This window comes from Magnolia sinica, chromosome 7, assembly GCF_029962835.1.
Source record: "Magnolia sinica isolate HGM2019 chromosome 7, MsV1, whole genome shotgun sequence".
NCBI lineage: Eukaryota > Viridiplantae > Streptophyta > Magnoliopsida > Magnoliales > Magnoliaceae > Magnolia > Magnolia sinica.
Window position 1 is genome coordinate 25,785,714 of NC_080579.1, and position 72,089 is coordinate 25,857,802.

At 40.2% G+C, this 72,089-nt stretch overlaps 1 protein-coding gene and 1 non-coding gene across 4 annotated transcripts; one reads left to right on the forward strand and one right to left on the reverse strand.

Moving 5' to 3' along the window:
• Positions 1-27,332: 27,332 nt before the first annotated feature.
• LOC131252262 (small nucleolar RNA R71) lies at positions 27,333-27,439 on the forward strand. The gene has a single exon (XR_009174296.1). It is a non-coding gene; the product is annotated as a small nucleolar RNA R71 (small nucleolar RNA).
• Positions 27,440-41,481: 14,042 nt separating this feature from the next.
• On the reverse strand, positions 41,482-51,056 carry LOC131251238 (phosphatidylinositol 4-phosphate 5-kinase 6-like). 3 transcript variants are annotated; one of them, XR_009173684.1, is made up of 9 exons: positions 49,513-51,056; positions 46,140-46,307; positions 45,847-46,012; positions 45,634-45,750; positions 45,361-45,554; positions 43,885-44,015; positions 43,324-43,408; positions 42,177-42,694; positions 41,482-41,724 (listed from the first exon to the last, which is right to left on the reverse strand). XR_009173684.1 is itself a non-coding variant. In XM_058251843.1 (8 exons), the coding sequence occupies exons 1-8, from the start codon at positions 50,628-50,630 to the stop codon at positions 42,406-42,408; spliced, it is 2,268 nt and encodes a 755-aa protein (XP_058107826.1). In that variant the 5' UTR covers positions 50,631-51,056; the 3' UTR covers positions 41,482-42,405. The 3 variants fall into 3 exon arrangements, 2 of the variants coding, with proteins under 2 accessions (XP_058107826.1, XP_058107827.1); XM_058251843.1 differs by having other exon boundaries at positions 41,482-42,694; XM_058251844.1 differs by lacking the exons at positions 41,482-41,724; positions 43,324-43,408 and having other exon boundaries at positions 42,520-42,694.
• Positions 51,057-72,089: the final 21,033 nt, after the last annotated feature.

Sequence of the window (72,089 nt, forward strand, 5' to 3'; positions counted from 1 at the left end):
TATATATACATATATATATATATATATATATATATATATATATATATATATATCTCGCTCATGGGAACTTCCCATGAGGTCAAGATGTGTGGGCCCCACTGTGATGCTTGTCGAAAATCTACCCCATCAGTCAGATGCACCATTCCATGGTGGGCCTCGGGCTTAAAAATCAAGTCAATCTATCACTTTTGTGGGCCACACCACATACAAAAGTCGAGAGGGGTTATCCTCCCATTAAAACATTCATAATCATTTTTTGGGCCCACTGAGATGTCGTTCACAAATCCAACCCATCCATTATGTGTGTCCCACTCGGATGAGGGGTCAGACCAAGTTTCAGGTGAGCCCACCAAGTGCTTTTATATGTTTTAAACATGTCTTCATATGATTTTATATGGTATGGCCCACCTGATTTCCATGTACGGCTGATTTTCGGGATATCCCATAATTTAAAGGGGACCTGCATGGTGTTGATGTTAGATACACATCATGGTGGGGCCCACACAGCTCGACTTCATGGAAAGTTCACGCAGAGAGAGTCTCTCAAACCAAGGCCCGTTCCTCCACGGTGGCAGTGGTGGGTTGGGTCAGGTTAACCCAAGTCAGATGCACTACTAAACGGGCCAGAAATTATGGCCCAAACCCAACCTACAGCCCAATACTGTGGCCCAACTAATCCAATTCATTGTAATCTGGTCAGGCTGGATTGACCTGAACTGACCAGCTTAACTATAATAAACCTTTAAAATGGAATTTGATGTTTAAGTCACTTCTAATAAATTAGTGGACGCATGTAAAACATGTGTACGCATCAATAATTATAATTTATTAATTTATTTCGTGTTTGGGGTCGGGTCGGGTTGGGTTGGATTGGGTTGGGTTTGGTCATCAGTCCAGCCCAGCCCAACCCATTTGTAAGCTATATCCATGGGTGTGGCCGGTAGCGTTCAAACGAAGTCACTATCCAGTTAGCCAGTTAGCAAGGCTTAAACCCACTTGAGAAGCAGGTCGGCCAGTGCAATCCATTAGCCGACCTGACCTTTGCCATCCCCAAAGTCACTAACGTTACCAGATATCCTGGTAGGGTCATGGGTCATTTAGTTGGGATGGTCAATTATTACTAGTATTTTTTCAATTCTGTTGGTTCGAAAGGCCATATATCAAATTGATTGGATCGTCCAATCTATGTGAATTTTTAGATGTTTGAAGTAGGGCCCACTGTATGGTTCCTTAGGATATGGATTTCCTGCCACAGCTGTGATCAAAAGCTAAATGGAACCCACCATTATGTTTGTGAGAAATCCACGTGTCATTCCATTTGCCAGCTTAGTGATAGAACATGAGCTCAAATATGAGGCAGATTCAAAACTTAAGTGAGCGATCATTAGGGAAAGTGGAGATTGAATGCTTAGTGTTGAAACATTCATGTAAGGTTAAGGGAAGTTTTGAATCGAGCTAATATTTTTGTATTTCCAATTCATCCCAATATAAATAATCTTATGACGGTGGATAAGGTTTGAATTTTCATGCTAATATTTTTGTATTTTCAGTTCTTCCCACCAGAATGTTTATTTTCCATCCAACCTGTTGATAAGTTTACAAAAAACTAGACGATAATATCACACAAATATCATCCAAGGCTTTTGTGGCTTAGAATAAGTTTTTAATGATTAATTACCACTGTTATTATGATCTATTTGTGGCTTACAATAAGTTTTTAATGATTAATTACCACTGTTATTATGATCTATTTGGGATTTGGAACTTCTTTATTTTCTGAATCATGCCCTAAAATGAGTTTCCGATACGGATGGACGGCATGCCGGGGTGGATATAACCACATACATGACAGTGGGCCCCACAGTCAGGGTTCCACCCACTTCAGTGGATCCAGGGTGTCATTTAATCGGCTCCCGTAAAGTTGTGAGTGGTCTAAAATCAAAAGGGAAAAAATTTTAAAAAATTTTTTTAAAAAAATAACTTGAAATTATTTTTTCAGTGAAGCTCTTTGACAGTACGCAGTTGTTTCCTCCTTTGGATGGTGTAGATTTGCAGAAAAGTCACCACCATTTCTGAATGGTGCAAACCTCACACGCAAGTCCGCCTGTTAACTACTTGGTAATGCGAGACTGTGTGCCAAACAGCCGAGATTTTGAAATTATCGTGAAAATATTGGATAAAATCACAAAACGATATTACATTAATATGAACGCGATATTTTCAAATTTACCGATGATTTTCAAGTATCTCGTTTTTGTCGTGATATTATCCAAAATAAAAAAGTAAAACCATTAAGAAATATGTTGTCTAAATATATTTTAAAATTTTAAATTAATTGAATAACTTAAAATAAATATTTTATTTTTGTGGATAATTTTCCAATAATAATCCAAGAAAAGCTTCAAATTTTGAAAATCTTCCCAGAAAAAACCCGTGCACTAAATAGCCAAAAACCAGATTTGTCATTCCCTAAGTTGGACATCTACCAGAAAGTGGTGGCAACTCATCTCAAGCACAACTTAGCTGGGAAACTATCCATGTGGGTGAGACCTGAAGTATAGGGCCCATCTCCATGCATGGCATTGTATATCCAAGTTGTACATCTGTTTTTCCAGCTTATCAGGGCATGATCCCAAAAATGAAGCAGATACAATTTTCAGGTGGACCACACCGCAGGAAGCAGTGGTCATTGAATGCTCACCATTAAAAAATTCCTACGATTCACTGTGGGGCCTGTTTGATTTTTCACCTTAACCGTTGAAAATAGATAATTATTACCTGTTGACCCTGTTTGATAATCTAGCTGTATTTCTGCTTTGAAAAACAGTCTAAAAGAATTGACTTAAATTTGTGGCAGCACTGTGATGTATATGACATAGTTATGCCTTCAATCCATTTTAGTAAAATGATTTGGGGTGTGAACTTAAAAAAGAGGCAGATCTAACACTCAATTGTAGCAAAACGTACACCATTCAAAGCTGTTTTTTTCTCCAAGCCCACGTCAAAATTTATTTATCATCTAAACCCTTCATAAGGTCACACTGGTATGGATAAGGGAAAACACAAATATTAGCTTCATCCAAAGAGCTCAAGAAGTATTTAACAGTAGGTAAATGATTTATCATAGTTTCTTGTGGCGTAGTCTACTTAAGCTTTAGATTGCCTTGTTTTTGAGCTCTTGCCCTAAATGAGGCTGACATAATGCATGAACGGTGTGGATAAGCCACATAAATCACAGTGGCCCTATATTTATTTGGCAGCCGTCCTCCATGTTAGCGCTCAAAAGTTAAGTAGTCAACATTTGGAAACGAACTGGTAATTACTTGAGTAAAAACTTATTACCCATTTACAAAGTAATTACATGTGAGATGAAAAATCAAATAAGCCTTTAGTGTTTGTTTACCATCCAACTAGTTGACAAGTTCACACAAAACTGGATGAAGGGGAAATATATATATATATATATATATATATGATTGGAAACTTTTGTGAGTCTGTGACTTACAAAAGGTTTTCAATGGTCAATAAATACTGTTATCTTTAATGTGGTTTACCTAAAAATTTTACCCACTTCATATTTTGGCTGTGCCCTAAATTAAGCTGGAAAAATAAATAGATGGCTTGGATATATATTAATGCATATATTGAGATAGGCCCTAACCACATCGCTCGTCTGGGGTTGCAGCCAAGTCGCACTCACTCATCTCTTGGCATATGGCACAATGGAAAGCTATCCAGACCATCCAATTAATGGGTTACCAAATGAATCGTTGAAAGTAAAATATTAAAGGTCCAAATTCAAAGGGAAAACTCAGATAATTAATGTTATTTTCCAATTGCAATTTTTAAGTTAGGCTCAATCCACCATTGGGTCCGCCATTTGGATGATCCAGATTGCCCCCCAACTTTGCCACTATGGTTTGAAGTGTTACCACCATATTTTAAATTGTCCAAATCTATTGGCTTGTAAATGTTTAAAATGTTACCGTTATTTTTTTAGTAGAATAACAATTACTTTCATAGATAGTAAGATATTTTGCAAGCTACACGGCAGGTTATATCTGAGTGCCTACAAACTAGGGATATCAATAGCTGGGCTTTGACTGGATCGGGCCGTTAAAGATCTGGGCTGTCCTGAGCCCGGCCCAGAACCCATCAAGCTTTTACTATCTAAACCCAAGCACAACCCTGATTAAGGGCCCGTTTCAATGCACTGACAAAACCAAGGTTCGGAGACAAAGCCCTCGTTTCAATCAGAACCCCCTGTTTTGCAGTCTGTTTGGATCACACCTGCAATCCTGATGGTTGACATTTCCTCCAAATGGGCCCTAGTTAGTGGGCCAAACCATAGCTTGAAACCTGATCACCTAAGAAAAGCCCAAGACCAATCATACCAAACAGGCCCAACAAATTTCACTTTGAGATAGGAATTTTTTACATCGACATGCAAAACCTGATAAGTCAACTCATAGGGCCTGTTTTGCAGGGACGCAGATTGGATGGTGAGGAGCCCACCACCTACCTCAGTGGTGAAATGAGGTGGTGAGATTTGATTGGTGGGGCGTACTCTGTCATAGATGTGCTGTGTACATACTCCGCAGAAAAACCTATAAAAAGCCACGGGCTGATCTCCAACAGCGTACACCCCACTAATCAAATCTTGCCGTATCGTTTCACCACTGAGGTAGGTGGTGAGCTCCTCAACACCCAATGGCATTCCTCTTGTAGGTGCCTAAAACTGATTTCATTTCATTTTTAGTTAAATAATCTTGAGTTCCAACAATTATAAACTATAATACATAATTATAATTATATCAAATAAGATGTACTCCATTTGGACTCCTAGTAGAGATATCTCGAATCCACGAGAGAAAGTAAGAAAATAGAAATAAATTCGAAAAATTCGAAAAAATTGATGGATAGATGATAAAAATATAAATTTACAACCTTTTAAATAGTGATACCAAACCTTCCAAGAAGTTTCAGAATCAAACTCCCTAAAATTTCGTGACTTACTATAAATGGTAAACTTAATGTTTATGGACAGTCATGATTTCCACTAGACTTTATCGTTTTCAGCTAAAAATAGTAAGTGTCCTATTTGGCTTAACCATATTATTCTGATAATTTTGCAAAGCACTTTTCATGTTGGACACAACTCCTAAAACGCAATGGATTACTATCAAATTAAAACTTACTATAAATAGTAAAAACGGAATTAAAAAGGACTTTCGACTGTCGATTTAATGGAATGTCGCAAATTCGGCGTGTGCAACCCGGCGTAGTGGGTTAGTTGGCTAAAGTAGCTTTTCCTGCCCCAAAATCATATATGGTACGTCGAATAACTTATTCCAGTTTGCGAGATATGCTTGTTTTAAGGTTTTGACGGTCCGGATCACTTCTGCCTCCCGATGGGGCTTGTTCTGGTCCATCTTGGATATGAAAGTATCCGACCTGCTCTACATCACCTTTTAACATTTATAGGCCCACATTTCACGTCAATAGTTTGAGAGCGAATGAACCTAATCTGGTTCCGCCGAGTACAGTGTCAGCACCAGTAGAAAATAGCAATGGCTGGGATGAACCTAAGACTGTGGCCTACCCAAGTATCCAACCTACCTGAAATTTCATTGGGTGCATTTAGTGTGATGGCGTGCTTGATAAATGGTCTGGATTTTTTTAACACATGGTGCATATAATAAACATGTCTGTCAAAGGCATTTTTAATAAAGAAGAGAAGGGGGTAAGTTTCCAATAAATGCATGTCCGTTAATATTAACGTAAATGTAGGATGGTTGGCATGCCAAAGGCATAAACATTTACAGGCCCACCTCATTTACCATTAGCCCATGACCAAAATATCCTAATGGGGTAGGACCTAGTTCTGAGCCCACCCAGGTTAATCAACCTAATGGGTCTCAAACATCATGCCTTAGCCCGGCTGAATTTTAATGATTAGGGTTGAACTGTAAAGCATTAATCCAACAAAACTGATTCCTTGTTCGGTTAGGATTTAAGGTTGTCTGGGAGGCCTAGCCTGTTTACAGTCCTGCTCAAAATAGATATATGCCTAGTGCATCAACAGAGAAGAGGAGAGAGATGGGATGAGGCTGCATGCTGAGAGAGAGAGAGAGAGAGAGGCGAATTGTGTCCTACCCCCGCAGGTCTGCAGCTGGGAACGGGCAGCAGATTTGAGTGGCCATCGTGATGTATGGGTCTTATCCACACCATCCATCCATTTTTTTCATATCATTATAGGGGATAAGCCCAAAGATGAGGAAGATCCAAGGCTCAAGTGGACCACACCACATGAAGCAGTGGTGATAATATTCTCACCGTTGAAACTTTTCTAGGGTCCACCGTGATGTTTATTTTCCATCCAACCTATTCATAAAGTTACATACACCTGGATGAAGAGAAAACACAAATATCAGCTCCATCCGAAACTTATATAGCCCCAAGAAGTTTTAAACGCTGAGAGTTTAATTCCCATTGTGAAGTCCACTTGAGCCTTGGATCTGCCTTATTTTTTGTTTATACCCTAAAATGATATGAAAAAAAATGGATGGATCATGGTGGCCACGCAAAGCTACTGCCCGTTCCTAGCCAGAGTTGGGCACAGGACGACTCGACTTGCCTAACTCGACTCATCTGACTCGTTCAAACCCGACTTGACCCGAACCGAATGGGTGAGTTGGTCCGAACCGAGTAGGCTTCACCCAATCCAAACTCAAACTGAGTCGAGTTTGTGTTACCCAGTAACTTGATCCAATCAGACCCGACTGGATCCGAAACCGACTTGAATCGGATTCGGATATATATAATAAAAAACCTCAATTTCTAAGTATCTTTAATGGTATACGCCAATTCCAAACCCACCTCAACCCAATCCCAATCTTTCTCCTTCCCTCATTCTCCCCCTCTTCCAAGCCCGGCAACCACCCATCACCATCACTACCCTCCTCTCTCTCTCTCTCTCTCTCTCTCTCTCTCTCTCTCTCTCTCTCTCTCTCCCCACTCCCTCCCTCCCTCTTCCAAACCCGGTAGCCACCCACCGCCATCACCACCCTCCTCTCTCTCTCACTCTCTCTCTCTCTCTCTCTCATCTCTCGATCTGAATTGGTGCCAACTTGAACCGACTCGGTACCTTTGACCAGGTCAGACTCGGTCCAGATTAGTCCATGCCAGACCCCGACTCGAATCAGTTTAGGCATGCTGGACTCGGTACCAAGTTGAGTCAAGTTCGGGTCAGGCCTATTTCAAAACTGGGTCGAGTTGGGTCAGCCCTAACTCGGTCCGACTCGACTCAATGCCCAGCTCTATTCCCAGCTGGAGACGGGCGGAGTAGGACACAATCTGCATCCAGAGAGTGGGGATTGAATGGCACCGACCTATTTATTTATTTTTTCTGTTGCTATGGCTCACTCAACCTTTAGATCTATTTCATTTTGTGATGAGATCTAAACAACAGCGGGCGCATAGATACACGGAGATACTGTCACACAATCTTTAGGGTGGGCTCAATAGAGCCTTTGTTGCACCGGTTCCCTACTCCATGTCGTCCCTGCGGCCTAGCACAAAGGAAAAGAGATGTGCAAGCTACTTGCATGAAAGCATTAAAATGACAAAATGCCCTCACTTGGAAGGCCTGCCACCTTGTCCTGACCAATTTCTTGAGAGAGTTTCAAATTTTGAGCTTTACCTTGGTATATTCTTGGGAAATTTTTGCTGAAAATAAAAATATTAATTATTGGAAATTAATAAATAGATTTAAGTTTTAATGTATACTTATATAATAAATTCGTAAAGGTATTTACCATTTTTCGAACTAATATTTCATGATTATACCATAACATATTTTAATTATATTATTGCAATAAACAATATTATCCCAGGATTTTCAAAATCTGGGAGATGTTTGTTACACTGCCAGCCAAATCCCATCTTCCATTTAAAATCAGAAGTTTAAGCCCCTTCAAATTGCTTGGGTAAAATTGGCCAAAGCAACTCTAGAGATACGAACTAATTACCAACAGTGCCTTTAATATTTCTGATTTTGCTTCTGCATTTGTGAAAACGTGTTGGTTATGTTAACCTACTGCCAATTGTAGATGACCAATTCTCATTGAAGACAATATTAACAATGATAGTTTGGTAGCTAGCATAGTGCCATGTTAAGAATAGTTGCAAACTAGGGCTGAACCCCAGTTCGGTTCAGGCTGTCAAGGTCCATGAGTCGGGTTTGGGCCAGAAAACACTAACCCGGTTCAGCTAATTCAGGTAAGAATTAGATTTGGTTGGGAATAATCACATGTATATATTTGGGCCGGTTTGGGTTAGGTTAGGGTGGGAATAATCATCTGTATTTAGGTTGGGTTGGTTTGGGTTTAGTATAGAGGAGTTTGGGTCGGACACCTTGTATTGGAATTCAAGTTAGGTTGGTTTCCAGTCCTTAGAGGTTAGGTTGTGCTCTAGTGACCAAAACTGTTGATATTATGTACAAACTCGGTTGTTGGATACAGTCGGGGAGGTCTGCATGCTAAGAGCATTGCCTATCCACATGACAATATGATCCTTGTTTAGGTGAGCCACAATAATAAGTGTGCTTTCCTGCATGCCAGTGGGCAAGGTGACGCAGGGAAGGACGTGATGAGGTCCATCACGGTCTTCCTCATGGACTAACTACTCTGAATCGATGGGGCTTTCTGGACTTCTCACATAGCTTCCTTGAATTTACAAGGGATAAAATTATAAATAATTTCTAATAAATTTGAAATAAATGAATTGATGATAATAAATAAATAAATAAATAAATAAAACAAATTTACAATCCTTTAAATAACCGGCTCGAACCTAGTAAGAAGTTTCAGACTCTAGCTAACTCTAACATTAACTCCCTACAAACGTGGCTTACTATAGATAGTAAACTTACTATTTATAGACTGTCATGATTCCTGCTAGTCTCATGGTTTTCGGCCAAAACAAGAAGTTTTTAATTTGGCCTAACCACATTATTCTCCTAATTTTTCTAAGCCATGACTCCTATAAAAGGATCAAGTTATGATCGAACTAAAACTTACTATTTATAGTAAAAATGAAAATAAAATGGACTTTTGATCATCGATCTGAATGAATCTTACAAAACCGGCATTGGCAACACAATATAGTGGGTTGGTTGGCTAAAGTAGCTTCTCCTATCCCAAAATCATACATGATATGTCAAAAAAATCATTCCAGTTTGTAAGATACAACTATTTTAAGGTTTTAACGGTCCTGATCACTTCCGCCTCCCATCAGGCCTTCTCTGGTCCATCTTGGCAATGAAAGTGTCCGCAACCCACTCTAGATCACAAGGCTGCCTCCATTTAAAATAATTTAAAATCAGTTGAAAAAGGTTTGCTTTAATAAGGAAAATCTACAGATTTCCTACTGTGATACATAGAAACTTAAGATGTTGTAAAATATGGAGGGGATTTGTGTTTTATTTATAGATTTGTTGGTATACAAGGACTGGAAGAACGCGCGGTACATATAATCTAAATAATACAACTTAGTAAGAGAAAATATTAGTCATCCTAATATGGATCCATAGTAATCCTACAGCTTGAATCATTCTCATCATTATATATGCTCCAACATAGTCCGACCTAGTACACTAGGTCAGGACTTTTACTTCCAATTATCCAAATGTTTAGACTCTCCTTTTCTATGGTGGAAAAAAGAAAGCTCTTCACTAGATTATTTCAACCCTTTGATAAATTGGCTTTTTCCCTTTGAACATGAACGGCCATCATAGCCTTTATATTGAAGGATGGCTTGGATGGGTGAGTCTGCCGAGTCTGACGGTATCTACATTTTCTTTCAGTTTTGGATTTTATCCCGGCGGTCTTTTTAAACAGTCTTTTTCAGTGAAATTTTCCTTTTGGTCGAATTAATGTTTTTTAACGGGCTTCTTTCATCTTTTTAAGGGGGATAAAATTGTCCAAACTTGGTCCTCAATACCTAGAGTTGGGCATTGAGTCAAGTCGGACCGGATTGGGTCCAACTCGACTTAGTCCAAAATTTTCATTGACTGACCCGAACTCGATCCGATTCGGGACCGTGTCCGTGTCATCTGACTCGATCCGATCCGTTGCACTGCTGGCCTGATCTGAACTAAGTCTGACTTGGTCAGGGAAACAAGTCGGATTGGATTGGGTCCGGTTCGGATCAGTCCTTTTATTTAATTTTAAAAAAATGAGGGGGAAAATCTGATGGAAGTAATGAATTTTACACATACGGTGGGCCCCACTGAGCTCTCAATGTTGTACATTCGGTCTGTAAGACTGCAACTGGTGTTGTAGACGTTTCCAGTTGTCCTGATGCACATACATAATCTGGGTTAGTGGGGTCCATGGTGTGGTGATCCAAATTGTCCATGTGTGGATCCCATTTTGGATGTGCGATGACTCGAAAACTGCTACGTTAGAATATCCCGACCACACTTTAGTCAGTGCCCCACCAATAGACGATTGGAAAATACGTATTCTAATAAGATGGATAAGATCTTACGATCTACAAGGATCTTTCAGGTATCACATATGAAGTGAACCAAGTGAACCATGGATCCTTTTTGTACAGTCTGGGCGCATCGAAAGCGGATTGGTCCATCATATTTTAGTGGTGGGCGGACCACCAACGACCCAGGGTGGGCCACTACTCCAAAATAGTTGACAAAATAAAAAAAAAAATTAAAATAGAACCTATGGTACCCTCCTGATCAATGGAGAAGATGAACGGTGATGATGAGTCCCGAGTTGCTGAGTAGCCGAATCGAGATGAATGGGTGAGGGCCATCTGGTGCTGCTTGTTCGGATAGAAAAAGAGAAGGGGTTAGGGCGTTCAAGTGAGGGTAGCTAGGTAGGTAAAAAGGTGAAAAAAATGTTAAAAATATCTTATATAAACCCGACCGGATCGGATCAGATCGATCTGGATCGGATCAGTCCAGATTGACTATTAATCTGAACTCGATCCGATGTACGGTCGGATCTGAGTGGGCTAACTCGATCTGACCTGATCCTGGCCTTCGGTTCGAATCGGATCGGGTCGGATCCATCGGATCGGTCCGGATTTTGCCCAGCCCTGTCAATACCTATCAATGATGTACATACTAAGATCAGGAATTCTAGTGTCCTCCTCAGAAAATATGTCAAGTGTGAATTGTGAATCGGAAAAGTGATATTCAAACTATCCTTTTAACTAATTAATTGGAAGAACTTATCAGTAGTTTACTCATTTGATCAAACTCCAACAACTCAAAAGTTCAACTCTCAATCACATCATAACACTCAAAACATTCTTAATTGCATAAACTATCACTTTCCTAATTGATTTTTGACTTGAATTTTTTTTCTTTTTGCTTGAAAACTAAATAAAACACTGATTAGTCTATCTAATCCACACACCCAACCTAAGATCTACAATGTCCTCAATGTAAAAGATGCAAACATTCCATATAATTAAGACAACAAAAATAAAGGGAAGTGATGGGAAGATAGTACCTGGAGAAGGAGAGATAAGGTTTGTTTCAAAGGATCTCAACATGTAGATGGGTTAGCACGAAAAAGATAACAAACTAAAACTTAAAATAACATAATCTTAAATTCTAGGAAAGGAATAAACTTAACTATACCTCCATCAAATTAGGAGGTCAATCTTGATATATAGGATCAATCAAAGGGATGAATGTATCAATTTCTCAATGAATGGTTTAAATTGATGACCATTAACTTTAAAAATATTAGCATTCATTGAGTTCTGAATTTCGATAGTCCCAGAAGGATAAACAGTTTTTATAATGAAAGGGCCCATCCATTGAGATCTCAATTTTTTCAGAAATAGAAGGAGACAAGAATTATACAGCAGGACCTTTTGATGTGGCTCGAATGTTTTTTGAAGAATATTCCTATCATGGAAGTTCTCTATCTTGTCCTTGTAAATCCTCGAGTTCTCATATGTGTCGTTTCGAATTTCTTTTAGTTCATTGATTTGTAATTTGCGTAGCATACCAGCGTTGTCCAAATTAAGATTCAGTTTCTTGATCGTCCAGTAGGCCTTGTGTTCCAGCTACACGGGCAAGTGACAGGCTTTTTCGTAGATGAGTCTGAATGGAGACATTCCAGTAGGGGTCTTGTATGTGGTACAGTAAGCCCATAAATCGTCAGTCAATCAAATTGATCGATCCTTACTATTAGGGTTCACCATTTTCTTCAGGATCTGTTTGATTTTCCTATTGGATATCTCTGCCTGACCACTTATTTATGGGTGATAGGGGGTACTCACTTTGTGAGAAATGTCATATTTCTTCATTAGTATTTTAAATGGCCTATTACAAAAGTGAGACCCTCCATCATTGATTATGACTCGAGGTGTACCAAACTGAGAAAGGATATTTTCTTCGAAAAACTTAATAATCGTGTGATAGTCATTGTTTCAGCATGGAATCACTTTAACCCATTTAGTGACATAGTCTACTGCGAGCAAGATATACAGATTTTCAAAGGATTAGGGGAATGGTCCCATGAAATCAATGCCCCAATAATCGAATGCCTCAGTGGTCAGAATGGGGTTCAGAGGCATCATGTTTCAACGGGACAATCCACCCAATTTTTTACAGCGCTCCTATGCCTCGCAGAATTCATTAGCATCTTTGAACAAAGTGGGCCAATAAAAGCCACACTGAAGAATTTTTGTTATGATTTTCTTGTCCAAAAAGTGGCCCCCACAAGCATTATAATGACAAAAGGAGATTACTCTTTGATGTTCATCGTCTGGCACACATCTCCTTATGATCTGATCTGGGCAATATTTGAATAAGTTCAGGTTGTCCCAGATATACTTGCATACTTCAATACAAAAATTCTTTTTTTTTTTTATCTTGCTTAGTCCAATGTGTTGGCATGATACCTGCAACAAGATAATTGGTAATGTCAGAGAACCATGGTGATTGAGAGACTTTAAAGAGTTGCTCATCGGAGAATGTGTCATTGATATGGGTCATGTTAATGGAATCAGAGAGAAAAAGACTGGAAAGATGATCAACCACTATGTTTTCTACTCCTTTCTTGTCATGGATTTCGATATTAAATTCTTGGAGTAGTAGGATCGACCGTAACAATCCGGGCTTAACACCCTTCTTAGAAAGAAGGTACTTCAGCGCCGAGTGATCTGTGAATATTACAATCTTAGATCAATCAAGTAGGATCTAAACTTGTCTAGTGCAAAGACTACGACTAAGAGTTCCTTCTCCGTAGTTGAGTAATTCATTTGGGGGGAGTTTAGAGTTCTACTTGTGTAATAGATCACGTAAGGCTTTTTTTTTTCCTTATTCTAACCTAACATTGCCCCAATAGCATAGTCGGATGCATCACACATAATCTCAAAAGGCAGGCTCCAGTCGGGTGGTTGCATGAGTACTAGTCAACATGCCTTTAAGCTTGGAGAAAACTTTTTAGTATTCTTCCGACCACTCGAATGGAATGTCCTTTTGAAGTAAATTACATAAGGGACGAGATATCTGACTGAAGTACCTTATGAATCTCTTATAAAAGTCAGCACGTCCTAAAAAGAAATGCACATCCCGAATCCTTTTGGGAGGAGGTAGATCAGAGATAAGGTCAATTTTGGCTTTATCTACCTCTATTCCATTGGACGATATGATATGTCCAAACACAATTCCCTTCTGAACCATGAAGTAACACTTTTCCCAATTAAACATCGGGTTCTTCTCTTCACATCTTTTTAGCACATGTTTCAGATTTTCGATGCAGTTACTGAAAGACGAACTAAGTACAAAGAAGTCATCCATGAAGTCCTCTAAAAATTGCCCCATCATGTCTGAGAAGATACTTAACATACATCTCTAGAATGTGGCGGAGGCATTACATAGTCCAAATGGCATCCTTCGGTATGTGAAAGTGTCAAATGGACATATAAACGTAGTCTTCTCTTGGGTCTTCAGGGGCTATCTCTATTTGATTATAGCCCGAATAACTATCTAGAAAGGTCTTTCCTAGTGATGGTGTTCAACTTCCTGTAGTCAATGCGCATACTCCAACCAGTTGTGACTTTAATTGGCATAAGTTCATTATTGGCATTGGCTACAATGGTGACCCGAACTTTTTAGGAACCACCTGAGTTGGACTCACCCATTGGCTATCGGATATTGGGTATATGATACTCACATTCAATAACTTAAGTACCTCGGTTTTAACTACCTCTCTCATGTTTGGATTTAGTCTTCATTGAGGTTGTCTAGATATTTTCGTATTATCCTCAAGGTGAATGTGGTGAGTACAAATCAAATGATTAATTCCCTTGAGGTTCATGATGGTCCATTTAAGGGCTCCTTTATGTTCTTTTAAAGTAGCTATAAGCATACTCTCTTGTTTCTCATCCAAGTGGACAGCAGTCACCATTGGAAATATCTCCTCTTGACCCAAATAGGCATATTTAAGATCAGTCAGCAATAGTTTTAGGTAAAGCTTCAGCACCTTGATGCTTGACGGCAGAGGCTTTGTACAATTTAAGGGCAATTTTCAAATTGTGGCCTCCGTTGGTCAACTTCAAGTACTGGTGTTACATCAAGTGTGGCATCAATCTTCCTAATCATATCATTGTATAAATTAGGGGAGTGGGACGAGCGCATCTTTAGAGCATTAGAGTATAGAGTTAGGGTAGCTCTATTTTCCACGAATGATTCGTTCAAATTGATTTCGTGGACATCATCAAATTCCTCGGGTTGTTTGCACCTATTGAAAATATTTAGCTCTAATGTCATGTTCCCGAAAGTAAATTTCATCACCCATTCCTACAATTGATGATTGCGTTTAATGTTGCCAGGAATGGGTGGCCTAAGATGATTGGAATCTGAGTGCTCGCATCTATACTGGGCTGTGTATCCAAAACGATAAAATCTACTGGGTAGTAGAATTTGTCGACTTGGACAAGCACATCCTCTATCATTCCTCTCAGTATTCGAACCGATCGATTAGCTAATTGAAGTGTGGTCTTAGTGGGTTTTAATTCATCGAGACCAAGATGTTCGTATACTGAGTAAGGAATCAGAATTACACTTGCTCCTAAATCAAGAAGTACGTGCTCGATCCGATAATCCCTAATTACACATGAGATAGTTAGGCTACCCAGATCTTTGTGCTTTTATGACATATCTTGTTCTAGGATGGCACTCACTTTTTCAGTTAATAGAATTTTATTTTGTATGTTTTGCCATCTTTTGGTCATACAAAGGTCTTTTAGGAACTTGGTATATGATGGTATTCGTTTTATGGCATCAAAGAGAGAAATGTTGATCTTCATCTGTTTTAGAACCTCCAAAATATCCTTAGAGTTCGACAGGGGTTTTGGTGTAATCAACTGCTAGGGGAATGGCATAACCAGCTCTCAACTTCTTCTGAGTCCTTAAGCTTTTCAACCCTCATTGGGATAGTTTTATCAATCATTTTTCTACTTCTCAGAGTGGTGATGGATTTAGCTTACTCTATGTGATGAGAAGAGCACGGGTCACTTACTTCACATTGCGGCTTTGGCTTGGGTAGAGGTTGGGCTGAAAAGGTCCATTTCTCCCTAGCTACTAGGTGTGACTCAATCCGTTGTATGGCCTTGGTAAGGTCTTGGAATGCTTGAAGTGTGCCTTGATTGAAGAGTTCTTGGTTTTGCATGAATTTTTGAACTAGATCCTCTTGAGGTTTCCTTTAGTTCAGAAGTTAGGAAAGGACCTCTTGAGGAGTAGCCATTTGTTCGTTCCTCCAGCTAATGTTTGGATGGTTCTTCCAATTAGAATTGTATGTATTTGAGGTGGGTTCATTGAATGGGCTTTGGTAGTTATTAACTGCATTTGATTGTTCATTCAATATCCTTTGAAAAGCAGGAATTGCGGGACAATTCTCAGTTATATATACATTTCTAGTACAAATACCGCAAACAACTTCCACAACCTCATTGGGTTTAACAGGTTCCACCATCTTAAGTTCCATGGCCTCGACTTACCTTATGAGATTGTCCACTCTTGCACTCATATCGTCTTCTTCCTTTAAGACGTAGATGCATCCTTTCTCTCTTAGCTGAGTAGGCTAAGAAGTGGTGGGTCTTGGGGAGGTGTCCCATGATTGCGCATTTTCAGCAAGTTGATCAAAATAATCCCACACATCATCACCTCCTTGTTCATGAATTTGCCGTTACATATCATCTCTACAAATTGGCGCACCGACGAAGTCAATCCATTATAGAAAAAGCTTATTACCCACCATATTTCATATCCATGATGTAGACACGAATTGATGAGATCCTTGTATCACTCCCAACATCGGAAGCAGGTCTCTTCCTCTTTTTGGAAAAAATTCATGATTGCCTTCTTTAAAGTATTTATTTTGTGAAATGGGAAGAACTTTTTAAGGAACTCATGGGTCATCTCAGCCCATGTGCCGATAGATCACGACTTTAAGGAGTGCAACCACGACTTAGCCTTTTCCTTCAATGAGAAGGGAAACAACTTCAGTCTTACTGTGTCATCAGATACGTTTGTAAAGTGCAATGTGGCGAATATCTCGTCAAACACTTTGATGTGCAAGTATGGTCTTTCAGAATCTAGTCCATGAAATTTAGGAATGAGTTGTATTACTCCCGGTTTAAAATCCATGTTTCCTGCATTAACTGGAGATATCATGCAGGAAGGTGTACTCACCCCCAATAGTTGTAAGTAGTATTGTAAAGTACGAGATGGGGGAGTGTGATGCACCTCTTTTTCATCCTTAACCTCCTTGATTGGGTGTCGAGGTTGATTTGCAGCCATAACTTCAGCTAACTTAGAGGATCTCAAGTGGTGCCTAATCCTGTGATGGATAGACAACCCTTTGACTAATCCTCATTCGCTCAAGAGACGTTGAGTGTTGTCACGAACCTACTTGGGCATGAAACACTCAAAACTTCAATATTGTAAAACTACCTACTCCTAAGAATTCAGAAAAGCTAGAAGTTCTAAAAGCAGGGGTAAGTTAGAAGGATGTTACCAAAGAGATCTTGCTAAGTCAAATGCTATAAAACAGAAAACATAATTAGAATTTAAAAATAAGTTCAGAAAATCTAAGAAGAATAATCCTAAATAATTTTAAAACTTAATAAATTTAGAAAACTACAACACATTACAATCCCCGACAACGGTGTTAAAAACTGGTTCGCTTGTACCCCAAGTGCAAGGTTGTGATGTAGTAATAACTTGGTGAGATCGAGGTTGAATCCACAGGGACTGAAGGATGTAACTTTTCTAAAATAATTAAGAACTAGAACTAGAAACTAAAACAGAAACAATATTTAAGAGAAGATTGTTGTATTTGAAACTATCAGATTAAGGGAAAATTAGAGCACCAAGGATCCACTTGTACTCATTCTAATGCATCCTTACTTGATTCAACAATGCTTCAATTGGAATCGAAGTCCTAATCTATCCAATTGGATGATAGAGCATTTAAAACATCACAAACTATTCCCAAACAAATTTGAACATTCATAGTAATGATCCATGCATAACAGTCTTGTTGAATTTAGTGTAGAGAGTTCTAAGGCATGTACCATGCCCAGAGTCAATGGTAAATTAAAGAATTCTACGGACCAAACAACTATAAAAAGAATAGAGAAAGCATTCATGAAGTTCCTAAGCAGCCATCGTGCCCGGTGTCAACGATACATCAAAGTAATAATAAAAAATACTTCTTAAATTCAAATCATAACTATGAAACTTCACGAACGTGAATTAAAGTAAGAAAAACATTAAAATAAACTACAAGCTTCACCTCTTAAATCTAGCTAAGAGATTAGTTAACCATTGACATGATTAAACTGAAAACTCTTAAGAAAAACATAAAAATAAACTAAAGAAAGAAGAAAGAGATCTTAAAAGGCTGCTCCACCCTTTGCTCTGCTCCTTGAACCCTAATTTGTGCTTTGAATATCTTGGAAAACCCATATTTATAGGCCTTGAATGACTGACTTTGAAAACTGCCTCAATTTACACAATTTGTCATTCTGTTAATGCCATCGAACAGGTCTTCGATGATATTGAAGACACCTTATCTCGTTAGAATTCGAATTTTGTGTGATCGCACTACATATCTTGTCGATGCAATCGATGGACTTTTCGATGCCATTGAACTGTCCTCGATGCCATCAATCAGGTCCTTGATGCCATCAATAATGGCCCAGAACTGTCTAGCAAGTTAAGTCTGAAATTCAAAATTTCTTCATGGCATTGAACCTCTATCGATGCAATCGAACCTAACCCTTCGATGGAATCGAAGGGTTCTTGATGGGATCTAAATTTGCACTCTTTTATCCAACAAGAAACTTGATTTTTCCAATTAATCTTGATTCAATTGATCTCCTCTCGATGGCATCGAACACTTACTTCGATGGAATCGAAGTGTGGTCGATGGCATCGATAGTCTTGTTTCAAAATTTTTGGATTTCTGCACTTTATAATCTGAATTTTCTTCTCTCTCCACACTTTAAAAAAATAAAAATAAAAAAAAAAATCTTGGGCCCATAAAATCTTTAATCTTGCTCCCCAAAGATCCATCCTTGCCTTTGTGAACTTTAAGCATCAATTCCGACGCTTTTAGCATTCTTTTCCATCCAAGCTCTCAAATTCACCTTGTTAGACAAACATGCATAACATACAGTGATTAAGCATTATCATGTCTATAAAACTAAAGTATAAATAGGGGTAAATATGTAATATTTGGCACTCAATAGTCGAGCATCATCTTCCTCAAGGGATAACTATTCTGAATCCACGGAACTTCTCTAGACTCCTCACAGAGATACCTTGAATCCACGAGAAAAATAAGAAAATAGAATCATTTCTAGAAATTTGTAATAAATTGATTGATGATTAAAATGAGCTTACAACTTTCTTAAATAATGACATGAAAACTAGGAAGAAGTTTCAGAATTAAACTATAACTAAAACTCATAGAAATTGTGACTTACTATAAATAGTAAACTTACTATTTATAGAGGGTCGTGATTTCCACTAGACCTCATGGCTTTCGGCCAAAAATAGTAAGTGTCCTATTTAGCTCAACCATGTTATTCTCCTAATTATTCTAATTACTTTTCATGTTGGACGCACTCCTAAAGCCCAATGGATGAAGAGTTATAATCAAACTAAAACTTACTATAAATAGTAAAAATGAAAATAAGAAATTTGATCATCAATCTGATGGAATCTTGCAAATTTGGCATGCACAACCCGACTTAGTGGGTTAGGTGGCTAAAGTAGCTTGTCCTACCCCAAAATCATACATGGCACGTCAGATAACTCATTCTAGTTTGCGAGATACCGTCTTAAGGTTCTAACGGTCTGGATCACTTTCGCCTCCGATCGGGCCTTTTTTGGTCCATTTGGCCATGAAATTATATGCAACCCACTCTACATTGATTCATCGTATTCTTTAAAGGTGGTTTGGTTTCTTCCTTATGGGCTATGACGAACCCATTGACGGTGACGTAGAAGGTCACATCAGAGGAAAGCGAAGTAGCCATTGCAGTGGTATTAAAGTATAGTACCTAGATCCAAACAAATTGTAATTAGTTATTATGAGCAATCTAGGTTGGATTTTATTTTAGAGATGAATGGGAGAATGTTCCCGTCGAGAGTCACCATTTTGGCGCCTTTATGGTCGTGAATATCTTCTAACGGTTCTTAACATTATCTTATGATAGAAATATTCCAACCATAGATTCTGGGTTCGATTCCTAGTAGATTCGCCATTTTGTTTTGATAAAAAATGTTTTTTTGGAATATTTACATTTTAAGAATAAGCAAGCTCAAGTAGAAGAATATTCATTGTCACTTTGTTAATCTGAGTTATTGTTACATTCGTTACCTTACACTTGATTCTAAAATAAGTACAATTAATATTGAATAATGATTGAAAAGATTAATTTTGGCAGCATTTCGTTCCTTGCCAAGAGATTCGTCAAAATGACAGTAAAGTTGTGTCGGTTTTTAACTCTTTCTATATACTCCCGAAAGATATCATCTGCAACTTAAGAATATGCTTAGAAAATCATTTCTTTTGTCCTGTAAAGAAGTTATGCAGCAGTACAAGGCTGGTAAATTGTGCAATCATGTAACTTATCTAGGAATCTTCCATCGCTTTAACTTTGATTTTCCCCTTCCCCAGGATACATTGACTATGGCTAGTGTATTTCTCTTGAGGAAGAGTTGCTACATGATTGCTCCTCGATACCTTTTTTTCGATGAGATCTTCCAGTTACTCTTGGTTATTTTGAAGTAAGCAAAAAGTCCCAAATGAAAGGCAAGATGGTTATTTATAGGCATTCACTCGTGTGAAGCATAACTTCCATGCAATTTCCTCAAGTTGCGTAGTCGCACAACATGTTTAAACTCTGCGATCGCGCAACAATGGCTTCCATTTGATCAACTTGTATATGTAGGTTTTTCCTGAATCCTTCCCTTCTATACGTCCACACAACTCATTTTAGTTGCACAGTTGTGCAACATATGTGTTTCAGTGACCTTTTTTTTCTACTCCAACATTGATCTTCAACCGACAATGAATTCGAAGAAAATTTCCAAACAATCTGATCTGATCCTCTCTCCAAACCACTAAAAGGTTGGATCCTCGCAATAATCTATTAACATAGCAATAACAAGTAATAGAAATACTTATTAAAATCAAAATGTTCAAGAACATGGTTCCTGAATTACCATTGTTTTCAACTAAGCCAGCATTCACTGAAGCTTGGGCACATACGATCTAGGTTTGTCACAGGACAGGTCCACCCTAGACAGCTAATGGACTAAACTTAATTCATCAAATAATCTTACCAATTTGATAGGATGAATCTTCCCATAGTATATGGACTAATGGCAACATTTTCTTTCTAACCACCCATTTGGATGACAAGCATTTGATGCGAATTCGAGAAGAATTTCCATAATAGTCTAGATCACTAAAAGGTGGCCTCCATTTGTATGAGCTGCAGGGTGAAACGACATTCAATAAAATTATATAGAAATTTGAGTTTGAATTTCAACAAGTACATACAATGCTTGATGAAACTAAGTGGAGGAACTAAACAAGAAGGTCCACCCTTTTATGATCCATGCCATTGGTCTAGTGGGTCGAGACTGGATCAAGCCCTAATTATCTTCCCCATCGCATGTACAATCAATGGATGTGGAACATTGGTGAAGCCTGTTCAACTGTTGTTTTCTCACACAGTGTGCAGGCGTGCTATAACTGGATTTGTGGCTCTAATTTGAACCGAACAACAATGACCTCGAGTGCCAAGATAGGCAGACACAGAGTATGACCAAGATATGGAGATATCAGCTGCCTATTCAGCCACTCACTCAATCTGTAAACGGATCTAGTGATGTTCAGAGGGTGGGGTTTGTCCTCTGAAGATGGGTTACTCCTTTGCCTTTCATACGAAAGGACTTTTCGATACATATTGAATGAAATGAGAAAGAAATTCTTATAGTCGGTTGCTGCAAACTATTGAAGAATGCCTCTTCGATGTAAAACTGAATCCAACGTATGAGTGTAGACCCAATATTACGGCTAATTTATCATTTACTTGATTAACGCTACTGATTACACTACAGAATGTAAATCTCAAGTTCGGAATGTATATGATTACACTAAGGAATGTAATTCACTTGACATGAAAAGTAAATGATTACACTACGGAATGTAAAGAAACTGGTAATTAAAAGATAACTGAAAAGATAATTGATTTGGTTTGATTGGTTTAGTATGAGACAAATTATGTTGCTGTAATCTTCTCATATTTATAGCTCTAATCATCCATTCTGGATTCTTCTCACGTTCCAATGGTTACCATAACTGTTGTCCACTACTTGGCTTCTAGATACTTCCCACATTCTACTTTTCTTGTTTCTCTTTTAGCCACTTGTCAAGCGACTGTGCAAACTTGATCGCTTGGCACCTGTCATTTAATCGTTTAAGCTCAGTCACCTCCCTCCTTGACCGTTCTAGTAACATTCGGTCATAATTGATACGATGTGGCTCCACTTTTTAAGATATAACCATACAAATTTGTAAGAAATTTTCTGATTACCCCATATGTATCTATACAAATCACACGTGAATGACCCTGATTGGTCAAAACAAGGCTTGGCCGGAACAAGTATAAACATTTTTCCCCTCGTTGTTGCCCTTTTGATGAAAGAGATAATGATGTTTGAGTCTTAATTAATGTTGTTATAAATGCTCACATGTGTTGCCCAAATGTGAACTGCCTTCAACCGTTATCATCAGTATTGGTCGTGTCAAATCGAAGTGTCAAAGGAATCCGGTGTTTACGCATGTCTCCATTAGCCGTTTTGCCAAAATAATAATGATACTTCAATAAATGTTATTTCTTCCTTCGGCTATATAAACGATACTTCGGACGATTCCTGCTTATGCTTTCAAATTTCTTCTCTCTGCAAACTCCTTCCCAAAACCTTCACTTCTCAACTCTCCTCTTGCAACGGCTATTTCTTCATCATTCAGCCCTTCTTTAGACCAGAAAGATATCATGACAATAATAGAACTCCTTAGGAAGAAATTCACTGAGGAGACCATCTTCAAGTCTCCCTTGGGCGATGAGGTTCTTTGCCTTGGTCTGGCGTTTTCTTTAAAAGTTTTAGCCAATTAGGTTCAACCTCTTGATCCCTTCTTCCTGATCTGCCTCAAAGAAGAAATACTAATCAGATCCAAATCCATTCCTGACATGGCAAATGCGTTGAAAACCCCTCGGACATGGCTGAAGCCTCATCTAGATTGGGAAGAATGGTTCCTCTGAGTATCCTTTTAATATGAAGCAATGTGGAGAAATATAGGCATCTATGAATGCATAAAACTCTCCCTTCGAGAGTATCAAGCTAGTTCAACCCTTCTTCTTGCTCTTTTAACATTTTGGAGTACTTCGACCAACACCTTTCTCTTTGGCTATGGCTCGATGAGTCTTACGGTCAAGGACATCTGCCATATGACAGAGCTATTGCCCTTCAATATGACTTACCATGCAGGTGTTATTTCTAAACAACACAAGCATTATCTAAGCAAGGCGAATAAAGGTTACACCAATTTCCTAAAGGCCTACTGCAAGCGAGAAGGTCCGGTTGATGAAGAAGAACGTACGACCTTTCTTCTCATTTGGATCTGCCGACATCTCCGTTGTGTTAGTGCTCTACAAGTCACTTCCGAATATGTCGCTTTAGCCGAACAGCTAGCTCGAGGTCATAGGATCGCTTTAGCATCTTATGTTCTTGGTCATTTATATCAGAGTCTTTACGAGGCCACTCGTAAAGGGTTATATTTTGCAGGAGGGCCGCTGTGGCTCTTGCAAATGTGGTTTTTTCCGTACTTCCGACCTGCTGTCTTCAATCATACAATGCACAAAGGAAAGCCAAACTCCTCTTTCGGTGACCAGATCCTCCACATCTTCCCAAAAAGCCTTACAGTCGAGCAATATCTTATAAGATTCTTCACCATCGACAAATTTAAGGAAGATCAATCCTATACGCCTTTTTCAGATGAAAACCCTAACCAGCATTTTGCTAATCTCGAGCAAAGTATGCCAAAAATAAGTTGAGAATTACAGGATAATTGCTATGAACTCGAGTGATTTTTTGAAAAACAATCCAGATATGAGAATTCCAAGATTCATGAATGTTAGGCATTACTTTCTCCTGGACTCAAGCGCATGGTAAACTTCATAGTCAAGTTCAAGATATTAATCTACCAATTCAAAAACTTCTAAACATTAAGATCCATGAGTGTATAGTGTAATCTCGGCTTATCAACATTAAGATTCACTTCTCTATTACATGATGTCATTGGTAACCAACAAGAGAATTCATGATAACCAAAACCTTGACCAAAACTTACCTCACAGGTCATTTTTTCATTCTACCAATCTTTGATTTTTCCATTAAAAATAACGTCAAGGAGGGGAATCAAATCCTCACTTATAGGGAGCAAACCTATGGTGAAGATTATTCAACCAATCCTTTCAATTCTTCTTTATAAACTGATGGTAAAATTTCTCAAGCTGGTTCCTTTCTTGCGTAGTGATTACCAAGTTAATCCTTCAATATCGAACTGAAACCTTAATGTGTAAGCGAGATGTGACATGTGAAATCACAACTCAATCAATGTTTACAACTTCTAATCATGGATTAAAAATTCGAACGCAATTGTGGAATCTATCAAACAGCTAAATCTGAGAGACATCAATCCCTAACACTCCATATCTTATAATTCTAAATCAACAATGTCTGTCAAAATCACTTCGAATTCACAAGGATTTCTAGAAAAATTTTAAAAATTTTCACAAGTTTCACTCAAGACCAAGAAAACACTGATTAGATAACCTAATCTCCCACCCCCAACCTAAAATCTACATTATCCGCAATGTAAAAGAATTAAGCATGCAATGCACATGGGACAACAACAGTAAAAGAGGAGTGATGGAAAGATAGTACCTGGATGAAAGAATCAAGAGGCTTTTCCAAAGATATCAGCGAGAGAGCGGGTCAGCACAAGATGAAACCAACAAAAGCAACTATCCTAAAATAATATATAAAACAAACTATCCTAACGGCATAAAGCCGACTATCCTAGAATGACATAAAGCAAACTACCCTAGTACTATGAAAGTAGGAGAAAAACTACTCAGTCATGCCGCAAGGTTCTTCTTTCGGCCAATATCTGGACAAATTTCTCAGTAGGTTTCTTAACAAGATCATCTAAAAGCCCTTTTTACAGTAAGCATGGATGTCCTGGAGCATGAATGTCCAGAGAAATTGATGGACCTCAGCATAAAGTTTCCTTTTGATCTCCTGAAGTGTCCAAAGTATATACAATTCACCTGTGGTAGAAAAAGTTTCGAAGTTAGTACACCATAATGAATCAGAGACTACAAGTAGATGAAATTTAGAAAAATTCGTAGTAGGTGGTGTAGTTTCAACACATGCTGAAGTTTCAATTTTTAGTTCAATTCTTAGCTCTTCCTCCTTCAATGGTAAACATTCAGGATCTGAGGGAGGAGGTACTTCAGAATAAGGGTTTGCTTGATTCGTGATAACTAATGAGGTATGTCTTGCGAGGCATCCACTATTTCTTATATCATGGGATAATTTAAATTTGCAAAGTGTGCCAAGCAATCATCCAAAGAGTAGAAACATTCAGTTGAAAGGAGTTCATTCATTCTATCGAGATCTGTGATGATATGTCCAATAACTCCTTTATCTTCTTTGAGAGTAGAAATGAGCATACTCTCTTGTTTGTTTTCAAGGTAGGATGAAATCACCACTGGGTATGTCTCTTCTTGACCTAAATAGGCATATTCAAAATCAGAGGGCAAAGTTTTTAGGTCAAGCTTCGGTGCTTTGGGGTTAGACGATAGAGACACTACATCGATTTGGGGCAACTCTTCAAATTATGGCCTCCACTGGTTAACTTCAAATACCGGCGCAGTATCAAGCATGACACCCATCTCTCTAATCATGTCATCATTAAAATCATGGGAGTGAGCCAGGCACATCTCTAGAGGGTCAAAGGATAAGGTTAGCGGTGTCCTATCTTCCACGAAAGAGTCAACCATGTTAATGTCATGAAAATCGTCATCATCCTCTAACAGTTTACCTATATTGAAAAATATGTTTGACTCCAATGTCATATTCCTGAAAGACATAGTCATGACACCATTCCTACAATTGATAATTGCGTTTGAAGTGGCAAGGAATGGGTGACCAAGAATGACAGGAATCTGAGTACTCATGTTACTGACGGGATCAGTATCCAGGATGATAAAATCTATAGGGTAGTAAAATTTGTCGACCTGGACCAACACATCCTCAATTATCCCTCTTGGTACACAAACAGAGCGATCAGTAAGTTGTAGTGCGGTTAAGATGGGTTTTAATTTATCCAAACCTAACTGTTTGTATATAGAGTAGGGAATCAGATTGATGCTCGCTCCTAAGTCAAGAAGTGCGTAATCAATTCGATAGTCCCCGATTACACATGATATGGTTGGGCTACCAGGATATGTGAATTTCTGCGGCACATCTTGCTTTAGGATGACACTCACTTTCTTAGTCAAGAAGATTTTCTTTTGAATATTCTTCCGCCTTTTGGTCGTGCACAAGTCCTTCAGAAATTTGGCATATGAAGGTATTTGTTTTACAGCATCAAGTAGAGGAATGTTGACCTTCACTTGTTTCAACACCTCTAGAATATCCTGAGAGTTAGAGAGAGGTTTTGGTGCAATCAACCATTGGGGGAATGGAACAATCGGCTTCCCTTGAGGTTTCAGTTCTAATTCATGTAGAGCAATATTAGGTCTATCATCGTTGTCCTCTTCTAGATCCTTAGGCTTTTCAGCCCTAACCGGAATGGTTTTGTTAATGATCTTCCCACTCCTAAGAGTGGTGATGGATTTAGCTTGTTCCATTTAATTTGAAGAGCTAGGGTCACTTATTTCATATTGCGATTTGGGATTGGGGAGAGGTTAAGTAGGAAGCATCCCCTTTCCCACAATTGCTAATTGTGACTCCATTCTTTGGATAGACGACACGAGCGTTCCAATCTCTGATCTGATTTTTCTGGATTGCTTGTGCTGTATTCTAATTAAGTAGCTCTTGGTCTTGAATGTGTTTTAAAACCGGATCCTCTTGAGGTTTCACTTGATTTGAAATTTGATTAAAGAAACCTTGAGGCGTAGTAGTTTGTTCATTCCTCCAACTGAAGTTTGGATGATTTCTCCAACTAGGATTGTATGTGTTAGAGGTGGGTCCATTGAAAGGCCTTTGGTAATTATTTACAGCATTGGATTGCTCAGTCAGTACCTCTTGAAAGGCAGATATAGTTGGACAATTTTCACTTGTGTGACTGTTACAACCATAAATACCGCAAACAACTTCCTTACCCTTGTCCTTCCTTGATTCCATGGCCTCGAATTTCTTTATGAGATTAGCCACTTTAGAATTGAGATCATCATCCCCTTTTAGAAGGTATACTCCGCCCATTTCCTTTGATTGAGTGGGCCTAGAAGTGGTATTTGATTTTGGGTATGTGTCCCATGCTTGTGTGTTTTCAGCAAGTCTATCCAAGTAATCCTACACATCATCGACATTTTTATTCATAAATTCTCCATTGCACATTGTCTCGACCAATTGGCGCATGAAAGATGTCACTCCATCATAGAAAAAGTGTGTAATGTGCCATGTTTCAAATCCGTGTTGCGGGCATGAGCTGACAAGATCCTTGAACCGCTCCCAACATTAGAAGAATGTTTCATCTTCCTTTTGGACGAAGTTCATGATTGACTTTCTAAGGGTGTTCGTTTTGTGATATGAAAAAAATTTCTTTGTGAACTCCCTTGTCATGTCATTCCATGTGCCAATAGATCGGGGACGTAGTGAATGTAACTATGTCTTAGCTTTCTCTTTCAAAGAAAGGGGAAAGAGTTTCAACCTGACCATGTCCTCAGATACGTTAGGAAAGTATAAAGTGGCTATGATTTCATCAAACTTTTTCAAGTATAGATACAGATTTTCAAATTCAAGCCCATGAAACTTTGGAAGGAGTTGGATCACCCCTGGCTTGATATTCATGTGCCTTGTATTTTCTGAAAAAAAAACGTGCACGAGGACATACTCACCCCCACCTATTGTAAATAATCTCATAAAGTACGAGGCAGGGGTGCTTGATGCACCTCATTCTCATCCTGGATGTCCTCCACTCTAAGTTGGGGTAAAAGAGGTTGATTTGAGGCCATAACCTTAGTTAACTCTAAGGATCTCAAGTGGTGTCTAATCCTATGATGGATAGATAACCCGTCAACCAATCCTCCTTGAGACGTAGAGTGTTGTCATGAACCCACTTAGGCATGAAACACTTGCATCACTCAATTCAAATTCTAAACCTAAACCAAAGAAAAAGGAAGAAATACAAATCTAGAAAATAAGAGAAAAGAATTGGATGGAAGTTACCAAAATAGAAGTCCTAAATTAAGAACCTGCAAAACAAAACAAACCAAGTTAGTTTCTACAGATAAAAAGTCTAGAAATAGCAGGAGATCCTAAAATAAAAAGTAAACTAGTTTCTAAAAAAGGAAAATTTTTAAAAAAAGAAAATAGAAAGTTTCTAAAAACAAATTAGGAAAATTATAAACTTAGAATAGAAAGAAAGTTAGTTTCTAAAGATAAAACCTAATCTAAAATAGAAAACAGAAAGACTAGAAAATTAGAAAGAGATTACCAATTTAGAATGTGTATGTCAAGGTCCTACAAAACAGGAAAACAGGTTAGTTTCTAGAAATCAGAAAAATCTAAACATAAAGATAGAAAATCCTAATCTTAACATAATTCTAAAACTAGTCAATTTCAGAAAAACGTAATCGTCAATCCTTGACAACGGCGCCAAAAACTTGTTCACTCCCCAAGTATAGGGTTGTGATGTAGTAATAAACTCAGTGAGACCGAGGTCGAATCCCAAGGGATGAAACCTGTACGTAATCTGAAAATAACTAGAACTAGAACTAGAAAAAGATGAAATTTAAATCAGGTGGATTTGAGAAATAATGGTGAAATAGTAAACTAAAATATGTAAAATTCAAAGGTAGGAAACTAGGGTGCTAAGGATCTACTTGTAGAGATCAGGGAGATCTATGCTTGATTCACGAACTCAACTGGACTTCGAGTCCCATCTTCATCCAGTTGGAAGATATAACCTGAAAATCAAATCTAAACGTCTTTTGATATAGTTTTAAAGAGATAAGATCGAAGTAAATTAGAATAGATTCCATCACAAAACCATGCCCATGAGACAAAGCTAACAACAGAATTAAACCGATCTACTTCAATCTGAGAGATATATGAACGATAGGAAGGGTGCCGTCATCTAACCATGCCCAGGAGACAATAGTAAACAACAGAGCTTCCTGACTTCATAATCACAAAGAGGAAAAAGAAATACTCAAGCCATCGCAGATCTATTGTAATTTCAGTCACAACAAACCATTAACAACTAAATGCATTCCTTAATAATCAAACCAGAATCAAATTAGTTCATAACATGAATCAAATCGGTAGAACACTACCCATTACACCACAAGCTTCACCTCTTAGCCCTAGCTAAGAGGTTAGCTAACCACAGGCATGATTAACTACTTCTCAAAAGAAAACAAAAAAAAACTAAAACAAAAACTCTAATCTCTCTCTTGTGCTTCACGTCCAAGCTTCTATCCCCCTCTAGATCTGAATGAATTCTCCCCACGTCCAAAACCTTCTTTTATAGCTGCTAGAGGTGGTGGAGGGCTCTCCCAGCAGTTGTCGCAGCCATAGCGAAAGCTTTTTCGCAGTCAAGTTTGGGGCTTCAAAACTCCCTACTTTCCTCGCTCAATTTTTAAAGAAACACCGTCCTTTAGGATGGTTTTGAGCCCTCTACATGATGGACGGTTCAGATCTGCCATATGATGAAATATGGTAGGCCACAACCGCCTAAAAAAGTCAGTTTTCGCGGATTTGCGAAAGCTTTCGCACTCCTTTGCTGTCGTGATCGATGGGCCCCATAGAGGTATTTTTGAAAAAATCCACCCTGTCCATTGCATTAAGGATGAAATTTCAGTAAAAAATGGATGGTTTTGAACGTCCATTGACGCGGTCCAGAGAAGAAATCATGCTAAGATTCCTTTTGAACATTGCAGGGCAGTCCACTTGTGGCCTCTGTGTCACACACGTGTGTACGTATGGGTACAAAATTTCATCTTAAGTTCGATCCTTTCGAGGCCCTTTACAAGATGGACGGCTTGGATCAGCCGTATGAACAATGTATGAGGTCCACTGCTTTCCGCAAAACCCGACAGTGTCGGCTACGCGGACTGCTGAAAATGGCAGTTTCCATTTTTGACTCAACCACGGGACCAGCCCGTTTTGGAAGGAGGTGCAGTTGCAGTGTGAATCTGGAGCATTTGTACACCATGCACACCCTGACTCATGTGGGGTCCACGGTGATGGTTCTGGGAAATCAGCTCCATCCATCCATCTTGTCTCCTCATATAATACTTTGAATCCAAAGTTGAGGCATATCCAGATAGAAGGTGGGCCCCACTTAGGGAATTAAGGGGCTGATCAGTCCGTTAGGCCACTTCCCGAAATATCCAATAGTTGAAATTTAATATGTATGGTTTATTTATGGCCCCCAGCAATTGTATGAAGTTTCGAGCCAATCGGATGGCAGGAACCCTATGATCCTGCATTCTGGACCATTTTCGGGCCTCTTTAATGTGAATGACTTGATTTCCTCGGATCTCTGTCATGTAAGCCATTGATCTTGGTCCCATGGAGTCCCGTCCAATACCTTGGTGATGCCAAAGCATTAAATCTATGCTTTTAGCATCCTGTCCAGTCCACGCTCCTAGATTCACCTTGCATCACAAACATGATTAAAATAAACCGTTGAGCAATATCATGTTCGTAAATCCAGGTAGTAACTGGGGTCTAATATGCAATATTTGACCCTCAACATGGCTCATAGGACAATTTGAGCCAAATGATGAATATTCGATTAATTGGTCACATCATGCCTGAACCATCTATGTTATCGGTTACGATATTTTTTATGGAAGCACGATTGAGTCGAGCAAAAATGCCAAGGCTGGGGTCGAGCAGTACTATCAATGGCTAGTTGCTCAAAAATTTAGCCTCATCCAATGTATCCCATGCCCTCTTACTCATAAAACTTGTAATCAGCCTCCTTACGATCGTCCGATAGTGACCGATGGAGAGTTCTATATAACTCTCAGCACAACATAACGCAAAGATTCACTCGCCCTAATGATCCTTGGTTATCCCAACTCCCCTCAAGTGATGGATAGCTTTGTCACATGGTGGGATCGCCACTACACCAAATTAATAAGCGACAGAAGTGAGATTGAGCTTATAAATCAATTCGCCTCTCAATTAGATGTGGTGAAGAATAAGAAAAGAAGTGTCACCCGCCCCTACTGCCAAGAGGACACGGGTAGGAAAAAAATAAGATCAACTGCTACTTCTACGCCAACCCCGACAATTAAGGCTCCTGTCCCAGCAAGTCGAGAAATCACAGAAGAACATTTAGAAATCATCACATGTGCTCGACCACAATGGATGTATCCGAAGAAGATCTCATATTTGGGAGATCTCTTCAGTCAACCTTCTCCAAAGGTTCCCATCCTTTCTTTCCAACGCGTTGATCCTCTCGAACCTCTCCCAATAGTAGAGGATCAACCACTACTGACATTGTTTAAACCTAGTCAGCCATTAGATACATCTTCAGCCGAGACTATATCCTCTTTCAAAACATATTTCAAAACAAAGTATTTGTTTGGTCTTACCATCACAGATTATTCACAAGAAATTGAAGAAGGCTTAAGATGCCATGAGGAAGCCAATTTTAATAAGTACTAAAATAAATGGTGGTGGGATAAAGAGATTGAATAACCCTTATCTTCCTTTTAATGAGATGTATTACCCGCCTTATCATCCTAATTCGCCACTATTCCTTACTTCCACTTGGCCATTGACAACTATAATAAAAAATCCTCAAGTCATTAGCGTTCAGCCAATCATTTATGCTATTCGATCCAACCTAGGAGGAAATCGCTTGCTCGTACATTTATTTGTACTTATTTATTCATTTACGCACTCATTAACTCCTTTCTGTTCTTCTTGCAGTAACTCGGGAGTTGCCACTGGTCATCAAACGAATGGTCATAACACAACAATAGCATCAACCGCCTATACCAGCAATCCCATAGTCTGCGATTCCTCCATCAACAGCAACAACGGCTGCAACAATAGTAAATTTGGTGGTTCTAAGGGTCCTTGATCCTATAGCTATATAGGTTATGACCCTCGACTCCGAAATGACAATTAGTGCAGAGGGCATCCATCTCAACAGTCCACCTGAGGTCAGCAATATTCCTGGTGTCTCGGAGTGTGTGATACAAACTCCCCCCTAGCCTTGCAGCAGTGATTCAGAGCTTGGTCACAAAGCCTCTCTCTCAATCCCTTGCTATAAATTTTGCTCCTCCATTGTTAGTCCTTCCACTACCTGTAACGATCAAGAAGACTCTAACTTCGACCGAGTTTGATGCTGTGGTTGCAATAGAGATCGTCAAGGAAACGGTCGAGACTGAAAGAGCTGTGACTGAAGAAACAGAAGCTGCAAATGTATCAGTTAAGACAATTGAACCAACTTGGTCGAGATGAGCGAGTTGAATGTGGTCGAGATCAAAGAACCTGCTGCCACTTTGGTCGAGATCGTCGAAACAATTCCAACTGACGTTGTAGATTCTGCCGCGGTCGAAGTTGTCAAGACAACTTCAACCGATATTGCTACTGAGACAACTATGGCCGAGTTGAGCGAGCCTAGCTCTCATCAGCCAACTATTCCGGTAATTATACTTGTAGGTGTTACCCCTGCCCTCAATAGTAGGGGTCTCCCTCTTGTATACGATATCATTTCCTCGTTTGAGAGAGCCTTTACTAGAGAAGCGACTGTAGCCGAGTCACCCTCTCTTTCTAGTAATTGCAATATGTGAAGAGCGAACTTCACAATCTTTTACAAAAGGGGCTAACAGGGTCTTTTGACACTGAGTCGGTCGACAAGCTCAACCGATTTGTTAAATCGTATCACATCCTCTCCTGGTTAGATCCCACTCTAGCTATTGAGGTATCTGCTCTCCAAGAACTCCAAGGGATGCTGAAGACATGCTATCATGCTGGTGTTGTCGTTGGTCGCCTTGAAGTTGAACAAGCTGTGGTCGGGTCCAAGAGAACGTCTACACATACCATTGCCCAAAAACTCATGACCAAGAATGTCGCGGTGGAAGCTTCCAAGGTCGAGTTGGAGAATTTGGAAGTCAGGATCACGGCTCTAGAGGCAGAGCTAATCATGTTGAAGCAGAAGTTCGCAGAGAAGCATGCAGAATACCTTAAGGATGAAAAAGAAGTTCTTGAACTGGTTGCTACTGTGCACTCTCAGATAGAAGACATCAGTTGGCTTTCTCGATCGGCAACTAAGGAGGCATTGCTGCAAGTCACAAAAGGTCAGTTGGGAATGACTAGAGAATCATTACAACGTTTCCTATCCTTTGAATTTTAAATGTAGTCACTTCTTTATATATCTTTATACACACACACACACACACACACACACAAACGGCCAATGAGCCCTTTTTGCATCTTATCATACCTTTAATTTCTCGTTCTTGTCAGCTGTAACTGACTGTTGACCAGTCCCTACAAACTTGGTAAGATGTGAGCTACTTCCGGGCTTTATGCTCCAACTTCCTATGTCCTTAACAAACACGAACATGAGCCGTTATCATTGCCATGACTCCTCTGGATCGTGGGTGTCAGACGCCGGCTATTTAAGAGGCATCTCACCTCTTATCTCTACACCGTTCTTTATAACCTTAACCCGTCCCGATGGCTTCCAGTTCACCCCCTCTTATTGCAAGCATTAAATCCTACCTGAAGGAAATTCTCGAATTTGGCCTGAAAGATTATTCTTTCTCCAGCTTGCTATTTAATGCTAATAAATTTGCGATAGACGCTTCTCCCGTGGTCGAATCAATGTTTAGCTTGGAAAACTTATCTAAAAGATACAATGTTTACATGCTATGGGGATATACTACTTCGATTTTAATTACTCTCACCAAGTAAACTCGGCTTACCTATGACAACAAGATGTGACTAAAGAAGATTCTGCTGAAACGAGTGGCAAACAGGAATTCGCCTGGTATGAACGGTTGCAATGTGCTCAAGCATATCAATTCAACCGAACCATGCTGCGAATATTGCAGTCCTACAGAGCTGGACTAATAGAATGATGAAAGGAGAATGATAGAGCTTTCTATGTGAAAAAGATGGTCATCCCGGTGGATTTATCATTCCTGGGTGAACATATCTTCTTATATCAAACGTGATCAAAAGCAAGTTATAATGCTAGAAAAGTGGCCGAAAGTGAAGTCTCTTCGATCGCTCTTCGTGTTGACTAGCTACTCCATCTTCTGCCACTTGTCATTGTGGAAGGGGCAACCTGGATTCCACGTAAAGAGAAGGATGAAGCAAAGATGTAGGTCCTCCTTGAAAAGTTCATAGGGATGAAAATCTAGGTCACTCAACCGCTTTTTATGCTTTTGCTTATGTTTTTCCCTTGTAATAACGCGGTCGATGATCGACAATGCAATAAATAATTCTCAATATTAATTAAAATTCGAAGGGTAGGACGTACCTCCCTTTCGGCCATGCCTCTTGGCTGTAATAGTGTTTCCATACTTTAGTTGTTGACCTAGCCTGAGTGTTATAGCACGGACGTGTAGTGAGCTTTTCCTCGTGCGTTCATGCCATACCTCGGCCATGTTAATAGCGCCGCGTTCTTTTTCAGGAAATCACATTTATTTCGCCGTGTCCACGTAATCCCGAAAAATAGTTCACTCAACCTTGAATAACCAACAGTCACACTACATCCTATGCACATCAACTACAGAATCTCTAGTCTATAAAAGCAACACTTAGGTTTCAAATTACCTCCATGAACCAATTCGAATCAGAACCCCTGTTGCAGCAACTTTAGCACTCATAGACTTTTTTGCTCTGTCAATCAAAATCATGAAGGAGATATTCAAAGAAGGCATCGAGTCCTTGCGCTCCTTCATGGGCGATCCTTTCCCTTTCCTTGGGGATGTCGATGATCTTTCTGAAGATCAACGGCCTCCCCAAGAATTTCTTAAAATAATTTCGGAACTCCGGTGACTCAGAGATGATTTCTCCGAGGCGGACAAAGAAATCGAGTGGTGCTATACCGCTCTGTCATGTCTGTCGGCCCTTAGTGCCGAGTGCAGGGCTCTGCCAGCCCACTCTGAAGCAGCTTGGAAGAATACATTGTATTGGACTCGCGAGCACGATTTTTACAAGAAGATATTGCGAACGTTGAAGCATGAGTGCGACAATCTCTTTGCCAACTTGGCCGAGACCAATCGGCTTCATCCAAACCGTGATCAGCCAGAAAACAGAGCTTGTCATGTTCATTGAGTCCCAAACCGATCTCAATCGAGTTTCATATTGTGTTCATCTAAGCCTTACCCCCAATTAATTGGGGTTGGTTACATGAATCTTGTTAAGCCATTCCATTCAACTTTATCATCTTGAGGATTATATCATTCGGATAATATAATTACGCGATTAATCGAGATTGCTTCGCAAGAACCAATACACAGTAAGATTGGGCATTTTACATGTATTGGTTTATGCAACGGATGGTCACTAATGCACTGTAAAGATTCAGTTCACTCAGCATGGCATCAATGATCAAATGCTATAATACAAGCATGAAATACTTACACAATAATCAAATTTTAGAAAGTTGTATGGTGCAGATCTCACCCAATGCATACAACAAACAGCCATGATTAAAAACCTTCATGATCCATTGATCAAAAACCAAATCTGAGCTGCTACATGTGATCAAAACATCGCATATTAAGCTAGTGATGAAGTGTGAGGGTCTTTTGAATTTTGATAGTTTAGATTTAAGAGATCTAAGATCAAACAATTATGAGTGATTATATCCAAGTCCAGTGGTCGGTAAGCTGATAACTTCATCAAGAGTATTTATTACATAATTAATATTAGTCTAATCGGATCAAAGACGAATAAGATATCCAATAAGATATCAATGGTTTATATAAGATTCAATCAGAAGAGTTGGTTCTGATCAGCATATTAGATTGATGGAACAAAATCATTACCATTATGTGTAAAATTTATATCACTTCCAGTGCAAAAGCATGGCTTAGATCATCCAATATATGGATGATGCGTGATGTCAAATTGCTGAGGGGTTTCCAAATTTGGAAACTTATGGAGCAAGTCTCCTTTTAAAAGGAAACTAAGGGGCAGAAAAGATGAAAGAGGAAAAAACAGAAGAGGAAGAGGTGGCATCATCACATGGTGGGCCATACGACTACCCGGTGGGCTCCACTGCCCATCTTGTTCTCCTCCACGATCAACATATCCTCCTTTGATCTCCACTATTGATGATCATTCACACCACCACGAATTTGGGGCGTGGAATCAAAGGCTTAGATCAATCAATTGCAAACAAACTTGACCAACTGGGCCATTTAAGATGCTAAATACAAAGAGATTTAAATTATATAAAAAAAAAATTAAATTAAATTAAATCATAAAAGTGGGCCTGAAAAACAAGCCATGGAAAAAACATCAAATTCTTTGATAGGGCACAACTCAAATAAAAATAACTATAAAAATATATTAAATATTAAATCCATCCAAAACATCATCATCAACAATCCCACAAAATAAAAATTTCCTCAAAAGCCATAGTTAATTGTCGATTCAATTCATATACCATTGATGGTCAATACAATCAACCCCTAAGATTGAACTAGAGATTTAATTTGAATCCCCTTTCAAGTTAACCGAGCAAAACATGAAAGGATAAACATATTAACAAATTTGTCTATCAAAGAAATTGATTTATATTTATGTTGGGACTGCTCTAAAACCAATTTTCTTGAGATTTTTGAAAGACAGGCGGGGTTTTTTTTTTTTTTTTGAAAACCTATATTTTAATAATGAAGGATCAATCCCCGTCTAGATATAAACAAGTTTCTAAACCTAGATTTGGATGATTCCGACTTTACTTTAACACCATGAACTTTTGATATGGTGAATCAATGTCATTCCTCCTAGACTTGAAAAGTTTTCTCATTAATTTATACTCAAGAAAAAGAAAAAAGAAAAAAAACCAAAGCCACCAATTCTTTACATTACGTTGTTGTAGAGAATGGTTGTTGGAGAAGAGTCGTCAATCGTATGGGCCAACAAAAGATGAAAAGGGATGAAAAATGGAATCTCTCCCTCTCTCTCTCTCTCTCTCTCTCTCCACCAGAGAGGAGGGGTGAATTTTTGGGCCAGTCCTATTCAAGGGAATATGATTTATATATACGAGGTCGAGGGTTTCATGTATAGCATTTATTTTTTGTGCTCTGCCACCCTAAAGACTTTACTAATCCCCTACAAGTCAAAAGCCCATCATCCTGCCTAGTCCACACCAAAATAGACCTATGTCCTTCCACTTTATCATGACATCTAATCTTGGCATCTAAAACACAATGCAGGCATAAGAATGAACATCAAAAGTTACTACCATCAGATTTCCATTATACTTGATAAAAATAAATTTGTGGTAAAAACAAGTAGAAAAAAAATAAAAATCTAACCGTTGAAAACCTTTTGAAAACACTTAGGGCCCATTAGGGAACGTGGATTTGGAACCCCCTGGATTTTAAATCCTCTTATTGTGTTTGGTACCCAGGATTCAGAATCAAATTTAATCCAAAAGTAGCTATGCATAGTATATTTACAAAGGTTTGAATTTAATTACTAAATCAACTTTAATATCTCTAATTAGTGAAGTTATGTAATGTTTGACACAATGGTTGTAATAAGCCTGCTGAAATATACTTTGCCCAAAAATGATGAAATTCCAAGTCTTGGATGGGCCACAGCACAAGATCACGTTTGAGTGAGTGATCAATGATTTTAACCATTAATTTACATGGACAATGTTTGGACGATGCTGATCATCGTATTAAAGTAATTATAGTGATGCAATTGATAATCTTATTATTTTGGGATATCATTAGTACAGCGACACATGTTACACATGCAACTCTAGGAAGGATGTTAGATGTAATTCAAACTCTTACTGTGGATTTCAAACCCCCTCTTTGAGGGGATTTGAAACCCCCAGTTACTTTATGTTACCAAACAACCAAGGGATTTCAAATCCCCCCCAAATCTATGGTGCCAAAGGACCGTATTGGCCAACTATCTTTTAACTTGATTAAGCATCTAAAAGTCTAGATCTAATTATTGACCTTAGTCATGGGTGACAAGTGTATTCTTTTTTCAAGTATATCAAGCATTAACAAAATCTCAACATGACAACCCAATAACACTTACATGTTAGCTACTAATGTAGCATCGAAAGGTATATCAAAGCCTTGCACAAAAAACCCTGAAATTCCTTTCTAATCTCAGGTCTAAGCTGCATGACCAAATCAATCCAATCCAAGCATGATTGGTACTCTTGCTTAAGAGACTTGATGTGATCCTTCTAATATAGATTATTTAATCGAGTATCAAACTAGATCCCGATAAACAAATGAACGCCAGTACCCTTGGGCATGAAAGACGACGACAACTAAATGCACAATGGTGAAGATTAATCCATTCCCAACTCATCATTTGTCCATATCACACATGATGACCATAAACAAATTATGAATTGCCTAAATTCTAGGAAGGTCATGGAAAATTGTTGGTACTCAAGAATATGTAACATTAATTCTCCAATAGCCCACCTGGGCGTTATGTCCATTGCATTCTTTTTTAAAGTTACAAAAGACCCTATAGGAAATCCTCATAAGTCATAACCATTTATTCGTCCAAGTTTTCAATCACAATCAATAATAAATTGCATGAAAAAACGTCAATCATTTATGACCTTGTTCCATTCACCAATAAAAGTCACTAATAACCAAGTTCTATTCAACAAAACAATTAACCCAATCAAATTGGCTTTAAAGGACACACAAAGCCAACATCCACAACATCATAACATGTCCACCCAATGAGACCTATGTGTCGACCAGTAATGTAACCTTAAAAGGTGTATCAAGCCCACTATATGAGGAATATGAAGTCCTTCCATAATCACAGGTCTAAGGTTGGTCAAAGCTAGCATTCAATTAGGTCAATTCAATTCGAGCATGATGAGCCTCTCAGTTAGGAGACTTGATGCAATCCTCCAAAGTGAATGTCAGATTAAGCTCAATACAAGTACTAGTAGACAAGTGAATACTCATACTCATGTGTGGTGAAGGGCATAAGCAATGAGATGCCTGATTGTGAAAATTAATCAATCCAAACTACTTGTGAGTTCCTTGTCACACAAGATGACCACAAAAATGATCTTGGTTTCCCAAACCCATGGAGTGGTTATAGAATCTAGGGCACTCGAGAACCATGGTGCCAGAACCCTCCCTTAGCCATCGAAGTCATTGTGTCCACTTCATTCTTTCCCCATGGACCCGCAAGAGAGATTCCATATAGGAACCCTATAACGCACAAGACTTTGACGGCTAAGGGAGAGTTATAGGGCTCATGCCATAAAATGAGATGCCAAAATGGATGGATGGAATGGATAAAACATATACATCCTGGTGGGGCCCATAGAGCACTGTCCAATAGCATTTGGGCCATGCCCAAAAATTTTTGGCCTCATGCTAAAACACATTGACAACATGGATACAACATATACATCAAGGTGGGCCCACTAATGGTCCACCTGAGATTTGGATTCGCCTCATTTCTGGACCATGCCCTAAAATGAGTTGGCAAAATAGATGGAACGGCATGGATATACAACACATATATCGAGGTTGGCCTCACTACAAGACTCTAAAAAACTGTACATGAGGCCCCAAGTCATAAGCTAAAATTGTAAACAATAGTAAAACATATGAATGTGAGATGTTTTGGTATTACATTCTTTCTAATAAATTTATCATTGATATTATGCAGTTAGTAAAATAAATATAGAAGGTTTGCAGTGAATCTCAAGTTGCTAGGTTCATAAATTCATTAGACAACCATACACAACATTCTTACTAAAAAAGTGGACCATTACACTATCATAAACATATTCAAAACCAAAAATGAATGCATATTTAAAATATTTATATTTTTCTGAATATTTTTTCTAGAATTTTCTAGCAAAACAATTAATAAAAATCAACTGATATGGGGTGTATCAACCGTAATGCCCGATATTCTATATTGGTAACAGTGGTGAACGTTACAAGCACCGCTACCAATACAAAACACCTTGCCTTATAGACTGCATTGAAATGAAAATAACTACCTGATTTTTCCAACTGCCACATGCTCCATGATCAATGCATAGTTGCTTTGGTACCACATGAAATCAGTTTTACAAATTTCCAGAGATCACTGTGCATCAAATCCATGGAGATAATAAAAGAAACCACATAACTTAAACGCCCACCATTGTTACCATTGTTTAGAGCTTCCAAGAGCTCTGTTAGCCCCGTTATTCCTCACCTTCCCTCCTAAGCTTATTCCTCACCTTCCCTCCTAAGATGCATATGTAGACGAGGCTCTATGCACAAAACAGTAGAGAGGTTTAGGACCATAGACCTCTACTTAAGAGAGAGATGAGAAGAGTCCTAACCCACTAGGAACACCCTCTCTCTCAGGTCTCCACACTTGTGCAAACACCACTCATTAGGACTCTCCCAAGTGACAAAAGAGAGTGGAGCCAGCCTAATTGAGTTATGCAAGATCATGTTTAAGTAAGTCTCACCTACTTGCACAATACATCAAAAGATCCAATGGATAATCTGATCTAGTTATGATCAAGACTGTTTATCTATGATGGCCCACTGAACTGGAAAATCTTACACCCACTAGTTAAATTACTGGGACCCATTGGTGCCAAGATTCCCAACTATGTAACCTCATCTCATGATTTAGAGAAATACCAGGGTAATTCACATGACAGATTGGAGAGATGAATCGCTTCCCAAGTGCCAATATGGCTAATATGTGAGATCCTGGCCAATTATTAGGTGGGGACAACCATGAACATTCTCTGGCCTATAAAAACAGGCCTATCTCACAATCATACTAGGAGAATGGACTGGTAGAAAGAATCACCATTATCCTCTGTCATATTCATGTTGAATCACCCAGTACATGGCCTAGATCCTGCAAAGTGTTCCACATTGGCACATCTCCACAATCCACCTCTTCAATCTGCCTCAGCACAATCAGTTCAGCACTTCTCCATATTATAAATGAATTCCCTAAATTTCATGTTCTTATGTCCATTCTTCAGCTTGGCCAACCTCATCCTTCGTAGTTTGATCTACAGAATTTTAACCCACATTGATAGGAAGAAAGAATAACTACAAATATAAAATAAAATTCAACTAGATAAGGATCAGTTGGATAGGGAATAGATTAGATTGGGTAATAATATTTTGTATTTGTTACAATCTTCAGGATCTCCAAATCTGCAATAGATCCTACCTTTAGGATATCAAAAACCTGAATAGATCCTAAGTTTTTCTATATATTTAGTTGTTATCAAATAATAAAACAGAAATTGTTTCTCATAAACCATTCAGTGTCTTGCATAATAGGAGGGAACTCTCCTGCAAAGAGGATCAAACGCTTGTCCTTGCTCCAAGAGGAAGGACCATATCACAAGTGACAAGTAAAAGCTAATAACATCAAGCTTCAATGAATTTCCAATTTCTCTGTACACCTTATTCCAATTGTTGCCTAAATTCCCAAGACTTGCTTCTACTAAGAAAAGATTGGGTACAAAATGAATGAATTCAATGCAGGTTTACCCATGTGTAAATACATTTACAGTTGGAGTAAGCTTGCGTCATTTCCTGGTTAGATACAGTGTATTTCTATGCTTCTGCTGAAGTAGATATCCCATTCGAGGAATGCTGCAGCAAAGCATGCATCAACTTTTCTGATGCAGGCATCAAAACATCTTTAGTGTACACATTGAACTTCATGGTGATCCAGAATGCTGATTTGGTGCACCACCATGTTGATGGGAGAGGCTATATGATCCCAGAAATCGGCGGTATAGGACTGTAGAAACCATCCAATCAATTTGCTAGAGAAGGAGATGTTCCCCTTGAAACTGAGCAGCTGTCCAAATTCAATTGGCAAAGCTCACAACGGATGGCCAGTGTAACCCGATTGATCTAATTTTCACCCAAAGCACATGAAAATTAGTGGCTCACCAGATCAACAGTCCTGATCACCATGTTTGTCATGTGGTACGTGAGGACAAAACTGCATGGAGCTTCTATGATGACAGAATAATCATATTTCTCATTTATATATATGGATGTATCTACGGGTGTATGTGTGTGTGGAGAGAGAGAACCTCGCTGATATATGGCATGTGCTGACTCAGGCATCCTTGCAATGTTGGTGAAGCATTGGCAACACTTCTGATCAGTAGAGTTTTTCAGGTGGAGACTTCTGTTGAAAATACGATATGAGGCTGACACCCAGGAGGTAGTGCATGATCGGGGCCCACTAACCACTAGGAGTGCAAGGTTCCAAATTCTGTTTTGATGAAGTAATGATGATGGTGTCTTCATCTTCAGTCTTCAAGTGTCTTCCACAAAAACTTTGTATATAAAATCGCGAAAACGCTTCGAGTATTGCTTTGGATCAACTGCTGATATTGAGGTTGGATCATGTTGGATAGACTTGTATGCATGTTCGAGCTTCTTGCTGATATCATAGTGTTGGAGTATGTCAATGATGCCAAAGAACAAGACAGCATCACAGAACTCCCCTGTTGGTTTGCCAATCAGCTGGGCATCACAATCGTTACTTCTTACCATCTGTTCCACCCTAGCTGGCATGTTCACCCCCAGTCTGATGGTGGCCCACCTGCAATATTCATGTGACTGGCATCAAGAAAAGAGCAGAGACTTTAAAAAATGACATATGCTAATAGCAAAAAAGTTCACAAGGGGAAATGTGGATAACTGTTCATAATCCGAATGGCAGGCCACCACCACATATGGACATCTGGATAATCGAAATGAGAGTTTTGTTAAACCCTCACACATGTTCTAACAGATACCATCGGCACACCATCACAATTCACAAGTGGCAGCATGGCAGACAGGTACAATATCCAAGCTGTTCAAGATTAGAAGACTTCAGCTAAGTTTTCTTCAGCCATACGTTTGTTTTGCAAAATGCAACCCACCCAATGAATTGATCAAGCTGACGGTTGGGCCAGGGCACCTACATAGTGTGATCTCCTGGATGGATGCAAGTCATGCACAGTGCTAGCGCATACGATGGCTTTCACTGAACATGTGTGGGTAGCAAAGCTCATCAAATCAATAAGACAATCCTAACTGCCTGACTGGAATAGCCGTGGCCAGTATATGTTGACTCCCACTGAATGAGCAGTCCGGATGTTGTATGGAACTTCATATGCAAAATTGCCCCCAAAGTCACATGCAATTTGTGTTCATCTTAACAAAGATTGTGAATGTTTTATGTACCGGGTGGGTTCATGAAGAAGCTGATACATGTCTACTCTACAAAGACGAGGAGTTGCACCACTAGCTTCTTCAGACTTGCCTTTTCCTGTAATTAAGGACATTGCATCTCAGCTGTCAAGCCAGGAATCAAGATGCTAGTTCATGCATTCCAATTCTAAGATCAGGCATATTATTTTTAAAATTACTAGACTATGATTCACATTTGCCACCATTTCTTAAATGATCATGACTCCATTGTACAAAAAAGCATATAATGCATGAATACAAACTGACCAAATTGAGGACCCCATTGTGGATGGGGAGTATTCCCAAAAATACACTCACCAGACAATCCTAACCATAAATAAAAATAATATTCAGCTATCCAAATTCAATGGATTATTAGAATGGTTAAGACAGTCACATCAGTGTGATTCAGGATGTGTTCCATCCCAAATGGGGCCAACAATTTGGGCAGTCTTTATTGACTGACATGTATGCCATGAATATATAAGAGGAATCACCCTCATTTAATACATGGCGACAAAGATGCAAATCCATTCTAAAAGGATGAGAATTTACCACTGGCAGTTCGAATTCCCGAGATGGACGGATCCAAGGAGAATGATGATTCTCTGAAATGCAGACCAACCAAAAGACTGTAATCCATAATTCTCTCATGTTCAAGAAAATCACAGTCCCGATCCAATTGCCTACAAGAGGAATGTTTTAACATTAGAGATCCCACATCTAGATTTCTCAACAAACCAAAACAGTGGGGTTGTAAACATAGGATTAAAAACTGATCACGTAGCGGTCGTTACATAATGGTAATGGTGGGAATCATTACCCGATACGGGGCTGCAATGCCCGTTCAGAAGAGAAAAAATGGCCTGGTATGGGCCCATTACAGGGCTGATACATTTTCTTCTTTAAAAGAAATTTTGACTGTTACAGGGCTGTAACAACCCTTGTGGTCTGTATCGTAATGGCCATAAGGCTGGCCATTATGGCCACTGTTACCTTTATTGAATACCTTAGTTGTAAATTTCTGATACAAGGTACCCATGTTAGACATGATGTGGACACATGGTATGGGTATGGAAATACTTTTTTCTAGGGTTTTGCAGAGAGCCACCTAAAAATAGTTTAAAGCGCAGTCTACTAATCCAAGTGCTCTACCAAGTACCATCTCATGCACATTCACGCTCTATCAATTTGGACTGCCAATTAGGATAATTAGGGTGTTTTGGGATTTAGGTAACATTGGATTGGATCATCTATGGACTATCCATGCGTATAAAAGCACCGGGTACACTGGGTAACTAAGTCAAGGATCTACCAAAGTAAAGCAATATTTAAGTAGAGAAATGATCAAGTGGACTAAGAGTATGGAAACCTTCTCATGCACCTAGTTGCATATGGACGTAGGTATTCAACAATGGTAAAGGTGGTCATAACGGCTACCATAATTACTGTAAGATATAGGCCATAACAGCCATTACGGCCATTTAAAAATAAATAAATAAATAAACTAGGCCACTAAGGCCCCATAACATGTAGCAGTTCCCACCGTTACCTTTACATAACCATTTTGTAATACCTTGATTTAGACTTATTGGCATCCACATCACTTATCTGAACTGTCCACTTGGTCAAATCCACTCTTCATAGGCTGCCTTGAGAAAATAATAATAATATTGATTCAATTATCAAAACTGTCCAATAGTGGCATGCAAAAAGCAATGGACAATATCATACGTAGAAGATAGGCCAAGTCAGGGATGTTCCTGATCATGATATTGTTGTGATTTTTGCCCCAAAGCAGAAGAAGATTGGGTTGGAACTAATAGATGATCCAGATAGGTGACATCGTGACGAGGATGCCAACAAGTGCGCATGCAACTAGATGCATGGGAAGTCCACTAGATCATTTCTCCACATCATACGACACAACAAATATGCACACACAAGCACGTGCGCGCGCGCGCACACACACACACACAGAGCTGATTTCTCACAGGACCATATGCATGAAGAAGATGAAACTTAGTTCACCTGTGAAGCTCTTGGATCCAAGTTTTCTGCAGTCTAAATATAAAATTAAGATCAAGATCCTTGAGAGTTGTGTTTTCATCAATCTCCGCCTCAGGCTTAACCGTCATGCGGCCATGGGAAGACCCCTTCAAGTCAAAGCGCCTGTGGATGGTATACTCAGAGCAGAACAAATTCTCCATTATGACAAAGCAGACCTGGTCCATTTGACATGAATGGATGTCAATTGAAATGCTAGAGACAAGCAAATGATAATAAAATGTCAAAACATATCACCTTCTTCTGCGCAGCCCCAGTTAATTTTACACAGTGCAGTCCCAAAAACTTGGTAACTAAAGTATTCTCAAAGGCCTGGACGTGATTATAATAGGCTGGAAGCATCCTCAGAAGCACCTGTACCACGAACAAAATGGAACGGGCCCAGATCATTAATCATCAGTGATCAGACTCATTTCGATCAAAACCAAGAACCGAAAATAGAAGATGCACCTTTACTTCTGATTTCTTCATTGTCTTTACCATGTAGCGGTCATCATGGGTCAAGTAAAAGAAGCTTCCACTTTTCCCAGGAGAGGAGAGCTCCCGAAGTGCATCATTTCCACATATGGATATCATATAATCAGCTGCATCAATCTTGAAAAGCTTGCGAAGGGTCCTACAAATTCATAGTGATGATCATTTTTTTTTAAGGAATAGTAATGATTATTAATAACAAAGGAATGGAAGAAATAAGGTCGGTTCATGACAACAAAACAACAGTGAGATAATATTACTAGCCTAACCTGAAGACCAACGGGCAGTAGTCCTTCCATCTGAACTCACAAGACTGGTGTGGTGGAGTATGTTTAGTTCCGTGTGGAGGGAACTTTGTCCATGCCTTTTCCTTCGGATCAAAGGCTGACAATTTCAAATCAAGGGATGTAGTCGGAGCAGGTTTTCCTACAGAATACCTGTGTACCATCTCACCACACATTCATAGTGAGTGACGAAGATAATGTGATAAAAAGCCAAAAAAGCAAAATCGTTACATAGAAGACTTCAGAATTGAAGGATAAATCATTCTCAGAATTCCAATTCTGGCACAACAACCCTCTTGGGTCTTCTTTTTCCCTCTAAAAGCACTGAAATCCATCAGCTACAAACTAACTTTTCAACATAGACTCTTCAAACAAACTCGCTGACTCGATTTGAAAATCACACGAATCAACTCAACTTGGCGAGATTTCAAGTTGAGTCAGTATGAAACTCAATCAAGAGTCAACAAGAATCGGCAAGACACAAACTGAGCCATGCACTCTGTTAGGGAATGTAGTGTAAAAATGCAAAACGATAACTTCAAGAATTTTGGCCACAATCTCATTGATTGAAATGTAAGCCCACCACCAGCAACACACAAGCATTAATTGTGTTAGTGCTTTACTATTTAGTACATGGGCTTTACCATTTAGTATATGGTTTAAAATATTCTTTGCTAGTTAAAATTTTCTTCGTTTATATATTTATATAATATTGACTTGACTCAACTTAGTACTCATTTGAGTCTTTGAGTTAACTTGACCCTACTGGACATTGAGTCATCCGAGTGAAGTTTTTGGGTTTTTGAACTATGCCTTAAAAAGGTCTGCTGAAGTGATACTTTTCCAGCCTAATTATGTTGGAACTTTGAGGCCTGACTTTAAACAATCCAGATATTTGTTTTTGGCAGAGGAAGCCAAAATACCAGATCCCACATACCAAAGTTTCAATAAATCCTTTCAACCCAAATGCAAAGCAGAACAAATGATCATGATCATTTGTACAAATGATCATTTGTTCTGCAGAGACAACCTTTGCACTCGAGATTTGAGGTGCACCTAGACACACCCTGAATGAATGAATGCATGATGGATCTCAATCATCTTCTTAGTCATGGGAAAGAAACCCAACAAAGATTCCAACTGCTTTCATCTCATGAAAAGGTGTGTAATGACCATTATGGAGGCTGTAACAGTTGTTACATAACAGTAACGGTGGCAACCATTATGCGTTATGGGGTTGTAACGGATGTTATGGAAAAAATGACCCATAACAGCTGTTACAGGGCTGATACAGGGTTTTTTCAAAACACGTGCGCGTACGCGCGCACACACACAATGTGTCATCATAAAAATAACGATGGTGGCTGTTACAGCCACCGCTACCATTATGGAATACCATGTATAGAATAGAAGAAAGGAACATAAGTAAATGAAAAGGTAAGAAGAAAGAATCAACTAGTATACATGCCAAAGCAAGAACAACTATAATTCTTTATTGTTCTTCCAAATACAATGAAAGAATCAACTGGTATACATGCCAAAGCAAGAACAACTATAATTCTTTATTGTTCTTCCAAATACAATGAAATCACAACCCGCCTAAGTTGGAGGACAGCCTGCAACTTCTGCGGAGGCAAGCACTGAATATTCTTTTGCTTAGTAATCAAGCAACTCACAAAAATGGAACTGAAGTTCAAAAGTTGGTCAGGATAGGAGACACAAAGACTACCGACTAATAACCAAACCTCCAAGAAAAACAATACGGTGGAAGCCCTAATCAATCTTCATACAGGTCAGTAGAGTTGCAAAGATGAAACCTAGATCAGGACCAAAGGCTTGCAGCTACAAGCTCAACAGCAGCTCTATTCCCTTCTATTAAACAAATGCACGAGCTTCCAACAGAAATTGAAAAATATGGATATTGGTTTTCAAGAAACCAGTATCCAATTGAAAGATTCTTCAGTACAACAAAGGAGATGGAAGAAACAATGGGGATCTGTTTCTAACTCACACATGAATAGAAAATGTAGTGTTTCAATTTTATATTTCAAACTTCAGATCATAGTTAACTATTGGCAATGTTGAAGCAAACAGAGGACAGTCATCTAAAACACAAGACAGGAATACATGGTTTAGCCAAGATTCAAAATATCAATTGAATGTACCATACCAAGCCAGTGGCATTGCAACATGTCACCTGATATGATACATTCAGTAAATTTCTTGGTACAGTTTTTTCTAACATTTTCTATTACTAAGTCAAAACATCCAGAAAAAAAAATAATCAAAATCAATATTATTTTCCACAATGAATTTAATATATGATCTGGTTTAAGGGATATGAAATGGCAAAAAAAATGCACTTACGATAATAAATAAAGGAAACATTCGACTAAAAATACATTAGAATCTACAAGTTAATACTATGGATGCAAATTGCCTGTAAGAGGGGTCATAGGAATCCCTTGTAACCCCTGAAATAGCCCAATGAAAAAAGAACCATACGTGCAAATCAGATGTGGGGCCCACAGAGGAAGAGGCAAATTTGTCATTTCACATGGGGGAATATCTCCTTTTCACTGCAGGCCCCGAATTTGATGCCACACGTGGTGCTTTTTCATTGGGCCACGTTAGGGGTTACAAGGGATTCATAGAACCCCTATTATAGGCAATTTGCAGCCAATTTAAACATGCAGGTCAAAATGATAAATTAAGCTACTATGTCCATATCAAGATACGGATATTTATATCATATCACTTGATGAATTTATCATGATACATTTCCAACACAGTAGAATAACTTCCGATATTTTGAACACTAATTTAAACTTGTGTTTTTACTCTACCCATAAAATGGGTGGAAGATCATAACATCATAATGAATGAAACTAGTTTTTTTTTTTTTTTTTTTGATAGCCTTGCTTGATTCTTGTATGACTAGATCATGCCTGCCTTGAGAAGTTGGTCCTAACTCTTGAATTTGCAAACCTCTACACAGACAGCATTTTCCACTGATTTAGGTCCACAATGTTCATTTCCACATCGAAACTTCGTATGAGAAACCGAGTAAAAATTCAAATGTCAAAACCTGTGGAGGGTAGAAATTTTAATCATCCAATATGGAATTTTAGACATCAAATCAGCATTTCAAATAAGATAAAATGAAGGAAAAAAAAAAAAACATTGACCATTTACTTGGAACGAGCTAATGAAGTACATGATTGAAAGTAATATTAATTTTGAAAACAAACCGAAACCAAAAAGAAAACGAAAATGAAAAAAAATAAAATAAAATAACGGATCTAAACAAAACGAAACATAACAAGAATCAGATGGATAAAGTGCAATCCAGTAGTACCTAATCCCAAGCTGCAAACTGAGCATGAGCTCATAGTTCTTATGCCCTTTCGAGATGGTCTCCCCCTGCTTCCTTTTCTCCTTCACCTGCCAATTCAGTGGGGTCTGCTCCCCCCTCGAATCACAGTTATCGAATCTTAGGTCCAAGAATTCATCCTCCCGGCCAGCAACCGAGCTCCCAACCACAATATCACAAGTAATGTCCCCATCCATCTCCCAAATGCAAATCCTATCAAAGCCCCTCTCCAGCAATCCACAGTCATTCTTACAATTTTCAATATCAGTCTTCTTCCTCCGCTGCCTACTGCCACAATTCAGTCTCTTCTGTGACGGGAGAATCGACACCTTCTCCCCTGAGCAGATACTGCAATTATTCAAATCGATCGAGAAAACCTCCCTTGGGTCCCAATCCAAATTCCCCACATCGGCGGCCCCACCGGCTGGATAATAAGTCCCGTTCTGCTCGTTCGGGTCCTTACTCCAATTACCCATGTAGAAGCTCCCACTAGCCCATGAAAACCGTCCTTCCCCCTTCGGCAGCCCGTCCTCCCACGACCCCACATACCGGTTCCCATTGGTCCACAGCATCGACCCGTCCCCACACATCCGACCGTTCTTCCACTCCCCATCATACACATTTCCATTCAACCAAACGTACTTGCCGCGCCCGTCCTGGGACCCACACCGCCACTCCCCTTCGTAGCAATCCCCATTGGCGTAGCACTTCCGCCCTTCCCCGTGCTTGGAATTCATGGCCCAGGAGCCACAGTACGTGTCGCCCATGGAGCCTGTGTAGGCACCCAGCCCGTGCATGAAGCCGGACCTGAACTGGCCCTCATACGTGGCGCCTGACGGCCACGAAAACTTGCCGCGGCCGGTGATATTACCGTGGGACCACTCGCCCTCGTACATGCAACCATCGGTCCAGATGTACTTTCCCGCGCCGTGGGGGACACCGTCGGCCCACTCGCCAGTGTAGAGATCGCCGTTGGATAGGAGATGATCGGCCCGGCAGACACAACCGTCGTCGTCATCGTCGTCGACGTGGGCTACTGACATTGTAGAGAAGATGCCGCCGACGAGCTTCTTGGCTGATTGGGATTTCCTGGTCTTGGGCATTATAAGATCATTAATGGTAGTCAGCTTCTTCTCTTCCTTCCTTAAAAAACCATCTTATCAGATGCCTCTGTTTTTGTAAGTGGCTGAAAACAGGAATCCTTCTTCTCCCACGTTGGAAGATTTTCTTCTGTTGTTTTCTTTGGTGGGGTTTCGCTGATTCGAATGAGAAAGCGAAAGGTGGCAAATGGAAACTACGACTGGGGTTGGCTTTTACCTTTTGCCTTTTCTTTTTTTAATTTCTTCTCCCATTTGATGATTCTAACCGCCATATTTATCGATGTGTGTTCATCAGCTCTTTGGTTCACTAATCGGATGGTTAGGATCATCTGGGATCAAGCGTGGTCATGTAGAAGCGGACGGAATTGCGTCAGCAACTAGGATAGAGCTCGTCCACCGTAAGCCTACTAGTTTTTATAAAATGGAATAGATTTCTAGCGCATGTTAGGATGTATTACAAGATATGCATATCTAATACTCAAGCGGGCCGCATCGCAAGAAACAGTGGGAATTGAACGGACGGGGATTTGCTACTCCCCCTTCCACCAGCCAATGGCTGGTGGTCGGTGCTCTGTGGGCCCCACTATGATGTGTGTGTTTCATCCATGCCGTGCATATATTTTTTTAGATCATTTTAGTGTACAAGACCAAAAATAAGGTATATCCTAATGTCAAGTGGACCACATTATAGGAAATAATGTTGAATGAACGTAGACCATTAAAAACTTTTTGAGGCCCATAAAGTTTTGGATCAAGCTGATCTTTATTTTTTAATTCATCTAGGTCTTTAAGACCTAATCAACAGGTTGGATGGCAAATAAACAGTACAGTGAGCTCTAGGAGAATTTTAATGGTTGATATCCAATCACTAATTTTTCTTGTGGTGTGGTCCCCCTGAGATTTATATCCCTCTCATATTTAAGGTCGAGCACTAAAATGATCTATAAGAATGGATGAACGGCATGGATGAAACACATACATCATGATGGGGCCCACAAAGCACCGACCATCAGCCACCGGCTAGTTGCAGGGAGTTGCCAATCCGCTTCCGTATTTAACGGGCTAAATGGGGTATAAGTATTACGGTGGGCTCTAACAATGCTTCGATCAAATCCCAATGTTTCTCATGGTATGCACAACGTGGCTGTTGGATCTGCCTCACTGTGATTTATGTCTTATATCGGAGCCATCCATCCATTTTAACCCATCATTTTAGCGTATGAACCCGATATCAAATCATATGCAAAGCGCAAGAGGGTTCCACCACAGGAAACAGGGTAAAATGGACACTGCTGTTGGAAACTTATTATGAGCCATCGAAGTTAGGGATGAGGCTCATATTTGTATTGTCCCTTTACCCATGTCGGTGTGACTTTATGAACTGGTCGTGACAAATAAACATAACTGTGGGCTTTAGGAAAGTTTCAACGGTTGATATTATTATTACCACTGTTTCTTGTGGTGTGGTCCACTTGAACTTTAAATATGCTTTAATTCTGCAGCTCATGCCTTAATGATCAGTAAAATTAGAAGGACAGCATGGATTAAAAAACGTACATCCATGGTGGCCCCACAGAGCGGCAAGCGCATTGGCTGGTGTACCTCACACCAGCCATATAGGTGACGTATTTGCGTCAGCAAGTTCTCTGGGTATGATCATGAGGTATGTGTTATATCCAAACCGTCCATCCATTTGGGGAGCTCCTCTTAAGGCTTGAAACGAAAAATATGACAGATCTAACAACCAAGTTGACCACACTGCAAAAGCCAGTGGAGGATTGAACGTATACCATTGAAACTATTTTTAGGGTCACAAAAGTTTTGGATCAACATGAAATTTTTGTTTTTCCTCTTCATCCAGGTCTTTGGGACCTTATGAACAGATTGGATGGAAAATAAATGTTATGGTGGACCCTAGGAATGTTTTAACGGTGAAAATGATTACCCCGGCTGGTATCTGTAGTGTGGTCCAGATAATCTTTGGATATGATTCATTTTTTGGATAATACTCTAAAATGATATCTAAAAATAGATAAACGGTATAGATATGATAAATACATCACTGTAGGGCTTACTTAACTTTGATCTACTTTGAACCGTTCGTACAACTCGGAGCTCAAGGAGCGTTAGCGCTCCAATTCGCACGACACGTACCTACGGCAGCTATATATGGACGTGAATTGCGTCCTACCTCCGCCCCAACGGTAATCTGTCCGGGCAGGGCTCTGTGGATCCCATCGTGTTTTAAGTGTTTTATCCAGGCCGTTAAATGCTTTTTTTCGATAATTTTAATATATGAACCAAAAATTAGGTTAAAAGCTTAAGGAGACCACACAAAACGAAGCTGCACTGATAATGACACCCACCATTGTAACCTTTCTAAGGGCCAACGTGATTTTTTTTTACCATACAACGTATTCGTAAGATCATTTAGACGGGGATGAAGTGAAAACACAAATATCAGCTTGATCCGAAACTTCTCCAGCTCCCAAGAAGTTTTTAATGGTGGACATTCAATCTCCACTTTGTGGTCTACTCAAGCCTTGGACCTGCCTCATTTTTTTGGTTCAGATATTAAAATTATTGGAAAAAAAGCGTTTAACGGCATGGATAAAACACTTACAACACGGTGGGCCCCACAGAGCCCTGCCCGACTGGATTACCGTCCGGCTAGGGGTAGGACGCAATCCGCGTCCTCCATATAGCTAGTGTTTGGTACACCAGCCAATCCGCTTCCCACAAAGCGTACCAAGTAACGCAGTACTCAATCGGCTTCCTGATCACTGGACGGGCCCCTTGGACACAATTGGAAACGGATTGGCTACTCCCCGCCACCAGCCCGGTGGCTGTGGTCGGTTCTATGTGGACCACACCACAGGAAAACACTAGTGATTGGATATCCATCGTTAAAATCCTTCTTAAGGCTCACTGTACTGTTTATTTGACATCCAATCTGTTGATTAGGTCATACAGACCCAGATGAATGGAAAAAACAAAGATCTGCTTGATCCAAAACTTTTATGGCCCTGAAAAGTTTTTAATGGTCGAGGTTCATTCAACACTGTTTTCTTCTGTAATGTGGTCCACTTGAGATTGGGATATACCTCATTTGATCTCATACCATAAAATGATCTAGAAAATTAGATGGAAGACAGAGATGAAACACATACATCATGGTGGGGTCCACAGAGTACCGAACACCAGCCATTGGCTGGTGTCTGGGGAAGTAGCCAATCCGATTCCGACACAATTGGCGTCCCGTGGAAGTGTGACTATTCGCTGAGGTGGATGAAGCAATTCACGCTATTAGGTGGGAGACCCTTTGTTTCTTTTGATGGGGCCCAAAAATCAGGCAGATTCAACGCTCACATGGGCTACATGACGGGACGGTTCAGAGAAGAAACAGCGTTAAAATAGTTTAAATTGTGCGTTGGCCCCACCGTTGTTTGTCTATGCCAAGGAAAGCGGATTGCGTCCTGTCCCCGTCTCAACCATAGTCTGTACAGACAGAGTCTATGTGGGCCACCAATGTATGATCTTATTCACGACGTCCGTCTATTTTTCCACTTTATTTTAGGACATGAGCTCAAAATTTTAGCAGATGTAATATTCAAATAGACCACACCACATGGTGATAATGACCACACAGTTGAAACCTTCACAGGGATCTTGGTAATGTTTATTTTCCATTTTTAAAAAAAAGAAAAAAAAATGAACACCAGCTTAATGCAAAACTTCTGTTACTTGCATTGAGTTTTCAATGGTAGGTGTTCAATTCCTACTGTATGGTCCATTTGAGCGTTAGCTCTGCCTCATTTTTCAGTTCAATACTTAAAATGATACTGAAAAAATGAATTAAGGGATTGGATAAAACCCATACACCGTGGTAGGTGCCACACAGCTCTGCCTCATGGATTACTTACGGAACCCAGTCCGCTTGCAAGAGTGGATAAGTTGAGAACTACGCCTTACCCAAGATGGTGCGGCCCTTACCCTTGGGTTACCCAGGCTCACCTTTGATCACTCCGGTGGTAGACTCTCAGGAGTTTCAACACCTAGTTGAGGGTTCGGGTACTCATAGGTGGTGAAATTCCACTATGGCGTGAGTGTGTGGTGGTGTGTGTGCGTGTGTTAAAAAAAGAAAAAAAAAAAAGGTTCACCTTTGATGTATATATTATGTATCCATGTTATTTATTTGTTTTTTTTTTTTTTAAATAAAATTAATTACATATCATTTCAGGTCATTATCTAAAAAAATGAAGTAGTTCCAATTATCAACTAAATAATGCTATTAGAAATAGTGGTGATTGATAGTCTTACTCTTAAAAACTTCTCAAGGCACATCTTAATATTTTCATAGTGTTTATTTATCATCAATTTATTGATAAAGTCAAATAATACTAGATGAAGGGAAAAAAAAACAAAAAACAAATATCAACTTGATCCAAAACTGTTGTGGCCCATTAATGATCAATCAACACTATTTCCTATAGTAATCCACCTTATTAGAGTAATAAAGTATCTTGATATACATTGATACATCACACTCTGACAGCTTAAGCTTTTGGAGTAAATAGTTGTTTGACATGGTATTAAAGCGAAAGGTTCTATGTTCGAATCTCGAGAGCAACAAAATATGTCTCGCTAATATTTTATTCTCCAATGGGGGTCAAGAAAAATCAGGTCCGGCTCAAGAACCTGTAAATCAAGCCTAACCTATTTATGGTGTGAGTGTCCCTCCACCCTTCTCAAACTCCACACCTACAAGGGGGTATTAGAGTACTAAAGTCTCTTGATATACATTGATACACCACGGTCTAACAGCTTTAAGCTTTTGAAGCAAATAGTTGTTTGACACACCTACTAAATGGATCTTCCTTTCTGGGATAATGCGCTACAATGATCTCAAAAAACAGATGAATGGCCTGTGGATACATAATACATACATCTACATGCGCAGCACTACATGAATTTAGAGTTCTGGACACGATTGTACACCGTTGTCTTGCCTGTGGTGTGGCCTACGCAAGCCTTTGAATTGATTCCTAAGACTCACACGATAGAAGGAGTGAATCTAATGCGTGGTTCTCGGTTAGTTGCAGCGCGCCATTCATGTAACCATCATAGAGTGGGGCAGTATGGTCGGCAACAAAAGCAATCCGCTATCATTGGTGCACGAGGACTGTGTGAAGGGGACTCACAAGATACTCATAAGTCATTGTATGATGTGACATTCAAAAACCGTCAATCAGCAATGTCATTAAATAACAATCTCAAAATCAGACTGGACGAAGAATCTTAGCCCTTGATGCATGGACACTTGTTTCTTGAAATAAGACCTGGATCTTTCATTTTCACCGTTTAATAAATTTCAGGAACCTAATGCTCGTACAATCGATTACTTGTAATTTTTAGATCACCGATTTGTCTGGACTTGAAATAATGATTTTGATACAGAGAGTTGAAAAGTTCAACTCACGGGAAGAATGGCTTAAAGAGCAATATAAGTTTCAAGGGGTGTAATTTTTCAATATTTTCATTTTGGAAAGCTTGACAAGGTAACGGTTGCCCTCCATGATTCTGCGAAAATAAGTCCATTTATTAGGTCAAATGTGCGCCCAAAGTTAGAAACTTGTTGATTTTAGTAGTTTTTGTTGTTGTCAATTCATATTGGGATTTTAATTGAATTTTTAACATCCTTCTAATTTTTACTAGTTTTAGTAATTTTTTTTATCTGCATTAGGGGTTGTTTGGCTGCATAGATTTGGTGGTAATCAGCGCTAATAACAAAGAGTAGTCGAATTTGGCAAGGTATATAACGGTGCAATTCATCCATTTTAAATTATTGGAAGGAGGTGTGATTTTATAACACCATGTATTTTCAGGTGTTATCATAGAAATCTAATTAGTATATATGTGTTTGGGAATATACATTGTTATCGCTTGTATTTGGTTGAACCTGTAAATCCACTTGTAGGCCGCTGGATACCTGTACTTAATAGAAAAATGATGGACATCGGAGGTGTTGGTTGTGGCCGAGAACCTTTCAATGCCTAAGTCAGGTAGATGAACTTAAAGCAGGTATGACTGGACTCGAGATTTTTTGTGTATATCATTTTCCTCAGGCGGGGTGATATATTTATAGGTTTTTCTAAACAGTTTGTGTATCTGAGTGGATCTGCTAGATATACTGAAAGAACCTGTATTGAAGTGAGAATCTACTCTAGAGAACATCTCTGATTTTGTCTTAATCGGCGTAAATTTCGACTAGAATCTCGTCGGATCAACCCTATTTTTCTACGGCATGAGATTCTTTCTGGATATTTCTATGCCGAGGTTGAGGTCGATATCGGAGGTCGAGGTCAGTATCGAAGGTCGAGGTTAGTATCGGAGGTCAAGGTCGGTATCCGAGGTCAACCTCAGTTACACAGCTTGGTCAAGATGACCAGGTCGGTTGATGAATTTTATTACCGAGCTCGGTTGACCGATTCAGCTTGGCTAACAAGTTCTTTGCCTAACTCATCTTCTCTAGTAATAAACATATCGGTGGCTCGGGAACATTACTTTGCTGGTCTTTATCACATGTCTCTTATGGCTTGTTAGTTCGATTTTTTCCATAACAGTTGCCCCATAACTTTCGAGTTACATGTTCATGAGCTCGGAAGTAAGGATTCGAACTAATGTGTGAGCGCAAGAATTTGAAATTTCGATTATGAGCAGTTTAGCTCAGTTCGTTCGTTTTCCTCGATTTTGCCGCCTAGTGATGAAGGAAAAAATAAAAAATGATGGCTTATGTCACGGGAATCAAGGAAGATAATATATCAGTTTCGTCATACGAAGAGTCATGCATAAAGTGGTGAGCGTCATTTCATCTTCCAAGCGACTCACAAGCGGACACCTATTCTTGTTCCATTAATGCTACTCCTGATTAAACCCCATGTTGTCACATGGTGAAGATCGTGCGTCAAGGCATCTCTTTATGCCCTTGTGAATGATGCTAGCATTAAAGGCATTCCCCTCAATGCCCAAAGCTAACTGCATGTCGTTTTCTTCTATGTCGAACAACTCGATCTGTCCTGAGGGCATCCTGATCTCAACTAGGATGACTACTTCTACACCAAAGGCTAGGGAGAAAGGGGTTTTCCCATTCGTTGTATTGGTTGTGGTTCGGTATGCCTATAGGACACGTGGCAACTCGTCAGTCCAAGCTCCTTTAACCTTTTCGAGCTTGGTTTTTAAATGTATCTTTATGATTTTATTGATAGCTTTTACTTATCCGTTAGCCTGGGGTGCCGCGGTGAAGCAAAGGAATTGCGATTGTCAAGCTTTTCGCACAATCCTAAAAAATAAGCATTGTCAAACCGTCTTCCATTGTTCGTTACAATGGTGTGGGGGATGCCAAACTCATAAATAATATTTTTCCAGAAGAAGTCAATGGTCTCATGCTTGGTAATCTTTGTTAAGGGTTCAACACCCGCCCACTTGGTGAAGTAGTTAATAACGACGATAACAAATTTAGTCTACCCCCACCCATCGGTAGGGGTCCTATGATGTTGATCATGCACTATGCAAAGGGCCAGGGACCACTCATTGGGGTCATTTGCTCGGATGGTTATCACGGCACTGCAACCAAGTGTTGGCACTTGTCATACTTGTGTATTGTTTTGCTTCTTCATGGATGATTGGCCAATAATATCCTTGTCAAATCACCTTGTGAGCTAGGGCCCTTCCGCCCGAATGATTTCTACAGATGCCTTCGTGGACTTAGGACATATTCGGCTTCATCAGATCGTAAGCATCTTAGATACATCAAGGAGAACCCTCTTTTTTACAAGACATCCCCCAAAATCATGTACCATGCAGATCGGTTTTTTATTTTGCAGGCTTCTACCTTGTCCTCAGGCAGCTTGCCCTATCGTAGATAGTGTACGATGGGGTCGATCCAGCTCAGTGATCGACTTATCAGGAGGGTCTCCCTTGGGTTGGGCTTATTGATGCTAGGCTCGAGCAAAAATTCGATCGGCACGATTCTGGCGAGGTCATCGTCGACCGTTGCAACTAACTTGGCCAGGGCGTTTGCTTTGGAATTTTCTGACCTAGGGAAAAGGATGACTTGTACTTATTGAATTCTTTGAGTAAGTCTTGCGCTTTTTGTAGATATGCGATCATTCTCTCTTCTCTGGCTTGATATTTCGTAGCAACCTGGTTGACTATGAACTGGGAGACTGTAGATTTTCAATACTCAGGCTCTCATCGCCTTGGCTAGTCTGAGCCTGGCGAGGAATGCTTCGTATTTTGCTTCATTGTTGGAGGCTAGGAACTTAAACCTTAGGGCATACTCTACATTGGACCGATCAGGTGCGACGAGGATTGGTCTTGCCCCGTTTTCCCAGGAGTTTGATGACCCGTCCACGTGAATGGTCCATTCTTGCAATCCAACATCTTGCTCTCCTATGGAAGGACGACGTAAGTAAATTCGACGATGAAGTCGGCGACAACTTAGCCCTTAATCGCTATCCCTAGTAGGTATACATCGTCAAACTCATTGAGCTCAATTGCCCACTTCAACAGCTGTGTTGACACCTTAAGTTTCTATAAAATTTGGCGGAGTGGTCGATCAGTTGGAAAATAATAGTGTGGGCCTAAAAGTATGGTCAGAGGCATTGAGATGATATTATCAGTGTTAGCACTAACTTTTCTATGCCTAGGTAACACATCTCGGCTTGGACCATAGTTTTACTTGCGTAATAGACTGTCAGTTGTTTGTTTTTCACCTTGTGTATTAGGGCCGTGTTGACCGTTGTGGTCAACATCACCAGTTACAGTAGTAGTGGATCCCCGGACTCTAGCTAGGAGAGTAGTGGGGGAGACCCCAAATACTCTGAGTTGTTGGAACGCTTTCTCACATTTATTCATCTAGGTTGGCTTTGTATTTCCTTTCAATTGTTTGAAGAATGGTATGCATTTGTCCATGGCCCTAGAGATGAACCTGTTTAAAGCTGCTACCATGCCTATCAGGCATTTAATCTCTTATGTTGTTCATAGGGACCTCATCTCTAGGAGGGCTTCGATCTTGTCGGGGTTGGCCTCTATCCCTCCCTGGTTGACCAGGAAGCCTGCGAACTTCCCTGAGCTGATGCTGAAGGCACACTTGTTCGGGTTTAGCTTCATCCAATATTTTTTTAAGATAAAAAATATTTCCTTTAAATCTACCATGTGGCATCTGCTTCGGCACTATTGACGAGCATGTCGTCGACATAGACTTTCATCGTGTTGCCGATCTGCTTGGCGAACATTTTGTTGACCAAGCGCTAGTAGGTTGCTCTGGAATTTTTTTAGTCTAAAGGGCATCACTCGGTAGTGGTATAGTCATTTGTTATTGACGAAAGCCATTTTTGGTTTATCGTATTTGTACACGGCAATCTAATTATAACCTGAGTATACATCCATGAATCTGAAGAGAGCGTATCCGGCAGTATTGTCCCCCAACTGGTTAATCCTCAAGAGGGGAAAGTTGTCTTTTGGACATGCCTTATTCAAGTTAGCGTAATTTACATAAACCCGCCATTTTCCACTAGCCTTTTTACAAGAACAACGTTGGCCAACCAGTTAGGATAGTAAATCTCCTCAATGAATCCGGCCTCAATGGGTTTGTCAATTTCCTCCCCAAAGGCCCCGTACCTTTTGGGGTCGATCACTCATCTTATTTTCCTTACTGGTTTGTGGTCAGGGTCCACATTTAGTCAATGGACTATAACTTTCGGGTCTATGCTAGGCATATCCTGGTGGGACCAAGAAAAGACATCGGCATGTTGCCTTAGTAGGTTAGTTATTTTCGCTTGACGTCCCGGCTTAAGCAGTGACCCAACCTGAATGGTGTGGGATGAATCAAACTCGGAGAGTTGTATTGCGACGAGGTCTTCCACTGGTGAACATCTATTAGCAGTCTCCCCTCGCGGGTCTAGGGAGGTAATTTGCATTACCTGTTGTCATTGCACTTTTGCTTGGAGCGCTGTTGAGTAGCATTGTCGAGACTCATGTTGATCACCCCTGACCTGTCCAGCCCCGTTCTCGGTTGAAAATTTCATGGCGAGGTGATAAGTGGACACCACAACCCTCATTGTAAGCCCCGTATCCTAGACCGTACCGTTCCGTAGGCTTCCGCGGTCTTTTCGGTCAAATTCCGGCAACCTTCGACCCTTACCCGGTATTTGCGCGCGACCTGGATTCTCCTGCCGTCAACCTGAGTTGACTCAACCCAGGGCTTGTACCTTAGCGACCACGTCGTTGTCGCGGTTCCGATGCCGCGACTCGCGCGCTGATGCGATGCTCTGGTTGGGAGATGTGGGCCAGCGTTCGGTGCGAGGAAACGCCGCGCGTGCGAATTCCGATGGAATCTCTACAAGGTGTCACATCAATCAATCAATCCCATCAATCCCATCATGTCAAGTACACATCAACTTTCACCCTTTCCCAAGCAACCCCCAAAGTCAAAAAGCTCTTACACAACCCATGCTTTTCTTACACCATTAGCCAAAAAAGTCAAAAAGTTCTTACACCCCCATCCCTCTCTCCCATCCATCACTCCATCACCCATCATTCTCTCTCTCTCTCTCTCCCTTACAAGTCTCTCTCTCATTCAAACTCTCTCATAGCAAGAATTCATACGTATGGTCCTCCCATGGTGAGAAAATTGTATTTGTGAGGCCCACCTTTCCTACCTCTTCATCTCTCATCTCAACCATCCATTTTTCATCTTCCTCCATCAAAGAGAACCACAAGGAGCTAAGGAAGCCAAGGGAGCAAGAAGATCAAGTGGTGGGTGCTTTAATAGGGTAGATTTTGATATTTTTAAGATAGGCCAAGTGAGGCCAACTGATCAATGGTTTGGATCTCACTTTGGACCCTAAAATGTGACCGATGGCCCACTTGGATCATCATGATCATTCCATGATGGGGCCATTCTCCATGGACTCCATCATGATGTTTATTCCCTTGCATGCTTAGGGTCATCTAGACCGTCTATTTTAGTGGAGAAGGGATCTCCACCGTTGGATTTCAATTCCATGGGCCTACATGTAATGGGACCCACTTGATGTATGATTTAGTGCAAGGGAGGGCCCATAGTGCCGGGGTCCCTCCATCACACGGTCTCACTCTCTATCTCTCTCCCTTTTATTTTATTTATTTTATTTTTATTTTTATTTTTTTTTCCTTTTATGTTAATGAGGTTATGTGGCCCACTTGAATGGACCCCACCATGAGGTAGGTATCTTATCCAAACCATTTATAAGTGGGGCCCACCTTATATGTGCAGCACCCGCACCATCCATCAGTGGTGGCCCACCTGAGCAGGCCCACCTTGTGTGGCAGACCGTCCAGCGTCCCTGGACGCTGGACGTTTTAATGGGAAAACATAAATACTAGCTTGGTTCAAGCTTGGGTGGTCCACTCATGTAGGCCCCACCTTGATGTATGTATTAAATCCACACCATCCATTCCTTCCCTAAGCCCTTTTTAGGCGTTGACCTGAAAGATGGGATCCATCAGACCTTCAGGCGGGCCATACCATAGCAAATGGTGGTTTTCACCATTGAAAACTTCCCTGATTGGTTATACACTGGAATATGTCCAATATTGGACTTGTTTTGCTCGTGGTGAGCCATGAAAGAACACTGAACGGCGTGGATTCACTGGATGCGGACCCCACCTATAAAATCCTTGGATTTTCAAAAAAAAAAAAAAAAAAGAAGCAACACAGCAGCTGCTGCTGCTGTGTCAGACGGCAGCAGAGACGCTGCCTGCGCACCAGCGCTCGGGCGAGCGGGCGAGCGTACAGCCACTCACGGCTGTAGCCGTGGGCCCCACCTTGATGTTTATCCAAGACTTAGGTGGCCCACACCGTATGAAAGTGGGATTGAATATTTACCTTTGAAACCCTTTTTTGGGTCCACAGAAGTCTTGGATCAAGGTGAAATTTGTCGTCACCCTTCATCTAGGTCTGCTTGACCTTATCAATGGTTTGGATGGAATATAAACATTATGGTGGGCCCCACATGGAGCCCACATAGATGTATGTGTTCTATTTCCACCGTCCGCCTGGACGGTGGAGCCCGCTGTGATGATTGTGTGGGCCCACTGTGATGATTGCGTGGAGCCCACTGTGATGCGTGCCTGTGTGTGTATGTGTGTATATATATATATATATATATAATATTATATTTCATATAATATTATATGTATTATGTATATATATATATTATATACTATATATTTATATATTTTTACTAATGTTGAGGCCCGTGATTGAGGCCCACCTTGATATATAGGTAAGGCCCACCTCAGTTTGCTTGTGGCCCATGATTGAGGCCCACTTTGATGTCTATGTAAGGTCCATGGGTCGAGGCCCATTAAGATTAATGGGGCTAATGGGTTGAGGCCCATTTAATGCATGTATGGGGCCCAACTGGCGAGGCCCATTTGATACATATAAGGCCCGTAAGATTAGGCCCATTTAATGCATTCTAAGGCCCACGGGTTATGGCCCATTGCAATGCACGTAAGGCCCATTGGTGTGGCCCATTGATGTGGCTCACTTGATGAACATGAGGCCCATACGATACGGCCCATTTGATATATTGAAGGCCCAATGAGATATACCTGAGGTTCATTGCAATGTGCAGTCCCAACATGATTTATGTAATGATGTTTACGTCAGGGCTATGCCTTGGGAGCAATGTTGGTTTGACGTCCACATTGTAAGTATAGTGTTGGTTCAATGTCCGCATTATGCCTTTCCCGAGGGCCCATTGTTAGGCCCATATGTATAACGTGTAGGCCGTCTAGGCCCGTCTTCATTATGAATATCATCCATCTCATATAACATGTTTAATTCCATGATTCATGATCATATGCATCATACGTATGCTTGATATGAGAAATGACTGATCATAGCATATGCCTTTGGGCGAACTGTTTATGCTCCCGTACAGGGGGTGTTGCCCTACATGAGCGCATGATACGCGCAGGATTGCTGTATGACTGGATAGTGTGATTCATGCATTCGCATTGTGTGATATGGTTACTGTATGCCCTAGCGACATCAGGGCCGTAGCCTCCACAGACGTATCGTGGTTGGCAGGATTGGATACGTGAAATACTGTTCTACATGGGGTGCGATAGATATCCCTGGGTGAAAGTCCCTAAACCCTTATGGTACCAGGAGGTTGCTCCAACGTCTAGACCGAGTGGATGCATGAGCGCTGAGTGCCGATTACCAGACGGTTGCGCTTTCCACTGTGTCGTGGTCGGTTGGAAGGGGGTGCGGCCTTACCCACCCGAGAGTAGGGGGCAATGCTAGGCTGAGTCTGACCAGCTCGAGGAATGGGTCCGCTATTGACGAGCCGAGCCCGATATTGGCAGGTGGATAGTGAGGTCTTTTTCACTCACCTTATTGAGCGCGATGGGGCGGCAATCTGACTTGGAGTGTACTAGACCCCGGTGATATCCCAGATTTTTGAGCTGTATTGACATGTGGACTTAGATGAGGATTTGTATGCTTGAGTTGCATTTCGCATTGCATGGCCTTGGTATGGCCGACATCATTCATGCTTTGCATCGCATGGCCTTGGTATGACTAATGGGATTCTTGGCATTCATCGGCATGTTCCGCATTACTCTGATACTGCATAACTATATTACCACCTTGAGCATACACTTTTACTACCCTCTAAGCTTTCTATAAGCTTATGCACGACCGTTGCGTGTAGGTGACGTTGGATCGCAGCAGCGCTAAGGCTTGGGCGCGTAGCTGATCTTTCTTGGAGCTTTTGATCTATCATCATTGTATTTCCCTTATGCTCATTGTACTTGTAAAGTTTTTGATTATAGTGGAAATGTGATGGAGTTTTTGGTTGTTGTTGTGGGTTATGCCTTTAGTTATGCTTATTACGAATCAAACTGATGTTGAAAATCCTCCTTGTAGCATCCCAGGATCGGAACCTGGCGAATGGGCGCTAGGAGCCGAGAATGGGGTTCTACGGAGGCTGTCGGCTCCAGATTCGGCAATTGGGAATTTTGTGAGCCCGGTTTCCGAGTTTGGGGCATGACACTCATGGTGTTCAAAGATGGTTTGCCCAAAAATTACACTGTAAAATGAGGGGCAGTTTATCACTAGGAAATTGACTGTGATGGTGGTCTGGTTAGCACCATCGCTAGTGGTTACAAGTAATAAAATGCTTCCTTCAAAGGTCACCTTCTCCCATGTGAAGCTGAGCAAGGGCATCTGGACCAGTCGTAGTCCGTATTTTTCGACCCCCATCTTGTCGAATGCGGTGGCGAACAGGATGTCGGTCGAGCTGCCGGTTTCGAGCAATATCCAATTTACCTTATGGTCGGCCACAACCATGGTTGAAATTATGGCTTTATTACTATAAGCGAATCTTGAAGATATGTCTAATGTCCTAGAGGGGGGTAAATGGGACTTTTTAAATCTAACTAAACAATTAGCATGTACTTACTTCTAAATACATATATAAAGGAATATAAGCAAGAAGAAGTGTAGAAACAAAATCTACTTAATGAAAACATCATTTAGGGATTTTGTCAAACATGTTTGCTAAAGAAAATAAATAGAGTACATTATTCAGTAAAACATAACAAATAGTGATTAAAATCATTCACCACAATGCACAAGATGTATAGTGGTTCGGCTATGTACCTACTCCACTCCTGCCTGATCCACTCTCCTAGATTATGTTGGATTTCATTATTCAAATAGTTTTAAATCAGGTTCACCATAAACTCTTCACCACCTACACAAGGTCTACATTTTTCATCCATTGATGGCTTATGTAAGGTCTTACTAAGTTCTACACAAGGAGAACAACAACGTACTCCCCCATCAGAGGCCTATACAGGACTTGTCGAGTTTGGTAGTTTAAGCTTAAAAACCCAAAACTACACAAGGAGTTGTTTCCAGACACTATGGACTCAAAAATATTTTCTTACCTGAAAGTGGCTGAGCCCCATTAAGCACTTTGATGAACATCTTATCGAATCGTGAAGGATCTTCAGCTCCCTTGTACCGTAACCGTTTGATGATGTGCAATTGAAGATACTAAAGTTTTTGGGTCAATGGTTTAGTGAATCCTAACTTGATATTGATGAGTCTTTATGAACTAGTTAAGAATTCCCATGGTCAAGTATTCAATGCAAGCTAGCACAAAGATTTTTCAATAAGTGTGGTTGATAGAGCATTAATGAATGCTAGAGTCCATTATTCAATCCAAGTTTTAAATGTTCAATGAATCTATTTAAGACATGGATTGAATGATGAACTCCATGAGGAAAGAAAGCTTTTATAAGGTCCGTATCTTAGACCGTACCATTCCATAGGCTTCCGTGGTCCTCCTTGTTGAATTCCGGCAACCCGTAACCTGTAATCGGCGTTTGCGCGTGACCTTAAGTTATATCATGTATATCTATGTCAGCTAGACCCGAGACTTATACCTTAGCAACTGCGCCATTACCGCAGTTCCAACGCCGCGTCTCACGCGCCGATACGATACCCAGGCCAGCAATTGTGGGCCCGCATTTATTTTGAGGAAAACGCCGCACGTTGTGAATTCTTAGAGAATCTCTACAACCCATCACATCAATCAATCACCTTAAGTCAAGTACACATCTCATCACTCCCCTTGCAACACCCATACCTCTCCCATTCTCAAAGTCAACTCTCTCTCTCTCTCTCTCTCTCTCCACCCATCCCTTCCTTACACCCATCACCCATCACTCCATCACTTTTTCATCCCATCACTTCTCTCTCTCTCTCTCATTTCTTTCTTCACTCCTAAGCAACCAAGAGAGTTAACGTCCAAGCTATTTCAAAGAGCCAAGTGTGGCCCACTTTCTACCCCCCACATCTTACCATCCAACCATCAAAACTTCATCATCCTCTATTAAAGAAGGAGCTTAGGAGATTAGCGTTCCAAGGAGCTAAAGAAGAAGGCCAATTGGTGGGTGATCGTAGCATAGGACCATGATTTGTATGTAGGGCCCACTTGTGGTGGAACCCATCTTGATGTTTGTGTTATAACAAAGGGGGGCCCATAGTGGTGGGTCCTTCTAATATGCTGATCTTCCTCTCTCTCTATCTCTCTTTCTCTCCTTTTCTTTCATTTCCTTGGTGGTGATGTGGCCGTGTGGCCCACCCGGATGGATCCCATCATGATGAATGTATTTTATCCATGCCATCCGCTGAGTGGATCCACCTAGCAGTTCATTTGGATGGGCCTGATTTGTAACGTCCCGGTTTTCAAGAGCCGAGTATATGACCCGTGTCCCAAAAACCTGAGTGTTAGCTTTAAAGGATGGTCAAATTCGAGTGTACATTTTTTTTTCCTTCATCAGAGTAAGCAAATGAGCGTAGTGTGGACAAATCGACATAAAGGAAAATTTTATTATCATTCAAATTTACAAGAAGCTGCCCATAATGACTTATACAAACCAATGTCTCTGAATTTAACAAGTACAAGATTTACAAGCATTTAATATATGAAGAATAGCGGAAAGCATATAAATATAAGCCGCAAGATCACGCAGCTCCTCCAGGTAAATACAGTCATGTAACCCTGGCAATCATACCCTGCTCTTCATCAAGTCTGAACATACATATCACTAAAACCACCTTTACTACCTGTACGGTTGTATATTTGATGGATGAGTAGCCAACTCAGTGTGAATTCCCCTCAAGATTACCCACCGCCGCATTAGGTAAGAGATAATATAAAACGTCCAGACAACCAAAACAGAGTAAATGCAGTCTTATTAGGTGCATGGATGCATGAATGCAATCATCGACCCGGGTAAATCATCCGGACGGTCGGTGCCCCAGGAAAAACATCTAGACAGGCAATGGGGTCATCACCCAAAGATGTGAGTGGTCATCAGCGTAACACGCAGCGTAATCGTATGGGCATGAGTGATCTGAGTCATCGTCATAAATCGATCGGCTGGTTATTAGCACAACTCACAGCATAATCGTATGGGCATAATGATCCAAGCCATCGTAGTATGCTATGCGTGCATGATTTGCCAGCCCATTATTAGTCCAATTGCAATCAACCATTTTAGAATAAGCTCACGGTCACTACGGGGAGCGGAGGGCCCAGCGTAGGCCGACAGCTCGGGCATAGTGTCCCATTACCACCATCCCTGGCTCATGAGGCTACCATCTTAGGATGTTTAATGGAAACCCATCGACTAGTGGCCAATCATATTATAGTATATGGGGCTTACCATCGCGTGGTTGCATGGTATAAAACATCGAACCCATATAGAGAAAATACCAGAACAAAGCCACATGGGGCGATATCAAACAAGCCACATAGGGCAACTATCAAACAAGCCACATAGGGCAATTATCAAAATAGGCCTCATAGGGCGAGTATCAAAACCATGCAATAAAAGACCATCCTTAAAAACTATTGGACACAACAACCCTGGATGGTAACATTAATGATCCATTTAGACCACCATTCAATAACCACTGAGTCGAAGGTCCATTTTAATCACAACCAGTCGGGTTACATCCTAAGTATGGGTGTACATTTATAGGTGGGGATTTTCCACTAATGTACTAGTTTAAAGTCCATAAGCAATACACAAATAATTCACAAGCATGAACAAATATACAGGATGAACATTAAGCAGGTTATATAGCAATTCAATTTCTACCAGTTAACACATGTGATTATAAGATAGAGATATCAATTATAATTTTTAATAAAAACTATAACTTAAGCTAATGGGAAGATGGAAAGTTCAAGGGGAAGAATCATCAACTGATCAGGAATCGAATCACCTTCTAGTGACGCTAACTGCTTGCGCCCTTAGAATTGTATCCTACCACAAATCATGAACTTGTACAATTAGGTCCAAGTTCTAATCACTACCAAGGGTTTAAGATCATAACCTAGGGTTTAGATTATATATCTTAGGTTTTTAATGTAGAATCTAGGTTTTCTATCCTAGAGTTTAATCTTGAGCTTAGATTCTAGGATTTGAACTCTACTTGGCACATTAGTCAGAATTAAGTCTTAATAATTACAAAAATACTCTTAACATTAGTGTTATAATTTATATTCGTCAATATGTTAATAAGGATAGTTCATAAGTTCATATTTAAATATACCAACATTTTCTAATGTTCCTATAATGACTTATAATCTCTTATAAATGATACAAGTAATAATAATAATAATTGAATCAACCATGATATAATAAGTACTAACACTCAACCCTCATATTAACAAACATTGTATTAATTCCATGAGGAGGGTGATTATATTATCTAAAGATGATGATTGTAGCTATCAATAGAAATGTTTAAAGGTGAAGAATAAAACACCTATAATTAACAATTTTAATCTGTCTGTAATAGCTAATTATACGCGATTCACTAATGGTTAATCATGCTTAATATTAATACCATATCAATGATAATCATGGTAACACGAATAACTATAATTGAAATAAATTTAATATGGAAGGAGGAGGTGGACTCACCTAGGCCGACTCAGTAGTTCAACTTGGCTTCAATCCGAACCGACGACCCGCTTCGCAACTCAACTCCGCTCAACTAGGTTGACCCAACTCACTGATTCAGCGAGTCAACTCAGCCCAGTCAACTCAATGCTTCCAAGCACCACCGTTCCTCACCTTTTCACTTCCTTCATCTCTCTTCTTCCTCTCTCTCTCTCTCTCTCTCTCTCTCTCTTTTCTTTCTCTTTTCTTCCTATTTCTCCCTCTCTGGCCAGCAGCAGCAGGACCGAACCATTCCTGCCCAGAACTTGAATCGAGTCAGCGACTCGCCCCAAGTTCATGAGTTAACTCGGTTGGGTGAACTCGGGGCAAGCAACAGCCCCCACCACTCACTCTCTCTCTCTCTCTTAAATGTTGGAACATCCAGTAATGCCTGGACCAGACCTGAGTTGAGCTTGAGTTGGTGGGGTCAGGTTGGTGCAGCAGCCATCGACCCACGCTCTCTTGCTCTATTCCTTCCTTCCCATTTTCTTTTCCTCCCTTCTTCACTGCTGCTGGGAATACCTAGAAAAACTCGTCAACTCGGCCTGACTCATTGGGAACTCGCCTTAGACTGGCCCGAGTCAGCGAGCACTGTGGCTGAACGGTGCATGGTGCAGTTGCACCGCTCCAACACTCTCCCTGACCTTCTTCTTTCTTCCTTTTCTTTTTCCATCTCTATTGCAGGTCTAGCGGAGTCACTAGACTGCCGGATTCGACCCGAATCAACTCGGTTTGGCGCCACTTGAACGAGGAAGAAGCTCCGCCGTTAATGGCAGATTCTCTCCCTCAGCTTCTTCCTTTAATCCAACAACATGGGGTGGTTCGCATGGACCCTAGGGAGCTTATGGGAGAGTTCTTTCGAAGCTTTAGGATCGTTTGGGCGGTGGGTTCGGGAGGAGAAGAAAATGGCTATTTTCTCGGTTGCGGCTGTGAAAATGAAGGAGTGCCCTATCTCTCGATCCTTGCGCCCTTTTATGCATCCCCTAACCCTTCCTAGACCATTGGATAAATAGCAAATGGTCCGGATCTTCTCTGGCCGAAACCACCTTTGAATACCATGGGTAGGAAAAACCGGTCATGGTTTTTTTTGCAAGACCTAAACCACCAACATCAGACGGCTGAGAGCCCCTTAAACGGACGACCGAGATTAGTTGAAGACCCTTCACATGGATAGCCAAGCTGGCGGCAGCAGGGGCAGTTTCCATTTTTGGAAACAATGTGCTTCCAGGCCCTGTTTGCGCTGGTTCCTGTGTGCATGTGGGTGCGCACCGTCAGGTGAAACTACCCAAAGTTTGGTCAGGGTTGAGGGACGCACACGATGGACGGTTCGGATCGCCAAGTTGGATGATCATGGTAGGCCACGAACGGTCCCAAACGGTCATCCGACCGTTGCTGTTAAAACCAACGAGAGAGAGAGAAATCTCTCTTTTAAGCAAAAGGTGGGTCAAGCTGGTTTGACTACTTCCACCGGTCCGGTGCACAACGGCTATACGCCTGGTGTGTACATGCAGGCCAAGGTTGGGGTCCACAGTGAGGTTTTTGGGGAAATCCACTCCATCCATTAGGTTCTAGGGGTTCACTTAGGGCCTTAGACCAAAGATGGGGCAGACCCAAGGTCCAGGTGGGCCATACTTTTAGGTTTCACGACCTAATGGTGGATTCTCATCAATATAGTGGTCAGATCACTCCGAAATTGAGCATCGACGGTTAAAAGAGCTAAATGGGCCACTTGCAAGCTCACATCATGCATTGCTAACCAATTTTGTTGCTATTGCCTATTGCTTAAAGTCTCATATAAATGTAATTTTAATATTAATATGCTACTTTATACATGTATATAAATAAAATTCCTAATATTAACATGCTCCTACATACATGCTATTAATCACATATTTATTAATATATAATTTATAATATTACATTATAAATTATAAATATGAATGAATTGAAGATTATACGATATCATGTTTTAATTAAAATTATATTTGTATCTAATAATGTTTCGAAATTATTATTCCTTATGTTTATTTAATATAATATTATTTTTATAATATTTATATATATTAAATACGTACATATCATTTTAGCATGAAATTTTCAATCTTTACCAAGTAGATACACTTCATAGTTTATATATTTAGGTTGCATATTTTTCTTGTATTTATAATAAATTAAATTAAATGGTAACACCAGAGTACTAGAAAGTACGGGGTGTTACATGATTGGAGGAAAAACACAAATATCAACTAATCCAAAACTAGTGGGCCACACCGATGTGGACCCCACCATAAGATGTATGTATTCCTCACGCCGTCCTCTTTAGGACATGGGACCCACCCACATGTGCCACACAAGTGGGGTCAGCCCACCTTGATGGATGTATTCTAAATCCACACCGTCTGTCTAATGTCCAGGTCTAGACGTTGGACCCCTAACCCCCTTTCCAAAAAATAAATAATAATAATAATAATAATAATATAAATTATATATATATACACACACACACACACATATGTATGTGGTGGGCCCCACGTGGGACCCACCTGCTGAGAGAGCGGATTGGTTGGCCCACTGCACACCAGCTATTGCTGATGTATGTGGGGAAATCCACACCGTCCGTCCACTTGCTGGATGGTGGGACCCACCCTGCACGTGTAGAGTCCCCACCATCCAGTTGGGACGTGGACCCCATCATCAATGCATGTGTTTGATCCCTACCGTCCGTCCATTTGGACATGACCCATCGTGGTGTGGATTTCATCCATGTCGTGCATTTATCTTGTAGTAGCAACAGCAGCTGCTGTTGATGTCAGTAGCTTTTGTGGGCCCCACATAAGGCACGTGTTAAATTTGAACCATCCGTCTGTGGCCCCACTA

Excerpts from the sequence above, each read along its gene's own strand:
- LOC131251238 (XM_058251843.1), bottom strand. The coding sequence starts at position 50,630 with ATGCCCAAGACCAGGAAATCCCAATCAGCCAAGAAGCTCGTCGGCGGC. Across the intron at positions 46,308-49,512 it reads AGTTTGCAGCTTGGGATTAG|GTATTCTGTAGGAAAACCTG; the intron begins GTACTACTGGAT and ends GATGGTACACAG. Across the intron at positions 45,555-45,633 it reads CTGGGGCTGCGCAGAAGAAG|GTCTGCTTTGTCATAATGGA; the intron begins GTGATATGTTTT and ends CAAATGGACCAG.